This window comes from Haliotis asinina, chromosome 14 (assembly GCF_037392515.1).
Source record: "Haliotis asinina isolate JCU_RB_2024 chromosome 14, JCU_Hal_asi_v2, whole genome shotgun sequence".
In the NCBI taxonomy this organism is placed as follows: domain Eukaryota; kingdom Metazoa; phylum Mollusca; class Gastropoda; order Lepetellida; family Haliotidae; genus Haliotis; species Haliotis asinina.
In genome coordinates, this window is record NC_090293.1 from 22,633,181 (window position 1) to 22,705,269 (window position 72,089).

The following is a 72,089-nucleotide window of genomic DNA, read 5'->3' on the forward strand; positions in this document are numbered from 1 at the left end:
ACATTTATGTGAAAAACGTGCCGGATTCTCTACGACATATTTGATTGGCCAGAACACCTTACAACAACACATTAAGGAAATTACCACACAATCGATGAAATAATCCACTATGAGTTCTTCATACGCGCAGTGCACATACGTCAAAGAACAGAGAGGAATGAGCCGTTAAATCGCTATCCTTTCTGCATTAAGGCAATTAAAAAATCTATTTTCAAAATTGAAACAAACACAAATCATTTGCACGACAAATGCTATGGGGTGAATTTGTAATTTTCCACGAAGTGTCACGTGGTCTGGTTTCGAGAACCTCGTTTGCGGCGAGTTTGTAAAATTCCTGCCATAGTTTGTGCGACCTCACTGTTACATTGGTGCCTCTTTAATCACAGAGATTTGCCAGCCATTGAGAATGTCGTTGTTTGCTCACGCTTAGTTCTTAAATAGAACTAATTCATGGACTCCGGTGGCTGTGGAGATGTGTGTGAACAGCTGAACATGGAAACATAATCACTCCACCCGTTACTACTCACGGTAGATAGGGTACTTCCCGAACACCTGGTTTCATCTTTACAAAGCGTTACTTGCGAAAGTGGTTTGGGTTGTTGTTTACAACCGTATTCAGCAACATTCCGACTACATGGCTGCGGTCTGTAAATAATCGAGCCTGGACCAGAAAATCCAATGACCAACACCATGAGCATCGATCTAAACAACTGGGATACGATGACATGTATCTACCAATTCAGCGAGCCTTAACACCCGATTTCTCCAGTCGCCTCTTGCGACAAGCATGAGTTACCGAAGATCAATTCTGACCCGGGTCTCCACGGTATGACACAAGTAAAGTGATAAATCTTTTACAACACTAAATATGGGCACCAGGAACCTTGTTGACGTAGATAGTAAAATTACTAATATGCCAGATATTCACCTCTAGCGCCATCGTCTTTTGTGAATACAAACCGACAACAGAAAAAAACCGAAACTTTGTTGACACGTTAGACGGTCTTACCTTTGTTGTCAGTAACCATGTTCCTGCTCAACACACGACCCGCATCACTTCGGGTTTCATTCCCACCTTAACCAGACACGTTGTTAAGTAACGGGAAATCTGTAACTAAGCGGCTCTAAAGCTGCTGGAGCCCCTAACTATTATCTGTCTTCGGGTTTTTTTTCTGGAAGCAAAATAATTGAGGTCGGATGATGAACCAAGAGAATGAAGTATCCGCCACACAAATAAGAGACATTTTCTACAACCTATGCAGATGATATATATACGCTTTTAGGCAATGGTCTTTCAGATGAAATGTCGTATATTCAATGAGATGAGAGTATCTTTGAAGTGGTACGTTCACTTCCTATTGGCATTTATGCTTAGGAAATAAAGACATCATATTATCCTTGCTTATTTGCATCGTAAATAACTGAAATATAATGAATGGCTTATTCCCGCAGAAGAGCCCAATCACAAAACCAAATGATGCTTATGTGTCTGAAACCTATGTTGTTGTGTTCAAGATGGACATTGTTTCCAGAAGGTAATGTGGTTCTAGGCTTGATGTTTTAAGCCGAACTCACAAATGTTCCAACAAAATGGCGGTCGTCTGCAAATAATCGAGTCTGGACCTGACAATCAAGAGATCAACATTATGAGCATCGATCTAAGCAATTGGGATACGAAGACATGTGTCGAATAAGTCAGTGAGCCTGATCCACCGATCCCGTTAGTCGCCTCTTACGACAAGCATGGGTTGCTGAAGACCAATTTGAACCCGGATCTTCGCAGGTATCAGGTAGCGTGCATTATGACAATAGTACAGTGTATGGGTAGAAAAATGGAAATTACCAGTTTCAAATACGCTAAGTTTATATTCGAACCTGTGCCTAACAACAGGTTTGTAAAATGACACCAAATTCATCACTTAGTGGTATATAAGAGAAACATATGCCTCATGTTCTGTAGCTCACCTCTTCGTAGTATAAACCGTGAAAAGTTAGTCCAGGTTAGAATAAGTCTCCGGCAACCAATGCTTGTCATAAGAGACAACATATAGGATCGAGTGGTCGGGCACGCTGACGTGGTTGACACACGTCATCGTATCCCAGTTGCGTAGATAGATGCTCATACTGTTGACCATTGAATTGTCATCGTACCAGGTGAATGCCCATAATGTCAACCACTTGATTGTCTTGCTCGAACTCGATTACTTACAGACCATATAGCTGGAATATTGCGGACTGAGGAGTAAAACAACACATCAACCTACCAACATCGTCGTGCACTTGCCTCCAAAGCACTGTCGACGGCGAGAGATTACACGGATGATGAAGAACACAATAGTATAGGTGGAAAACAATACCATGGTCGATGTGTGCTGCAGTCGTTGTTTTCAAGTCCCGACATCTTACAGAAAGGACGTCTGTCTGTAGCAAAATGTTGCCTAGGTAAAATGAGAAAGCCTAATTCCCGACAGAAATCATATCGCTGTTTCCGAAAGGTGATTTTATTGGATATGTGTGTACAACCGTATGCCATTAAGTATCGCGGCCAGTTGTTGTCAACCTTCTTTGAAATATCAGAGTCTGTGTGGGTAGCGTCTGTAATGGGATAATAAGTAAATTCTGTACTTTGACGAAAACGGCCATAACAAAGGATACGTGATACAGATTTAGGGAATGACGTCATTAGACGACAAACGTCTGATTTCTTTTTCATCTTAGATGTTTGAACTTTGACTCCAGTTCCAAACTTTCCAAACAGAAAATAAAACCTAGATATTTCTAAGTTGTCATACAGGCGAGACATCGAGCTGACAAGTATTGAATTAAGCATAGCAGACTCGTGTTCTAAAGCTCTGTTCGACTGACTATATCTAAAGCTATTGATTTCAACGAGACACTATAAGATGGACGCTGACGACGCTTCGATCGGAACCTTTCATGACCAAAACTTTGCCAGGTATATGCGAGGGGAAGTATTCAAGAAGAAACAAGGTTAGTCCCATACATCTTAAGACACTTACACGTCTGGTAACCCTACAATCAAGCCAATAGCAATTACTGCTTTCACCGTGTCATAACCGCCTGAGATCAATTGGACACCAGAAAGATCCCCATTTCTAAGTGTCCCCATTTCCCGCGTTGCATCCGGAGCGTCCGTTAATGCTTGCTCTTTCAGACCCCTGTACAATCAATACCCGGACTTCAACTCACCGCCTTCCTGTGGGGCGCTGTCGGGTGGTGCTTATCGATAGACGCCTATCGATTGATTACCAATGTATCTCTCCGACCAACAGGTCCATATTGTTGTCAAGACGCTGAGTGATTGCCGCCCCTCACCGCAGTTCTTCCTCTAGCGGTGGATGAGCGCGCGCGAATCAGAGTCCGTTAGTGGCACCGACGGTCCCGCCTACCGCCCCCTGCCTCGTGGGTAATTAACGTACCACCTCCTTCCCCACCGGTAGCATACTATACCCGCGGGTTTATCTCTGCTCTGTCTTTCACAGAGGGAGCCAGAGCGGACACGGAGATACCGCTGAAACGAAGAGGACGACGAGGAAAAGAACGCTCCTTTACTAACACTTAAGGTGAGTCACTAAGCTATTACCATGTGAGAGTCTTGCTGATGAGGAAGTGTGAAGCTTTAACACATCTTTCCGATGACGTGCAGCTGGTGAATAGATTTCATTTAGGACTTTTATAGACACACAATCACCTTTACCGAGCTATTTCAGACTGTTCCATTCAAAGCGTTCTTCTTACCAACACTTGTTGGTTCCTTTAACCAACTTATAGTTCAAACTTATTTTCTAAATTCATATGCATTTTCCAATCAAAACAACGTAACGAGTAGCAGAATAGCTCTCAGTGATACTTTACAATCATTATATTCGTATTGTACTACATTGCATGTAAGGAATTATGTTCATATAGGGTTCAACAACTTGTATCTCTGTGTTACATATACATCGTTGTAACTCTCGTCATACGAACTGCCATACACTCTATGCAGTGTTAGCTAATGCAATTACTAACCTTAGTACACGTATAAGTCATCTTACGAATACAGTGACGTGTTTTCCCATGAGGCTACAAATCCTTCCGATTAATTTTGTCCTGATTAATTAATCCGTATTTGTAATTCGAATTACAACCGTGGCTTGTGTGACTTTACAACAAAAAAAGTTAAATCCATAAGAATAATATTTGGTTAATGAAAAATTGTGATTTGTCAGTACAGAGACTTGCCTTTGTTACATCGCCCTTTGCGTTGACTGGTCTAATTCAATAGCTAAATTGATTCCATCGGGAGTCCAATAATGTATATTTGTTCTTTCATTCGTCTGAATCAGCGAACAGAACTAATGACAAAATGCCTTTTCATTAAGAAACGTTAAGAACGTTTAATTTCACTTGTAGTCAGTAACACGACCAGTGATTGGTTGTGTTTATGCATCGCATTTCAGTGATCCAAAGCAGCGTCCGCTGGAAATGTCAGGCTTTAAGAAAGTGGAGACTTGAAACAGAATTATCTACAATGATGATTATATAGAACGTGTCTGACTTGACAGTCGTAAAGAAATAGAATTTGAAAGGAAACGTTAAAAATGCAATCTTAGCTGTTTAGCACAGCTTCGTAAAATTCTCAGATGGGGGTGGCAAGCCTGGTGATTGTATGGAATAAGTGTGAGTTCATTGCCGTGAGCAAATGGAAGATGATAGGAATGTTAAAAATGTAATACAAGCTGTTTAGCACATTTTCTTTCAATCACAGATGGAAGTGGTAACGTCGATTATATGGACTAAGACTTGAGTGCTGTAAGGAAATGGAATATGATAGATTTTATATTGCAATCTAACCTGCTCAAAATCGCTGCATAAAACGTACTGCTGGGTCTTCGCAGCAAGACTGGTGTATATATAGAGATATATTTGAGTTGATTGCCGTAAAGAGTGGAATATGATCGGAAATGCTAACATGTAATCTAAGCTGTTTAACACAGCTTCTTTAAATGGACCCATGACAGAGGCGTGTGTGTTCCAGATAGTAGAATGGTAGCAGTTACCAGGAATATATTGAACAGGTTTGACGTGATTGTTGTAAAGGAAACAGAATAGGATGTTAAAAACAAAATCCAAGCTGCTTAGCAAAACTTTTTAAATGTACAGATGGTACTGCAGATTTCGGTCGTATGAATGTGATTATATGGAATAGGTTTGACTTGAATGTCGTAACGAATTGGAATATGATAGGAAATGAGTGTCGCTTGACAGGCTTCTTTAAATGCATACATGGCACTGCAGGGAATTGTCCGTATGTGACAACTCCGATGATTATATAGAACAGTTTTAACTTTATTGTCGTGAAAAAACGGAATATGATAGGAAATCCTTTATTGTAATCTGAGTTGTTTAAGGCAGCTTCTTTAAATGGGCAGATGACATTGTGTGTTCTAGATAGTAATAAGGTAGCAACTCCCATGAGTATATGGAATAGGTTTGACTTGATTGTTGTAAGGAAACGGCACGGCACATGATAGGAAATGATAACGTGTTTAACACAGCTTCTTTAAATGCACAGCAAGTCACTGCAGGTTCTAGATCGTATGAAAGTGGCAAAAGGAAACAAATATGCCATTCATGACACGGTGGAGAGAAAGCTGACGATACAAGGAATGAAGGGATTTATTCACCGAGTGGTCTTGCTTAGACATTAAGGGTCAGATAGGGAGCTTACGAACGCGACAATCACGCTTTTCAGATGTCCTTCTTAACAACACAATCACCGCAATCGCGCTGACAGCTACGGTTAGAGGTTGCGCTGAACGGCATAATGTTCGAAGAACTAACTGTCTTCCTTCTTTGAGATTATTTTACGGATGGGATTTAAAACGTTCTTTGACTCTTATTTGAGTAGATCTTTGAACCTTCGCATCAGTAAGACGATGGTTGACACATCTGAGAAGATGCATGTGGCGAGCGATGGAGGTGTTCTACATACAGCACAAGGTTATATCCAGGAAGGACTTTATAACTGGGTAACATGAAGGGGAAGTTATATACTGATCATTTTACCCACTGTGTCACACGGAAGTCGGCTTGGCGAGTTCCAGTTTGTTTAGTCGACTTGTTAGGAACTAGCATTGCTCAGGCAGAACATCTCAGCTGTTTGATGGTATTCTGGCAACTTTATTGTTTGTTTGACGATTAAGTTCCTTACAGCAACATATTTTTTCTGGAGTGCAGGAGAGCTAGTTTAGATGTACTTTGGCAAGGAATGAATCAGTCTCCCTGTATTCAGGTGATAGACAATTGTCGCAGAACAGCACGTGAGCTATGTCTTAGCGGTGTTTCTCTTCTGTTCCTATCTGCCCAAGTCAGGATTTTGGAAGCGCCAAAATTCCTTCCGTATGAACAGATTTATCCAGGGACTATCCCTGTTTACTTTCTGATCCTTCATGGCGATAGGCATATCTCTTATTGCTTGGCATGTGTGCTGAAGATGAACATTATGTATAAATTTCACTTCAAAGTTGACGTTTCAGTGGAAATGGTGAAAACCTCTGATGTGGCCAAGTGAAAATAAGAATAACGTTAAGTTGAAAACCATTTCACTCATTCGGCGACGGACGTGCGTGCATGTGCTTGAGTACGTGTGTGTATGTGCGTGTACATGTGCGTATGCGTGAGCGTGCGCACATTTGTGTCGCTACTAGTGCTACTCCGGACTACAGCTGAATGCATAGTGTCAGCCCACAGTGTTTTACACGACCTCAGGCGCAGTATTCACAGTTTTATCTCGTTATTGCCCAGCTCAAGGTCGGGAATCGAACCCCCGCCTTCTACTCTTGTGGCAGCTACTCTACCTACTAGACTACGATGAGAACCGCCATGAGACCATTAAGAATACCGGTTTAGGATCTTGACCATTGAGAAATGGCACCTGTTTTGAAAGAAGCAATTTCCTTTGGTATATCGCTTAAACCACTGCAGTGCATTCAGCACTAAATGAAAGAGAACTAATTCCTCTATAATCAAAGCACAATTTTCGATGATTATGTGTCAGGCTTCAATGTTTTGCTGTAACACCTTGTGTTTCCAATGTAAAAAATGGAATATAAAATTTAAGCCGAAAAATGCGCTATACAGTTGCTTGGAAAAAAGCTCCCGTAACCCATTCCCTCAAACACTTCAGTCTGTTTGCCCACATACCACTTCGGGACCGGCGCGTAATAGGACAATAAGGGCTAAAACAAGTTCCACCTGGTGCCTGTCATGTCAAACTCCAATTTAACCAGAATGTCGTTACGACGTTAAAGATTAATTTGCTGTTCCTTTTCAAAATGTCTAAAATGTTGATACTGAAGAAGGTTTTCCATTAAGATGTTGATTGAAAATCCATCAGTTGTCTCGGAGTATGTATTTAGTCAGAATGCATGTGCTCTTTTGTTGTCAAAGACTACACAGGTATTCACAGTACCAAAGCGCCGTACATTATGCTCACACCTGCCCTCCAATTAACGCATTGTTGACTCATTATTTCACGGGAAACTGCCAATAGATTAACAATACTAGCCAAATAATGAGTTTTCCAACAAAGACTTTAAATCAGAAAATCAGGTAATTAGGCGATACGTTGCAGTAATGTAATTGATTGTATGCATAATGAAGATTAGATGTTTCCGTGTCGATGGGGCTACTCGTTCCTGATGATATCTGTGTAGAATATCCGCTCCTTCTCTGTTATTCTACCTGACAAATGTTAAATTCCCACACACTCGATCAATACGAGAAGGCACCTCAGGATGTTTCAACAATGTTTAAGTGTTCCTTTGGTCCTATTCCGTTGTCCCCATTTTCACTCTTCACCTTCTGTCACAAGGCGCCAGTCACATTCCCGACTGTAAGCCACGCATGCCCCCAGATTCGGCGCCAGAGACCATGAATAATTTATGATCAATCGGCACGTAAAATAATGGCCACAGATCGGATGAAATCAGTTCTTCTTTGATTTAGTCGAAAGGAGTAATGTTAAAGGTCACCATTTATTCAGGAAGGAACACATTACGACGTTCTCGACCTCAGTGTAAAGAACATTGAAAGCGATCATTACAACACGTCGGCACGACAGGGAAATTCTCACATTTTTAAATAATATAAATTTAATTCCAATCATCTACGGTTTTGTGATTCATTTTCCTTGGCATCCATCACGGGCTTCCTGTGGTTCAAATGTCGTGTACCAGCGCCAGAAGGTTCTGAAGTTTAGAAAAAATACATGCAAAGTCGTGCAAGTTAAACGTTTGTGCATGTTCATTGCACAGACACAAATGTGGCATGCTTTGACTGGCAAGAAAGGTGCACCTTCCTGTACCCTTAGTGCCAACGACCGTGAATATATGCCCATCACGATTTAGACGTTGTTTCATTCAAACATTTTGTAAATGTCAGGTAAAAATTTAGATGCTAAGGGTCTCCGTGTCCTTTCATGACACTATTCAGAGGATTCCGGAAAAAATGACAACTACTTGACATTATCCGTAGGCCTCCCTCTCCTGCAATTTTTTACGTTTGTGTGTGTGTTTATAAGTGACTGAGGTCGATTTAACGACGTTTTAACAGTATTTAACTCTAGTGAGCTTAATGATGTGACAACTCCAATTGATGCAAATAACTTGAAACTTGTGAATTTGTGAAATTTACAAATCCTAGTACGGTGGTGACAATTTAATCAACAGCGTGTTTTAACAGAAAGAATAGTACCCCCACAGCCTGTCGATCCCGGGATATGCACGTTGAAGTGATCCAGAATTTGTCAGATAAACAGGCGTATTGGACGAGGTGTGCGGGAAACAGTTTTGCCTTGTCAAATGAGGTTCTAATTTGGTTATACATTTATGAATGGACTCTCACCAGGAAAGACAGCACACGTAGTCCAGTACATAGAGCGTCCGACCGGCGAGCCTACTAGTGGTTCAGTCTTCTGGTGGTGTCATGCTCAAAAGCGTTACGAGTGATTTGGACACTAGAAATGACTTCCCTTTTTGTACTCTTGAAGGTACTCTAATCAGAATTTGGGTCGTGATAATGAACTATTGGTCAGTGTCAACACCTCTTCGCGAACGCCTGGTATTATCAATTGTTTTATAGTGTTTCATGCACAAATTTAATAGTGGCAATTACACTAACGATTAAAGTTTACTGCTGAGAATTGTTTATATAAAAGCCAAGAGCTCAAATCGTACATGTCACGGACCCCGTTCTTCAAAAAAAAAAAAGACAAAACAAAAAAAACAAAACAAAAACAACACAAAAAAACCCCAAACCCCAACTGTCCGTGTCTTATTGTATAAAGAATACTGCCACCAAACTAACACTTTGGCATTACGCTATATTTGGCAGCCATTGACTCGAACGTTGCAAAGATATTCAGAAGCACCGACAGGCATTGCTACATTTAGATGTACAGATGCCGTGGTTGTAGTGCAAAGGCAACCCTCGGCTGTCGTTCTAGTGGAAGGGGGTGGGGCACAATTGCCTGGGGTGGAAAGAAGACGGATGTTCCCAGTCCGACGTCGGATCTGGAACTCAAATGACATACTGGAATGAATAAAGCCGTCTTTAGCTACGTGATGAAGTCGACTGGAGGTTCCCTCTGGGTAAATGATTTTAACAAAGCAAGTGTAAGCAAGATCTGCCTGGAATTATGTTTCGGGAACAGATTGACTTGTTTTTGAAAAAGACAATTGGGGATGCTGAATGTTGCCAAATTTCCTTGAAATGATAGTTGATGACAGAAGTGTTTTTGAGGACACCTGTATAGACCCCCGAGATAGGCCAGGAATATCATGATATCACACATCAACGCCCCACATCATTATTCACAATATCTGTCTCCCTTTGTTTCCTTTTGCGAATACACGGGTGTTTATAGACCGACCATAATACTTTACTACCGCGCAGTATAGAAGTGAAAACTGTAAAGAATTTTGAGAGCATAAAATATTCCTCATAATGTGCAAGTACTTTCGGAGCAAGAGATACAACACTTTATTTTAGGCCTGTGGGTGAGTTTATGTGTAATACACCAATATCTAGAATGTTTCCCTCGCTGTCATCTATTTCACCTCATTACTGAACAGCGTCAAAAGACAACATCCGCTGATGCATTGCAAAAGTAAGTGACTGAATGTGTGAGTGAGTTTAGTTTTATGCTGCATTCAGCAATATTCCAGGTATATGGCGACGGTCTGTAAATAATCGAGTCTGGACTAGACAATCCAGTGATGGACAGCATGAGCATCGGTATACGCAACGGGCATACAATGACACTTCAACCAAGTCAGCAAGCCTGACCACCCGATCTCATTCGTCGTATCGTATTGAAGATCATCTCTAACCTGGATCTTCTTTGGTCTGCATTGCTAAAGTCAAACGTGGGTCTGAAGCGTGGTGAGCTGCAACGTCTACAATTCTGAACAACAATCGCTAGCTCACGTTAATACCTTCGTGCAATTTGGTAGTTTGTCCATGATCACTATAAATCTAGTTTATATGACGTCATGCAGAGTGTCTCGTCTCGAAAACAATTCATATTTTGTTAGGTACCGAGACAGGCAATTCTCATTTGTAAACACCATGATTAATACGCGACGTATTGCTTCATGAAAGTCGTGTGGAACAAACACGACAAAGTGTCTTTGTTTATGGCTGTTGTAATTGGTGAAACGCAATCTGAATCGTGCGGCGGTTTTATGTATTCAGCTTTTTTGTCGTTTTTCAAGATTTCACCAGAATGTGTTTTCGTCACGAAATGTTGTACCAGCGTGTCTAAGTTGGACGACGTGCAGACCGGGAACCTGGCACAGGGAATGTTTTCTTAGTCCCTGTCCAGCTGAGATATGACGATGCGGTGATGTTGAGATAACTGTCCAGCTTAGGCATGACGTTGTTGTAATCGTGAGATAACCGATTAGCTCACACACAACGTTGTTGTAATCTTGAGATAATTGTCCAGAGTGGGCATCAAATTGTTGTAACCTTAGCTAACTGATCAGCTCAGACAAGACGTTGTGGTAATCTTGAGATAATTGTCCAGAGTGGGCATCAAATTGTTGTAGCCTTAGTTAACTGATCAGCTCAGACAAGACGTTGTGGTAATCTTGAGATAACTCCTCAGCTCAGACATGACGTTATTGTAATCTTGAGATAACTGATCAGCTCTGACATGACGATGTGGTAGCCTTGAGAAAACTGCTCAGCTTAGACATGGCGTTTTTGTAATGTTGATATAATTCATCAGCTCTGAAAGGACGTTCTTGTAATCTTGGGATAACTGATCAGTTCTGACGTTGAGGCACCGAATGGATATGACTATAGATAAATGTATATGTAACAGAATATTCCATAAGATATTATTGGGATGTCTACTGAAATATATAATGCGATATTCATTTGGAACATGGTATATGTGTACTTATTGCTAAATGTGAAGGGAGATAAACGTATCAGGCTACGTATTGAGGTATATATGCTCGTATGGGACTATACGTTGGGATACGTGCTCGCATAGCTATCAATAAACATATATGTGAATGACGTCTAACTTCTACTGCCATATCTATAGACATGTAATTACATGGTATATGTACTGATGGCAGTGATTGAAATAATTTTTCAACTCAACCTGACAGGCGGGCTGGTGGCCCATAAATGTTGCCTGCCCACCTTTAAGTAACCCTCTCTTTGAGTGGTTCTTATTGATCCATGTGACTACTGATATCCAATCATAGCGTAGCTTACTATGTCAGCCAGTTTTACTGTCCTGTTGCTATCTTCACTGTCTGAAGAGTTGTCCATGTATAATTATGGAATATGCTCGTAGCTTTCATTCATCTTTCTTAAATCAAAATATGACATGGCAGTTAAAAGAAATGATTGTCCTGAGAGCGAACAGAAAGTAGGTCAACCTTAAAAATTTCAGCCAGACAATCGGGCTGGTGGAGAGAATTTCCAGGCAGCCCGACTCAAAATTTACCGGCCACGGGCAGTCAGACAGCCCGTTATTTCGATCACTGTACTGACATATTTTTAGCAATATAAGGATACTTGTAGTTATTTGGTAATTGAATATATTCGGGCGGTGGGGTAGCCGTGTAGGTAGAGCATTCTCTCATTACGCCGAAGACCTGGGTTCGATACCCCAATTGGGTGCAACTTGTAAAGCGCCGTTCTCGTGTCTCCCGCCATGATATTGCTTAATCATAAGCTTCGTAAAACCGAACTCACTTACTAGGCTGACATTGTGAAGCCAACAATGTCAATGAATTCTTATTACAACCTCCATGGTTTGTACAAGAGTCAAGTGACACGAGCCGTACACCAACTTACGGCAGCCATACCACGTTGGGGACATTGCAAATGCGATTAACACATAATTACCAAATTGTGAATAGAGCCCAGGTTTTCGGCATAACACCTAACGCCCCTAATTGAGTCCTAACCACTTTACATGCACGAGACGGTGTAGACTGCCTGACTGAACACAGCTTCCATAAAGTCTTCTTGCTAATCTGGTCCACACTCGGAATTTACTGCGCCGTGAAACAAATTCCATGTACTACGTCATCTTAGGCCTTTTTTCACCCAAATAAGGACAATGTTATAAGTTGGTTCTGTAAAATCAGTAAAATATTACACTCTAGACATCTCAACGTAAATGTCACAACAATTAGTAAACGTTTACTTACACTTTGAAATATTGATGTGCCTTCATAGACTATTCTGTTTTTTATTAGTACCAACAGTCAAAAAAGTTGAGAGGTTCTGTTTTTCACTGAAGTAATTGTGTTACATCACGGTGCCAGTTCATGAATATATTTTTAATGTTTGTAACAAAATTATCAAGACTTTAGACTGTGTCACTTTAATCGGAAACATGCTTGGTTCCATGTTGTAAGTTGTTTCTTTAGCTTCAATAAACTAGACATCTCAAGGTAAACGTCATAACAATTAGTAAACTTTAACTCGGACCTTGAAATATGGATGTGCCTCCACAGACACTTCAGTTGTTTTTGTATCAGTACCAACAGTCCAACAGTTGAATGTTTTTCACTGAATCAAGTGTGTTATATACCGATGTCAGTTTCTGAATATTCTTGTTATGTTTCTAACAAAATTGTCATGTCTTCAACCCGTGCTACTTTATTGGAAACCATCCTTGGTTCGTGCTCATGTTATGCTTTTTCTGCTACATATATACTATCCCCAAAAGAAACGCATAGTTGATTTGTATTTTAAAAAATCTATTCATCACCTATTGTGTTCAAACCATCGTCAAAATATTTAACAAAGTGCTTGATAACGTGACTTTATACAATTGCACAGGTAAAAACATCGATTTTACCTGAAAATGTTGATCTTGATGAGATTTCTGACAAGGATTGAAAAGGCATCGCCAAAATGCAACAGAAATCACATTCCAGTTGAAATTGTGCTGGAAAAAGCATTCACTATCTGGCAGTGAAAATCCAGATTACCCTCGGAAATTGACAGTCGTATGGACTAGGTTCATGGTCAAATCACTACGTCACGTCTTGACTCTGCAACACGGAACATCGCCATTGTAAGATGCACGGTGGAGCTTACCAATCTTCTGTTGCCATGCGTCTGAATGTTAGTCTGAGCAAGATATAATGGGTAGCAGCTCGTTGCACCCAGACAGGCATAACAAATGACAGTTCCCGTTCGGACAGACCTCCAGTTACCACTGCAACCCGGTCGGTACATCCGGGTACTACATTTGCGTGATCATACTAACACGTGTGAGAGCACAGCAGCCAGGGTGCCTTCACTTCGAAGGATGCCCGCTAAAAATGCACGGGAAAGGTTGAAAGAGATACGTCTGAGAGGCAGGAACAGATTCATACACTAAAGTCTATTTGTGGACGAGTTATACATGTTTGAAAATACATTTTCGCAACAGTTTTGTGGCATATGCGTTTCTTCTTTGGTAAAGTAGATGTTCTGATTTATACTTATATAAACGAAAAATAAGCAAATAGGAATAGAGAAATAATTACATTAAAAAATCCCCACCACTATCAACAACCAACCAACCAACAAACAAAATCAACAACATACAACACCATTGACGTCCGCGAATCAAAATCTTTCTGTATATTTCCTTCGATTCGCTTGAGAAAACTCAAAGTATTTGTTAGACAGACGAGTGTTTCTTTATTACTTAAAATTATAGTACCTGTATTCTGAAGCTACATTTGCGAAAACTCGTAGGAGACATCGCCATTGTCTATACCTTATAAATGCGACCTAACGTCTGGCGAAGCGCTTCTTACACTGGAAAGTAAGGATCGATGCTGCACATATCCATGTACTTAAATCAGTTTGAGTGAGTGTGGTTTTATGCCGGTTTTAGCAATGTTCCAGAAATGGGCTTCACACTTTGTACCCATGTGGGGAATCGAACCCGAGTCGTCGGCATGACGAACAAACTCTTAAATCAGTAGACTACCCCAGTCCAATTCATATTAGGGGCACGCTAAAGCACTGGCATCTAAGGCGTTAAGATTCAGGGTCACGTCCACTTGTTGTAACAGGATGCCCTGGTGGTTCATTTAAATCAACGATATGCTTTGATAATACTGACGTATCATCACCATGCTCATAGCCTTGGGTATTGGGTTCATTATTTAGAACGTTTGATACAAATCATAGACGTTTTGTTGACACGAAATGTCGATATGTAAACCTGGCAAGCTATGTTCGAAACGACTGTAACCCTATGAACTTCTTAAGCCATTTCTTTTCACATTGGCTACGATCCAGTTTGAGAATTCTTAGGGCTCTTAACGTTTCGAGAATAAGGGCCCTGTTCTTATCCAAGATGTGTTTCATTCTTTCGTAATGCATATTCAGATCTTTGATAGGTTTGGACGTACCCGGGGTAGAATAGGCCTTAAGCAACCCGTGCTTCCCATAAAAGGCGACTATGCTTGTCGTAAGAGGCGACTAACGGGATCTGGTGGTCAGGCTCGCTGACTTGATTGACACATGTCATCAGTTCCCAATTCCGCAGATCGATGCCTATGTTGTTGATCACTGGATTGTCTGGTCCAGACTCGATTAGTTACAAACCGCCACCATATTGCTGGAATATTGCTCAATCACTCACTGATAGGTTTGGAATTGTGTTTGATGTCACGGATACCTGGTGAACAGTTGACAGTCGAACGCTGTTTGTTTCTCCAGATGGTCGCAAATACTGAATCAGATAACACAACACAAAGAAACGCCAAAAGCGTTATTGTCGTATTGCCAGGAATTGCCTGGAACAGTTACTCTGAGATAACTAGATTTGATGCTGCATTTCCAAATGAGAAATGTCGCTCTGAGTACACAGTGGGCGCTCCGTCAGAATATTGACTATTAACAGATTGTATGGGTCTGGTTTTTAGAAATGTCTGTTACGAATGGAAGTACCGCGATGACCAGCGAATAACGTTTCAGTTTGTAGATCTCCTGTTCTAAAGTATGAATCTGACACAATATCCAATAAGTACGACGGGGAAAAAATCAGGTTTTCAGAAGTCCTAAATTCATTGTGATAATAATGTGTCCATGTTTATAGTGCCAAACTTCACACGAGATATGCTAATAGCGCTAATATTGAATAGCACAGCACATTATTACCCCGAAGACCCAGGCTGCCTGTTGTGCGCTAGAAGGCTAAAGTCACATGACTTATCCCATCGGGTACCCATTTTCTGCTGAACGAACGGAGACGATTTTAACAAACTCACTTTGCCTGAGGTGAGACCGCGTGTATCATATGTGCCTCTTTCGTGGGGCAGGACTGGAGTCCTCAAGGATCAAATTGCACCTATCCAAGGACTCTACTGACCAAACACTGCTTAAGTTCACATGATTTGCGACCCGTGAAGGTCAGGGTCTAGAATAGGCCTTCAGCAACCCCTGCTTGCCATAAAAGACGACTGTGCTTGTCGTAAGAGGCGACTAGCGGGATAGGGTGATCAGACTCGCTGACATGTTTGACACATGTCATCGGCTGCCAGTTGCACAGATCGATGCTTATGCTGTTGATCACTGGATTGTCTCGTCCAAACTCGATTATTTACAGATCGCCGTTATATAGCTGGACTATTGCTAAGTGCGGCATAAAACTAAACTCACTCATTTACGTGACTTGCGACCTGAGCTCTATGAATAAGACCACACACCATCACAGTACAACCTATAGGGACGTGAGTGAGTAGATAAAATGAAAAGACAAATTGCTTCAGATGATGGTTTAAAACTGTATGTACTGTGCTTTTATGTCTCTGGTATAATGTGATTAATGGTCCCACGACTTTCCTGTAGTAACTCTACCTGTCTGGTCCTGTCTGTCGTAGTCAGCGGTTTCCTCCGTGGCGGCTGCGCAACGTTAATGACGTTGATCGGTTTACAGTTCAATCTCCGACAACCGCGACACCGTTACTTCTTCTCCCCGTCACCTCCTCCGTCACTGTCTCACGGTGTTGACTTCACGTCTTTTACCCTTACCGATGAATATGCAAGTGTTTATAGCACATGATTGGCGAGTTTCGACTTGCATTGTAAAGTATAGCGGTTAAAATTTGATTAGTGCGTTTTTGAAAATATATCTGTCTCTCATATGCTCTAACAATGACATTATAGAATCATGATTATCAGCGTGAAAGCACAAGAATTGTTTCAGATTTCTTTCAATCTCAAAGTGTAAATTGATTTGATCGTGGTCAGATTCTGTTATGTGGCTGAATGCGTGGCTCAGTGTCCAGTGGGCTAATGATTTGCTTGTTTGATCCAGTTTGATCCACTGGTTTGTTTGATCCAGATTCGACCACTAACAAGTCAACGAGGTATACCTGCTCTATTCACAGTGCTCTGAAACAGCACCCTCTCATCCATTAACACATTGGCATATGTGTGAAGAATGGTGATCCTCTGATTATTTGTCATATTTCTGAAAATTGCGCAATGGTATTTGGATATTCCTGATACAGGAGTAAGGAAGGACACACTCTCCATTTCAAACGTCTGTGTGTGCGTCAGCGAGCGTGGGTCAATATCACCCCTCTGGCTTCTGATTTGGGGCCAGCGACTTCTGTGATTGACATCAACAGTATACAGCTACGGCATCTGGGCAGGAAGGCATGCATTAACTAATCCTGACAACTCGCTGAAAAGCAGTTCCAAGGAGTCAGTTCAAGGCATGTAGTAGTACATCCAACGTGTGATCTTGTATCCAATCACAGACATGTCCACCTAAAATATACCTACTCAACAACAATTTCTCTGCATCTGCAGTCACACTAGTCGACAGTGTACGTGAGTTTAGTTTTACGCCGTTTTTACATAATTCCAGCAATATTACGGGCACCAGTAATGGGCTTCACACATTTTACCCATTGTACCCTCGAACCCGAGTCTTCGGGGTGACGAGCGAACGCCTGAACCACTCGGCTACCCCACCGCCCCGACGGTGTACGTACCATCACGCTAGTTGACGCACTGTTTGACACATCACTACAATTGTCTGCAGCTGGATCATTAATGAGAAAACTATCTGCTTTGCATCCTCCTCCGCGATAATTACTTCACTTAATGCCAGAGAAACAGAGTATTATTAAACCAATAAAGATTCACCGGTCTCTGGATGAACCATTCAATCTCATCACAAGTTACTAAAGTGAAGGTACGTCATCCTCAATATCCCTTTTTTCACCCGCATGCGGATTCGTGTCACCATTCAGAGTTTGAAATAGAAAAATATGACGTTAACGGCATTACGCTTCCAATTACATCCCTAAATACACGCAGGGGGTGTGTATGTCTGCAATGTCAGTCTTTGATCTATGGGTTGTATCTACATCACAGTTTAAACAGATGTGCGGAAAGCTTTCCACACTTTTTACTCGCAGCAATACGATACAGGTTCCAAGACATACATTAAATGAACTTCTGAAATCTGTTCATGTTACCGTTGTAGAAATTAAGAATGACAATACATAATTTTGCAGCCTCACACATTGTCCCCTCTGTGAGGAATGGAACACGAAGGTCTGCGTCTCGAACGAATACGCAGACATACAGGTCCTAGAGTTTCGAAGCTCTCTTAACTCTAAGATAGTCGTAAGCTGATGTATGGAACTTCTGAAATCTGTCAATGTTACCGTTGTAGAAATTAAGAATGACAATATATAATTTTGCAGCCTCACACATTGTCCCCTCTTTGAGGAATGGAACACGAAGGTCTGCGTCTCGAACGAATACGCAGACATACAGGTCCTAGAGTTTCGAAGCTCTCTTAACTCTAAGATAGTCGTAAGCTGATGTATGGCAGTTACAACTCTCTTAGCGTTAAGGGAGTTTCGAAAATCGAGGCCCAGTCGTGCCAGATCCTATATTGGATAGTAAAACATGTGACTGCATCAATAGTGCAATTATTTTATGTAAGAGGCATGGACCACGCGTCCCTGGTGCCATGGTACGTGAATTCATTTTAAATGATCGTCTTGCTTGATATATCCCAGTAATGACTTCACATTGCCATAATACTTGCACTCCCATAACGACGGGTCGATCTTCTCTATCGCACAACCCCTGAAGGGTAAAATATACGGATGATTGAGACGTTTTGGTGTACAGCACTGTTATTAAGCAAGTGATTGACAACATGAGGATAGAAACTGCGTAAGGTTTATCCACAAATTTGGGGCGATGCATGTGCAGTACAGTGGGAACTGGGACTGCAATACATTGGCAAGCCAGTTAACAATAACAACACAGTCTGGGGTAGATAGAAGAGTTATCACGTACGCCTTTCTATCTTCATTCTCCTCGTCACTTGTTTGATAATGATGTTAGAACCTAAACAAAGACTCGCTCTCATTGCAATACATTTGTTCATTCTTATATTGTTATCCTCCTTAGGGCCCCGATCTGTGAAGATCCGGGTTAGAACTGATCTTCAGTAACCCATGCTTGTCGTAAGAGGAGACTAACGTGATCGGGTGATCAGGCTCGTTTGCTTGGTTAACACATGTGATCGTATGGCATTTGCAAAGATTGGTGGTCATGCTGTTGATCACTGGGTTTTCAGAGCGGCGTTAAACAACCAATCAACCAACCCAAATCCTCCAACTTCTTAATGCCTCTCAAATAATTTGCACAACCCCGTTTTTAATTAATGTCCACTGTCATTGCAAGGTTTTTTTATTACAAAATCGTAGATAAAACGAGATCCTTACTTTATCCTTAAAGTCTGTATCAAAAGCCTTTGAAGTTCCGGGGTTGAGTAGGTCTTCAACAATCCATGCTTGCCACAGAAGGCGATTATGCTTGTTGTATGAGACGACTAACGGGATCGGGTGGTCAGGCTCGCTGACTTGTTTGACCCATGTCCTCGTCCCCAATTGCTTACATCTGTGCTCATGCTGTTGATCTATGGACTGTTTGTTCCAGATTTGATTTAAAGACCGCCGCCATATAGCTAGAACATTGCTGAAAGTGGCGTTAAAACCAACCAACCAGCCCCCAACTTCTTAATGCCTCTCAAACAAGTCGCACAACCCGGCTTTTAATTAAGGACAGATTGTAAGAGATACGCCTGTATCTAGATCTAGCATGGAAATAACCAGACCAAATACTGGAGGTTTGCTCTGATCTTTGAAAATGGATAGAAAGCTCCGAGGTGGTCATGGATTCTTGGAACAAAATGGATGAGTATATAGCCTTTATTCTAACTAATGGTCTTTTGTGTTGTTGATCAACATCCGGGTAACTAGACCATCCCCTAGCTGCCATCTTGATTAGTTTCAACATGGAGAACTCTTTGTCAGTTAATCAAGGAAGGATGTTTTTAGAGAGGCGTAACACCGACATTAATCACTCCGGCTTCATGCGTGAACACGTCGTTGTCAAATATTGATTGGACATTTTTCCATACAAAAGAAATCACACATGGTTGTATTCGCATGGAGGGGTTCCCCGACTCCGTTGCACTTGAGTGCTTTGTTTAAGTTAAAGATATTTTCATTTATGTGGCACATGACACTCTAGAGCTCATTAAGCATGCTTTATTTCCACCGAGTGAATTTCTTATCCTTGTTGAAAAGGTTACCGTTTTCTCGAGAGGTAGGGATGATAGCATTCATCCTTCTTCAGTCGCCATGTTTGTTGCTGACGTGATGGGAGCTTGTGTTTGAGGGGCAAAAAGTGCTCATTTTTGCAAATTAATATCACCCATTCGTTTTGTAATACGAAAACATTTAAAGACATTTCAGTTCGCGGATTTGTGTCAATTAGAGACATAAAAAAGGGTGTGAAAACGACATGTGTGGCATTCGGAGACCAAAGCCTCGGCATAAATAGCGACAACAACGTCCCCATTGAGAATCGAAACCAGCTCCATACATCACTATGTGACACCGAATGTGGTAATGTGGAGCTCGGAAATCATTAATTAGCACAACTCTCGTAAAAGAACTCGTGGTCTCGAGAACAACAGAATGATGGAAATTAGGCGTGGACGACAGTGCTTGAAGAGAGACTCAATTAAATGGTGGATATCTGATAGGGGTCGTGACATCTGAACTCGATGTGTAAATCTGGTGGATCGTAAAAACACGAAACCAGTTCCTCTATTGTCAGAAATATCTGTGGTGTATCTGTTGCAGCGTTGGTGTGTCTGTTGGAGCGTCTGTTGGAATGTCTGTAGGAGTGTTGGTGTGTCTGTTGGAGCGTCTGTTGTAGCGTCTGTTGGAGCGTCCTTTGGAGTGTCTCTTGGATCTTTGGTGTATCTGTTTGAGCGTCTGTTGGAGCGTCTGTTGGAATGTCTGTTGGAGCGTTGGTGTATCTGTTTGGGCGTCTGTTGGAGCGTCTGTTGGAATGTTTGTTGGAGCGTCTGTTGGAGCGTCTGTTGGAATGTCTGTTGGAGGGTCTGGTGGAGTGTCTGTAGGAATGTCTGTTGGAGCGTCTGTTGGAGCGTCTGTTGGAGACTAGGGTTTCTCCTCGGTATACCGCTGGATGGCGGACAGGTATTGTACGATGTCTGTGCATCAGAATAATGATGGAGTCTTAGGGTATGGGATGGGTTGTGGCAATCCGGGTATTGGATGGAAAATTGATATCAGGATATTGGATAGATTGTGGGTATCTGAGTATTGGATGGATTGTGTATATGTGGGTATTGGATGGATTGTGTATATCCGGGGCATTGGATAGAGTGTGTACATCTCGGTATTGGACGGAGAATGGATATCAGGTTCTTGCATGGATTGTGCATGTCAAGGTGTTGGATGAAGTATCGGCTTCAGGCTACTGGTCAGCATCAAAGCTATAGCTTTGGGACCGTCTTTGTTTAGGGTATTGGGTGGAGTGTGAGCAAAACTCTACTGGATGTAGAGGGGGCTTCGAGTATGGGATGCTGGGGTTGGGGTTGTCTTTGAGGTGGGGTTTGGAATGATCTGGGGAAAGTCGTTGACAAGTACGAAACGGATAGAATGCTAGTTTGAATGCATAATGACTGACCAGAGAAGTGAGTACCTCACCATTCCTGTTACCTCTTACAGAGAAATGAATTGCATATGATTGTAACATTACTTAGAAAGGAGAATGGATTCACTCACCCGTGCCTGTAATTGTAAAATTTCTTAACACAGAGGACTGATTAAGTCATTATACGCAAAATCGTTGATGCGGCTTTGAGCAATAGTTTCTGACGCTCACATAAATAAATAAATAAATAAATAAATAAATAAATAAATAAATAAATAAATAAATAAATAAATAAATAAATAAATAAATAAATAAATCACCGACACGTGATTATTTCACACAGTCGTCTTACTTTAATATTGGTATCAGAGAGAAATGACTCACCCGTAGTCTCACCCATATAACAAGAAGGTCTTCACCTACTCATCCCTTTGACTGTTACAGTACTGAACTTACTTTACTGAATCATGCAGTGTTGCATTAAGCACCACAGAGCAATGTTTCCCCACACAATACGGCTTAACAATGATTGACGCGATTGATTTCCTCGACCTTGTTACTGTTTAACACAATGTAATAATCGACTTACATAATATCATGGTTAGACTAATTTGGAGTAATGTTCTAATTACTTGTATTTTGGGGGACACTGGGGTAGCCTGGTGCTTAAAGTGTTCGGCGAAGACCCGAGTTCGATTCCCCGCATGGGTACAATGTGTGAAGCAAGTTTCTGGTGTTCCTTGATGTGATATTGCAGGGATATTGGTAGAAAACGGCGTAATGCTATACTCACTCTCTGACTTGCAACAGGGCGCAAAGTAAGGCAAATAGTCCTCATCAGTGTTACTGCATTGGGTTTATGGTTTTAAACGTATTTTATCAATATTCCACCAATAATGCCCCAGGGGACACCAGAAAAAGTGGGTTTCACACATTTTACCCATGTAGGGAATAGAATCCGGGTTTTCGGCATAACGAGAGAGCGATTGACCCACTTGGCTATCGCACAACCATTCATCTCATTCATTCATTTATGTAACATTGCACATACGCTCCGAAGCATTGGATATCGAAACACGTACATCCCGCAAGATTCCCATACACTCACTTCTCGACAGGTTGGAATTACGACAGATGTCGTATATAAAACAATACTCTTTCCAACACGACATTTTACTTAGGCCTTTCGTAATGTCGTGAACTCCAAACTATTATGAGGTGACGCCATTCCCAGTTTTCTGATTTACCCAAAGTGATATTTGCTATCCAGACAAAGAATCTGTCATGACATATTCAAGTCTACTTTCACCTGCACCGGATCTGTAAGCGACAAATAAATGGTGACAAAGTGGAGACAATGACACGACGGTCCGTCGTTAAAGATGTCGACGTCAGTAAATGACACTTGATGGTTTTAATGGCGCATTCTCCCTGAAGACAATAGACGTTATAAACCACTGCAGTTAGCTGCTATCTCATAACTATATTTTCGTCACACAATTCCTTTCCCAACTACTGCTACTACTACTACTACTACTACTACTACTACTACTACTACTACTACTACTACTACTACTACTACTACTACTACTGGTGATTGTGGTGGATAAATTGTTCGCTCGTCGCGCCGAGGACCCGGGTTCGATCCCCGGTACATGTGTGAAGCCCATTTCTGGTGCCTACCGCCCTGATATTTCCTCAATGTTACATTTCGTCTGTGGATCAATATAGTTACATAACCATATCCATTTCTCAAGAACCCTGTAAGTGTTAATCTCTTTAATTGATGTATTCCTGTACTGATTAAATATGCTCCATTGTGAATGCCTTCATTGAGGGAATTCGTTTTGTTTATTATGTGCATCCATGTCCTACTCCAAGGATTCCTCCTTTGGGTGTATTCTATTCTTAGGTGAGTTTCTTCATGAAGTGAATCCCTTTGCGGGTGCAACCCTTCATTGAGTAAAACTCTTTCCTGTGTGCATTTTATTGAGAATATAATTAATCCTTTCATTAGGCACATTTCTTAGTTGAGTGAATCCTTTTTTCTAGAATAATTCCTACGCTGAGGGAATGCCTTTACTAAGTGCATTTTCTCTATTTGATGTACGTGTTTCACATGGAATATTATGCCCTTCCCTTTTCCATGTACATTTGTCGATGTGAGTGAACACATTTCATAAGTGACGCCTTTCATGAGTATCCGTATGCTTTCGATGAATGCTTTGTTTGGAAAATATGAAGATGGTTACTTGGGTACTGACTCTTGATATATGACCTATTCATATAAGGAAAGTACGCTTTCGAACTGTCACGCAACTAAAACCTTAGGTCGTCTTTAAGAAGGTATCGAGTTCTCCCTTCACTGAATATGCTTTGAAAGGTTTCTTCACTTCCTTCATAAACATACAGTGCCCTCGTAAGGACAATAGGCAATGGAAACCAACTACAGCATTTGCAGCTTACCACAAATACCGATTAGGATTAAATTGTGGAGGGAGGCGAGACCTGTATTGGGACTGTATTATTGAGGGAGGTGAAACCTGTATTTGTGTCGTTGATTGATGCTGTGTGCGTTATAATGTTTATAAGTAAGGTTGGTTACAAAATCGTTCTTATCTTGGCATTTTCATCAAATCAACTGTCGTTCAGAAATATATGAGAGAGCGAGTGGGACGGGGACACTAGAAATGGGCTTCAAACATTGTAGCGAATCGAGCCCCAGTCTTCAGAGTGACGAGGAAGCGCTTTAACCACTGGCCTACCCTACTGGCACCAGAAACATTTGAAACGTAGGCACTGCTACTGCTAATGCCTTGTCTTAGTCATTAACTGAACCTCTGGCTGGATTTAAACCTAATTGTTGGGCTTTCCTTTGCCTTGAAAATTTGGTTATTCAAAATATTAAAATTATAATATTTTAAGTATGGTCATCACAAATATAAATTCATTTAGAAGTGCATTTACAAATGATACATGGAGATGTTGGGAAATTATATTTCTATAGCCTGCAAACACGGCTATTTGTCACAACCACAAATGGTTTGATATCATTCACTCCTTCACTGGGACATATGCAGCTGAAGAACTCTAGAAAACGGGATGAAAAAATAACAGAGCATTAGGTACATGCAACATTTCAGATAACGGAGAAACAAGATGGAATGTTGAGACTTTATGTCAAGCAGGTGATCCTTTGGCATGACTCCAAAAACAAAGCAAACAGCAATCCTAGATGGAGAACAGAACCCGGTCCTTCGGCGTCACGAATGGACACTGGACACTTTAATAACACGGCTACAGTAACATATGTCCAGAATCAGATGTAGTAGAAATACATGCGAACACATGAATCGTCTGGGCGAGATATTCAGCCACCGCATTATTTCAAATGACAAATAAAACATTTAGGTCGTTCGGTGACACGATTGCCTCCCAAAACAGCACAGGGTAAAAAGTCAGACATTAAAAGATACCGTTTATCAAATCCGTTATTACCAGCTCCGATTACAACAAATACGAGCTCCGCAAATATTGGGTAACTATTAGAGTCTATTACGTCCATGAAACGCTTATTCCATTCACAGGCAAATTCGCCGTTGATGCCGTATTCCCCGCTAATCCAGGTATCAGTTTATACTGTCCATGCATCCCACTACAGCAACAGCTCAACGAAATTGATCATTTCCTAACGTGCACCTTCGTTTTTTATTCCCATTTTTTGCTCCTTTAAGTGAAAAGATGCACGAGAGATCTCGAGGCTTCTATGGCGAACAGGATGAGACTGAGAGTAAATTATAGGCAGATTTGTTTGGCGAGCAATTACCCGCTAGTTTTGCCTTTTCATCTGAATTCCGACGTACAGCCGCAGTTTACTTTAGTTTCCGATTGCATCGTTCGCAATCATTATAGCATGTCCTGCGGCAAGACGAAACCACGACAACCGGATCGATGAGATTGCACGATCTATCGGCAAGCAAATGGTCCAACATAATTAACACTAATTACCAATGCCTGGGGTAGTCCTACGCTAAATGCTGGCTGTTACGTGGTAGAGAGATTGTCCCATCCCATGCATACTCGCGTACACAATCGCACCTCCACCGGAGAGTCTCCCGTCTTCAATTCCAGCAGTCGTTCCAAAGACATGGCTCTTTTCAAGGGTCCTTAACTTCAGCTAATTATACCTCTCAACTCGGGAAGAACGCACAAATCATCAGATTTAAGAAAAACATGATCGATGGACCTTTCTGAAAAACTAATTACACAAAAGACTTGAAAAAATCATATCCTCCATTTTAAAACGCTGAGAGGGGACAATGAGAGATCAAACTTCGAGTTGTAGTATTTTTTCGTAATTCAAAACGTCACATTTGCTTCTTTGGGAACATTAAATGTGGTGCGCGACATGGTTTTGCTCATTTGTATTGTACGAAGTCCTACTTACGTACTGTTTTGTCGCTTTGTGCCTTCAACAACAATTTCGTATACAATTTTGGATCAGCAACAAGAAAGTCCTTTTGTGAAATAACACCATCTTTCTCTGTGAAAAGTTCATTACACAGGCAGCTGCAATATTCTGGGAATCCAATTCTATCTAATTACAATATAAACAAAATGTTGATGACGACTATTTTTTTTCAAACTTATAAAACACAATTATGAGCCTTTCGCTAATTCGATCGAGCTCTGTCAGCAGAACCTGACTGTCAGCGAAAATGATGAACTGTTTCAGCAACCTTTGTTTTATTGGAATGCTTCAGAAAGCCCTCGAGTTACCAAGAGCAACATTAGATGGCGTCACAGAACTAGAATAACAGATGGTACCGGAAGTACGCCAACCACGCTCTCATCGAATTCTGACAAAACTTAGTGATCCATTTTCTTGAACTTCATAACAAGCGTGACGCGTTACAGGAAAAGTCTCAGCAAGGGGAAACCTTTTCGTTGGCCGTGACTGGAAATTAAGTGATGTAAATAAAGACGTATGCGTCCTAATCTCTCCTCTTTCTTCTACACCACAAATAAATATGGAACAGTGTTAGTAGAAACAGACTACCTTAGGTAACGGGACATTCATCGTAGTGAACACTAGGTATACGAGAATTTAAGGTGATTATATGTCTGTGTCGGCAGAACGATTTGTAAGTATCGGCTACGTTGATACTGCAGGCCGTCTGATGAACGACAACGACAACGGTGGTCCTTCGCCGCGTCGAGTTTCAAGTCACCAGTGCATACTTGCTGTTGATAGTGGCGATGGAAGAAACATTTTCTAGCGTAACTAGGTCGGAAACCGTATTTCTTCTAAAGATGTTGTCAATATGAATTCACTGATAATTAACCTGATTACTAGAGCAGAGATAATAAAGTTTTATCGTACAGATGTCACATGTTTGTAAAGATTACTAATATTTACGGATCATGTACACGTCTTGTTGGAAATGGTCACATATGACGTCTTGGGCGCAAATACGACGTGATTTCCAGCGGAATATGCATAATGGCCGAAGTTCAGATAAAAGAACGTGTTTTCGATATTAAAACATAAATAGCCATATTTTAAAATTATTCTCGTCTAGTTTTATGTTCAGTAGTAATTACTTATAACGACGAAGAATTAATACATAGCATCCATGAAACACTGGGTACGTTAAATATTAAAAGTAATCCGTGCAATGCGCTAATCCGAGGAATTCGGTACCAGTATTTTTTGTTGCCCGTAGCTTTGTTTGTTGTTTGACGCAGCACTCAGCAACAGCAGCTACATGGCGGTTGTCTAAGCAGTCGAGTCTGGACCAGACAGTCCAGTGATCAACATTATGAGCATCAATGTGCTCACTTGGTATTCGGTGACCAGGTCAAAGAGCCTGACCACAAGACTCTACTAGACGCCTCTTGCGATAAGCATGACGAATTCTAACCCGGTTCGCCACGGTACCAGCTTTTGTAGAGTGTAAGTGCAACCATCTGGTTCTGGTAAAACAACTCAGTTTATGGACATAGTGTACAGTTATATTTCAAAAGTATTATATAATTTTCCATTCTAATTTCGTCTTTCCAACTTGTCAAATCAGTTTTTGTGCCTCTAACAGGGCATGGTCATGACATGGCATACTTTGGCGTTAGCCTTGTGCATAGACAGTCAACTATGTCATTGCGAATACTCTTATAACGGACTGATGAATATAACGAACTGTTAAGTCGGTCTGTATACACTTCTTGCATATTTTAGTTTAAACGCGTAAAACGAATTACGGTTAGCACGAAGGACAATAGTCGTTTTAACCACAGTTTACTGAATTTAAGCGGTTGGGATTTTTAAACGGTATTGGTTACAATGTTCAATCTAACGGTACCAAAACATAATCCAGCTATTGGTTGGGGTGCTATGTACATAAATATGCAGCCGTCGCCGTCCTCCGTCCTCACTTATAACCACCATTGCAGTGTAGTACAGTGCAACAGTAGGAAGCGATGAATGGATATGGTAAGTCAATCAAGCACTATTGCCTTAATTGACTTCATCAAGGCCGGGAATAACGAAGAGGCAAATATCCCATGTGCACTTCATCTACAGTATAATCACCCAAGGGATTTGCAGCTGACCATATACATATTCTTGACAGAAATCCTGGCAAGTAGAAGTTCACCTATTATTACAAAATGTTCGCATTTTGAACATATCAAGTTGGCAGGGAGGCACGCCACTGTGTTCCGGTACACTTTGAGTCAAGCATAGGATAGATACCAACTGCTGAGTGTCATGTTTTTCAACATTTGAAATGTATTTTTTGATGGGCTAACTTAAAAAGTATTAAAAACTCCCTATTGTGTTAAATTTTTATTCTTCGTCAGCATGCTTAAACTCTGCATGGAGCGTTGCATAAACTCAAAAGCTGATGGTTGTAGAATTAATCTGTGCACGGGACAGAACATAAACACAGGAGTCAGAAAGGTTAAATGCAGGAGATACGCGCCTTGTTTTCTTTTATATTTAAATATCTGTATAGTTTGAGTATAAAAGTTAAAAATACATATCATACTTCTTCGAAGATAAATACTAAACAGTATGGGTTACTTGGACAAATATTTTGCCCTATTCTGTGTTAAAATCTTTCTCGTTAATGGGCGGTGATACTGTATCTGTCAAAGGTATGATTGTTTGTGTAGCAGTTCAATAGCAATAAGTGCAAATGTATTATGTCTGACAAAACAATGTGACGTCATATAGTATGTATGTATGTGTGTATGTGTGTGTGTGTGTATATATATATGTGTGTGTATGTGTGTGTGTGTGTGTGTGTGTGTGTGTGTTTGTGTGTGTGTGTGTTGGGTTTATTGAGGGGTTAAGTTTGCATACATGTATGTATATGTTTGGATGACAGAACTAGTGTTATTAATGATTTCTATTTACTTATCCTCCCTGACTCGAGTAAACCACAATAGTGAAAACAACCCTGTGAACTAGACCATGCAAACGTAATCTTTGGGTAAATCAGTTCACTTAACCTCAAGTGAAGTATTTGTACCAGAATTCAGAACCAGAATAGCAGTAATTTAGTTTTGGATTTCAATTCAAACTTGATCTTGTCAAAATTGGTTTAAGCTGGAAAGTAGTTTCATGTCGATGGTGTCCGTCGAACCGGAAGAAACCTCTTCCAATTTGAAATATTTCGAAAGGAAGAAAACTGACAATAATTTATTTTATCCTAACAAAGCAATTATACTATCGATCATAACGCTGGTCTGTCAGTACAATACATCGAAGCCATAAAATGTTCTAGATGATGGAAATAACTTCACCGTCATTAGAAAGTCTGGTACAGACGCTAAGACGCAAAACTATGGGTGCAATAATTGTTATTTTAGATGATTTAAGTAACAGATTGTGTTATGTTTGATACAGAAACGACGCCATAGACATATTTCTGGTAAATACAGAGCTTACTGTCACGGCATCGGACTTCAGTCCTGAAAATAACGATCTTAAATGATTCAGCGGTCTTGCAGATGAGATTCTACCGCTCTTGTTCAATTGCTGCTGGACAATACTGCAGTAATTGCATGTCTTGACTCACACAAAGCCTACCTGCACAAGTCAGTTGTATGTATGGGACATAAAACAAGGTTAAAACCTTATTCATCTGTTATAGTATGACATAAAAGGACAAGGGGACTACAGGTCGCACATGAAAGACACCTTTATTATGTTGTATAGGCAATTACAAAGTAAAACTCACCACCCCCTTGTGATTCAATTGAACAGTGAAAACATACACGCATATAGAGTTGATTGTCAGAAGCTCTCTCAGCGTGAAGCTCCAACTAAGCCACTCAACCTCCGCTGAGGTATCTGTCCCAGCCAATGGGATTCACACTCCTCTTGGCAACGTGGGGAGAACTTGTCGCGAAAGTATTGAGCAGGTTCGATTTGGACTGGAGGGGCATCGATTCGATCGATCCAGGTCGCTCTAAGAGGAAGGGCCTTGTCTCTAAACCCATGCTGCAATTGCTATTCTCCATAGAGGGACGATTTATGGTAGAGAATTACAATTTCAACAAATTGATTTGCTCTCAAAGCTCGCTTTATTCGTAATGAGGATGTTTGAGCTGAGACGAAGCGGAAGAGGTAAACCTACTTCACGTCTGCGGCGCCATTGATCACTGGTCTTACGCTTTTCCCGCTACCTGAAATCTTCAGACTACATTAGTGAAATCTCTCTGATAACCCTTAGATTTTCCCAGTTTTGCACAAGCTGGATGCTCCCCTACATACCTCCTCTAATCCCTCTACTACGGAAGTGGTTGTCTCTGTAAGCCGTCCGCGATTTTTCCGTATGATTATCGAACGATAATGACAGCGGACATTTTGATAGGATCACCTCGGCCCGACATTGGTCGTGTTCTCTGTCACGTTGGGTGATTATCAGACAAATGGACTATACGGGGCTTGAACACTCTGTTACTTCGGATTAGTACCTGGCCGTTTGTTAAGGTTAGCCAGACTTTGATGTATAACATGAAGGACTACTAAAGTAAATAACAGGGGCAAGCACATGTTCGGATTCTCCACGCTCGAACCCTCTATAAGAGACACCGTTCTTTGTCTGTGGACCTTCCTTGGGGTATTGTTAGAACCTGCTCGTACTACAGGGCCAAGTCTGCGTAGCTGACGTTATCCAATGTTGACGTTATCCAATGTTGACGTTATGTAATGTTAATACAGACTCAAAATATGGATCCATGTTTGCATTGTTAACAGATCCAAGGTTGCATAGTAAACACATATTCAAGGTTGAAGAGTTAACACAGATCTAAGTTTGCACAGCACAGTTAACAATGATCCATGTTTGCCTAGTTAACACATATCCAAAGTTTGAAGACTTAACACAGATCCATGGTCGCACCGCACAGTTAACACAGATCAACGTTAACTGAGCTATCACACGTCCACCTTTCCACTGCTTTACAAATACACTGTCAGGAATTTGCAAATTTACCATGTAAGAAACCTATGCTAAGTTACTACACGACCATCTTTGCGAAGAAAACACATAATGAACTAATCTTTTGAAGTTACTCCATGTCTTACTATGTAACGTTACCACAAAATTAACTTCAAGGTCAACAAATGAGTAACTTTATGAAGTAACCATGTGAATTACTTTGTAAAGTTACTACCTGACTGATTTGTCGGCGTTACCTTAAAACCAACTTTGAGAATCAAAGTTTGCAAAGTGTTCAAAAACAAATCAAAGTTTGCAAAGTTATCAGGGATATTTCACCAATGTTCAAGCAGGAATCTATAGTTTGTATAACCATGGGAGACATACATTACGCAAAAACAAATGATATGTTTATGAAGACATTACATGGCCACGGCATGTTTGCTATAGTCTGAGTATTTAACAAATGGTTTTCGTTTTCCGTGGAGTAATTCGTATTCTTGGCTAAAGGAATACATTCACCGTGCTGAACACTACCCGCGATCACCGAGATAGAGGATGGTGCTTATCAATCATATCAAAGGCATTATCAAATATTGATCTACAAAATATTTTATCCACTATATCCTCTATACTTAAGCCCAAACAGATAATGATTGATATACGCTCAATGGATCAGAAATAATACCCTTGATCAATACGTTTACCATATCAAGCCCTCTGTTGGAAAGTGAGACGTTCAAAGGACTCTATTACATTCTCCGAGAACGTCTATCTCTGTCGGCACAACACAAATGTCCCTGAAATGGAATCATGTCCTGAATCGGATTATAGTTGTATCAATAAGCACATTTAGCCGCTCGTTACATACAAAACCATTCACTGGCGAGAAGTAAAATCGACTAATAGATCGGTTAATGCCTCTTTCTTCGTTCAAAGGATCTTATGTATGCACTACATTCTCTATTGCTGCCTTGTATGTATCGAGGAGTTTCCTAGGTATGCATTAAATGTCCTTTTCATACATTCTTCCTAAAAACCTAGTCTCATTTGAAAACAGTTTCATGAAAGGTTGTGTTAAACATTGATTTGGACGCGAAATAGTTTGTCTACAGTCCCTGAAACAAAGATATCCAAGAAAGTCCATATAAGTCTAAGATGTGTGGAAAAGTCTAAATTTCCACACTTTCTGAAAATGAAGAAATTTCCATTAAATCTTATATTTTTGTATTATGAATTTATTTCTGTAAAATATGTCAATATGTTCATTTTATCCTAACGAGTTGTTAATCGGCACACTAAACAAAATGTTAGTAACACTGACGTTATATATTATGTCGGTTCTACCAACTTTTACCAGGGTAATGTTCTCACTATTTCCACATGACCGCATTCCTTCTTTGAATGTTACATCTTAATATCTGTTCTGTTATACAGCGGAAGCATAAACTTACACTAAACGCTAGTCTGCACGCCGTTTCCCCGAACACATGGAGCTAACATTGATTTTAGTGATACATTCTTATATGTACGATCATTGCGATCTAGGGATCAGAGTCGTTGTTAATTCTTGTACAAAAGCACATGGCGATCGACCCTTTCGGACACCCTGGCCACGTTTGTGGAATACTTTATCTCCAGAACCCAAAACGAAAAATTAACTGTTACATTATTGCTAATCATCAGCACCAATGACTCGTAAAGCCATTGGTTACCGATTATTGTTCGAAGGCAGTGTATATACGGGTATATTTTGATTGATTTTGATTAAATGATAATTTCCATCGCCACACCTGATTGAATCTGGTTCTTCTGAGAATTGCGAATGAATCTTTATGACGTTGACGTTTTATATCCTTAAATGTCTTTTAACGTCGTTAAGTGAAAGTCCTCAGGACGTTTCAGACTACACTGATACTTCTAGTGCTATTTTTCTCCTTCACGGAACCTATTAAACGTCAGTCGAACGTAGGCCTGCTATGTAATAACTTGAATAATTTCACATTCAAATTGATTTTACATATGATTTCCCATGCACTCTAGATTCACGCTTAAAACAGTTATTCTAAATTACTCATAGGGTGGTAGTAAAGAGGCCGATGAACCTCATGTGTTGCCTTATCATCAAGGATCGAGTTACGGGAGAGGTAGTTACGGGGTAGCAAGAGGTAGTTACGGGGTAGCAAGAGGTAGTTACGGGGTAGTAAGAGGTAGTTACGGGGTAGTAAGAGGTAGTTACGGGGTAGTAAGAGGTAGTTACGGGGATCGGGTGGTCAGACTCGTTGACTTGGTTGACACATATCATCATATCCCAGTTGCGTATCATGCCCTTGATCACTGGATTGTCTGGTTCCGATTCAATTATTTATAGACCGCCGCCATATAGCTGGAATATTTATTGAGTGCCGCGTTAAGCAACAAACAAGACAATCAAATCTTACCATCAAGTGTTATTGAGCATGCCCAGTAAGTTAACAAAGAGACACCCTACATTGGTGAATCCGTCCGTTTCCTAGTGTGATATCTGAACGGAGATTATCAATAAACTGTACAACATTAGTTCTATGCATTAGCAAGCTGATATAATTACTGCTTCACAGAATACTCCATCAAATTAGAGACCAAACAGTATATGAATGCTTCTACCTCGGGTCAATATTTTGTGTGGTGTTTTCAACAGGTGCTGTTGTGTAAGCTGTCACTCGTGGGGCGTGTGTGGAACTATTCATGGCATTTGATTTCTAAAAAATCACATGTGTGCAAAAATATCTTGAAAAGCTAAAACATTGTTCTCTGAACAAAATGACATTTGAATTGTATTTGCAATGTCCAAAGAAGATTGTGAGCCTAAGTGTATTTCTTAATATATATTTTATAAATTGTGTTAACGTCAAATTTGGTTTATCATATTTTTGATTTTTTTTTTGAAAACACGTTGGAATTCTCCACTTAACGTCTAACGCCAGTGCTGAAGAATAACAAGTCTTTTGCTCGAAACAGATTACATTGCGAGTTAAGTTAAACAGCGGTAAAGCAGATAATGAAACACTGGAAATCACTGATGACGCCAGAATATAACTTAATGTCACTTAAAAATATAACACTTAAACACTTTCATGCAATCATAGCACCTTCATGACCGGGAGCGGTGGGTTAGCCAAGCGGTTAATGCTTTCACCCGTCATACCGAATACCTGGGTTCGATTCCCCACATGGGTACTATGTGTGGAGTCCATTTTCGGTGTCCCACTCTGTGATATTGCTGGAAAATTGCTAAAATCGGCGTAAACGTAAACGTGACTCACTCACTTTCATGGCTGACGCTGAACGTCGTGATGATTTTTTTTTCTGAAACACTTTAACCTCCAACTCGTATAAGGCAGAGAGGAAATTATTTCATTGTCTGCATCCCTAGATATACTGGCGGGTATAGGATTTGTAAGATTATTAAATGGAAAATCGCATTGAGAGACTGATCATTGTGTTGCACGGGCGTTCGCTACGGGGAAATGATTGCAATTGGACATCATTTCGTCAATCTGCCCAATCATTGGCTCATACCTCTCACAGCAATATAGCCAGGCCAGTGGTCACCAGATGGAAGGTCATGATCCAGGCTTCTGCGTCACTTAGTCGTGACCCGAGGCACTGGACAGTGGTCAGACAGACAAAGTCCCGATCGGACTTAAAGCATGATTTGATTAATATCAGAATTGCCATGTAAGTTGGTTGGTTGTCGGGATCTGGTGTGACAGCTCACGAGTTAGTTTGAGATGTATCACCAACGACATCATATATCTGTCAGTGTAAATGCTCAGTATGTCGTTATTTTATTTCATATAAGTAATTCTTTACTTTTCTGTTGAATCTTGTCGAAAATAAATTGATGAGTATCCACAACCCTCCCATAGTGCATGGTGTTAGTGGTCACGGTGTCTTTGGATCGAAACCCAGATTATTTAATGATCGGCAAACTCGCACCATCTGGATGTAAGTCCTCTCTGTAAAAGAAAGTACATTATACTACTATTTATTATGTGTATATTGTATGTCTTACGTTCAGATTACCAGCCCTATTTATCATGTGTATGTTATATGTCTTACATTCAGACTACCAGCCCTGTCTCCAAAATGTATATAATCATTCTGAACCTCATATGCCGTTGTCTCACAGACTGAGCAGCAATGAAGTTCTGTTCTGTTCTGATCATAGAGTTGACGGAAGAGTACCTTTTGTGATGAGTGACAGTCAGGATGTACTAACATTAAAACCAACTCTGCCATCAAGCGAAGCTATTGTTTAAAGCGGTTACAGATGAAACTCGCTCGCTATCTGAATCACGATTGGCATGCGTACATAACGAATCTAAGTACCTTCAATGGGCATTATCTTTGTTTGCAATATGATGTATTTTAGTCAATAAAGTTTTGCCTGTTTCTATTCCCTTTATATACTAGTATGTTCATTTATGAACATAATTCCGTATTAATTTATGGAATTTATATATGCACAAGAATATGTCATGTAATCTCATTTGTAACGAAATCAAAAATAACCATTGGAATATTTATTTTGATATTACATCATATATCGTTTGTGATCTCTTCTTCACAATTTATCTTCCCAGTGACCCGAGACCATCCGGGTTACAAATAGCCGTCACCAACCCTTGCTTGACGTAAAAGGCGACTAAGGGGATCAGGTGGTCATGCTCACTGACTTGGTTGACACATGTTATGGTATCCCAATTAGGCTGATCGATGTTCATGATGTTGATCACTGTATTGTCTGGTCCAAGCTTGATTATTTACAGACCATATATCTGGAATATAGCTGAATGTGGCGTTAAACAAACAAACAAACAAAACATCTTTCCAGTAGATCAACATTCAACATTCCAAAAGTAATCAGTGAGTGAGTGAGTTTAGTTTTACGCTGCACTCAGCAATATTCCAGCTATATGCCGGCGGTCTGTAAATAATCAAGTCTGGACCAGACAATCCAGAGATCAACAACATGGCATCGATCTGCGCAGTTGAGAAACGATGACATGTGTCAACCAAGTCATCGAGTCTGACCACCCGATCCCGTTAGTCGCCTCTTACGAAAAGCACAGTCCCCTTTTATGGCAAGCATGGGTTGCTGAAGGCCTATTCTGCCCCAGGACCTTCACGGGTCCCAAAAGTAATCATCTCTAACAGAACTGATATCTGTTCCAGAACCAGGTTGCCCCATGGATCTGAAAAGTTTCTTCTGCCTTATCCTCCCCACGCTCGCCACCCTCCAGTTGTCCTTGGCAGAGGACCCCAGTCTGGTGCAAGGGGTGAAGCCAGTCAGTGAGGCAGGGCAGAGATCCTTACAAGACAGTGACAGTGCCGCTGACAAAAGGCAGTGGTCTAATTTCCATAGTTGGGGCAAACGGTGGGGCAATTTTGGAACATGGGGCAAGAAATGGGCATCCTCTGACTTTCCTTCCTGGGGAAAACGATGGTCCGGATCATCGTTCACGTCTTGGGGCAAGAGGAACGCATCTCCAGAGGAGCAAAAAAGGAACTGGAACCAATTTATCACTTGGGGAAAAAGGAACTGGCACGCTCTCACTTCATGGGGCAAACGTTCACAGGACAAGACTGAAAAGAAATGGAACACTCTTCCTACCTGGGGAAAACGGGCAGGCTGGGACAATGGCTTCGCTTCTTGGGGCAAACGCGACGACGTCGATGTCAGGGACCAGTTGATTAAATTGTTCGATGAAAGCGGTAAGTATCTCTTTACTTTACTATTCACCTACATGGGCGGAGGGGTTGATTTGATATTGAAACTTTGACCACTGACGTCGAGAAACAGGGCTGACTCACTGGATGGGTAAGTGTTTTGTAAAAGCGGTCTTCATTTACACCCACCAAAATTAAATTCAAAACTCAAATTAATTTCGACATCAACATTACTCGTGAAATTACACGAGTTGTACACATCAGTGATAACATGATTTAATGTCTTTACATTAACAATCAATGCATAACGTTCTAAATTGTCTGATCGGACGGGCTTTAGTTACAGCATGCATCCTCGCAATTCTGCTGAGGAAACTCATTCACTCAGCCAATAAACGTAATTTCTAAAAGCCAAAGATATGCATGCTTTTGAGGAAATGTCCCCATCGTGTTAACAGATTTAGCAATTCTTCGATCTCAGTTTCCACTTACCCAACACTGGGTGAACTGAATAGAAGAATGAATTAAGAACAGGAAATGCAAAATGTTCATCTCATATCGAGGATGAGAAAAAAAATCAGATGTGTCTTTCATCGTTTGGCCATGCATTGGATGAGAACTATATTGCACGCGGTGACGGTTTGCATATTTCCCATTATGAAACATCTGTGTGTAATACAAAATCAAAGATTCCTTTATGGGTAAGGACAAAATATCTGCTGACTAAATATTTCTCTTTAACTAAAGCGTGTTGATACAACGTCCTGAATCTCCGTCCTAAACGTATTGTAAAACCTCCGGGCTATAACAGTTCAATAACACACATGATTGGACTAACAGGCAGGCATTTCTATTAGCCAAATTGAATATATTTCAATAAATATCAGTGTACATCATGGGTTTCATTGTATCAAGCTGAATAATTACAAAGTTTTATTTGAACGAAATCTTGGTGTTTTGTAACAAAAGCGTGTCCGTTTTAAGAATTCAAATAAAACACACGCATAAAACATTAATGCAAACACTTAAAGCACTTAAAGCATCCTAGTGTCATCACTGGTTTTTAGTGATCCGTCTGAATAATTGCCATTGCTGTTTCGTCTTTTGCGCCGAATGGATTCTGTTTTCTGCAGATAATGGAGAGTGGATGTTTCTGGCGTTGACATTGTATATTTAAAAAAAAGGAGCAAGAGGTAGCCGAGGTGGTCGTTTAAACTAAGAACAGGCTGAAGTGCACAGTGCAGTTTCGGAAGACATTGCGGCAGTATTTCAGTGTTCAACTGCTTAAAATCCATGTAACACACTCACTATTCCTGAAAGAAGTCAGGAATAGCAGGAAATGTGCTGAGTGCGGGGTATAACTATACTCACTCACTCACTCTGACATACCGCCAACATAACTCTACTTTATCAGACAACAGTTCCAAAGACTTTATTAGTTAAACCCTACATAACTTTAAGATGTCGATGTCGAAGTCTTTCAACTTCAAGTGAACTGCATATTGATTGCCACTCAATGAAGGCGTTTCATCTCGCCCTGTCCCTGTCCCGCTCTGAAGACAGTCCTTCATTTTTCATTGAAGATTATACACAAGCTGACTGTCACGCCATCTTGATGTTGGTTCTCAGGTAGCCCTCAAACACGTGAAACTAGATCACCGCCAATAAGAACATTATTGAGAAAAGGTTACTGATCTCAATGCTCAATGCCACAGTGCTACTTTCTCTGCGCAAAGGTCTTCTTACCTTCGAGTGAGTAGAAAGCGGGAGTAAATATTATTCAAGCGAAGTGGGTGACATCGTCGTGGAAGGAGTTGCTTGTCAGGTCTGTCAGATTTCTACGATCATGGGTTCGAACATCAAATTCTTTTTAATTACGTTCCTGTCTAATTCAGCGCTATACCCGTCGTTATTGTATATATACATACAAACGTGTACTTCATAACTTTCGTATCTCTTATGTCAACGTAATGAGCCTGAACTAATGAGTGTGTGAGTATGGTTCTACACTGCTTTTAGCAATGTTCCAGCAAAATCATGGCGGGGGACACCAGAAACAGACGTCATAAATTGTACAAGGGGAATCGAACCCAGATCTTCAGCTTGATGAGCGAACGCTTTAACCACTAGACCACCCCTTTCCCCCAAAGTAATACTGAAGGCCGTGTCAAAACAAACGTAACTGAATTGAGTGCATTCTTTCACACGACAAACTGGATAAACTTACTTTCAAAGAAAAACAAGATGAACTAGAACACTGTAGGAACAGGAACTATCATTGCTACAACATTGCTGTCTTAGCAAACACGATAATCACGGCAACAATTGTCCTCAGGGGTTTTATTATGCTGATGAGCCATGTTTAACAGATGCCAAATCAGAACTGGATTTTATTTTTTTTGCTGAGTTACTAATACAGATTGTGAGCTACATGCAGCTGTCCGAGCCTTTAGTCTCTCAACGACATTATCTTTATCCATTACCGTGTAGTGGTATTAACGCCTCTAGTTCTGCTCTGACAGTAACATATGTATTTTTGGGTAGGGAAATCTAGCGTTTCATTAAACAGTACTAACAAAACGCGGACAATCCATATAATATCACTAACCGTTAATTATATGTTCCAGTACGTTATCCTCTGTGAAACCTTCACTAGTAGTGTACCCAGTACGAGAAAGTTTATTGGGTCTAACCTCCTCCTTGATGTAGCGGTTACAGCGTCCGCCCGGAGCCAGGAAGTTCACGGTTCGATTCCCGACTGCGCCATACCAAGAGACTTTAAATATGGTACTTGTTGGTCCCTCTCTGGCGTACATGGTATCTCAGTGAGTAATCACTATAAAACCTGCTCAAGTCTGGGATAGTAAAAGCGGCCACACATACACACACATGTACGTCGTCATAGGAGCGACATACTCTTAAGTGCGACGTTAAACCCCATTCATCTCAGTTATTTTGTCTATTGTATTTCGACATTACCAAAGTAGTCTATCGAGAAGAAATGTGTTTTGCAGAGCAGTCGTGGGCTAAAGCTGAAAGCGTGTGGTGGAAACTCCCATAATTTATCATAGGCGTACGACATACATATAAACGCGAAGGTATCCACCCAACCTGTACAGAGACTTACGACAGTCGTATGTCTGATGCATTGCGTAAAATCTGATCTTGTTAGGGTGAACTCCATACCTATAAACAGCCATACGACTGTCATAGGGTTGAAGTATACGTACGAAGAGATCGTAGCGCTAGCGTAATCATTAGTCCCATACTTTAACGCAGATTTACGACAGTCGTAGGAGCGACGTATTGCAAGCATCGCGTTATTTTATGGTAATTTCCGTATCTTAATACAGACGCACGAGTTTAGTTGCGCCATGGTAGTTATCTAAATACGACACCCAACTTTGGGCACGGGTGAAACAATTAGTTACGAGTGCCATGGCATTTTAGAAAATATGTTATGGATGACGGCAAAGTGTTCTTCTTGTGCGAACGGATCTCCTTTTCTTCAGCACTGAAATAACTTGAGATCAATCTGTCAACTGTTTCGTTTTTGTTGCTGGTTTGTCATAGTAAAGATTAATGTTACGATTGTTTAGATACACCTGTTACGGTTTTGTAATCAATTAGAAACATAGTTCCAAGTATCGCGCTACATGACAGTTGTAATTCAACTTGAAGACAAAACAGAGAGGATACATTAAGATAAAACGTGACTGTTTACAGACGCAGAGCTCATAAATGAGGTGATAGATTACAGAATTCATGTATGAAGATAATTAGGCTTTGATTTTACATCAAATTTGAATAATGATTCATTATGAATTATGTGAATATTCTTTCGTGTTCATTAAAAGATTCGATTATCGAAGAGATATTTGATCACCATGTAACCATCGTGACAAGACAATGAAAATTTATGGCACTCACACGCCAACGAAATGCATCGAAATGCCAACTGAGTATACGCGCGCTGTTTTAGGCAGCTATTTCTTTTATGCCAGTTGTCTGATATCAAGATGCAGCCGGAACAGTGCGACATTCCTTCTCGTTTCAAGTACACCTAGTACCACTAGTTTCCGCTGAAATAATCGAAAAACGGTTATTCGGGCTGAAATTATATAAACTGAGAAGAGTATGTTGGAATACATGTATCTTTAGAGAGTACACATGCACTCTTTCTACATTGGTATTGATAAACGGTCGTGACATCGGTTTTAAATATTGACAGTCAAGTTCTACTTATTGTCATGCATCAGCTCACAATCCATAGTGACGACTTAATTACTTTCACCAGACAACCAGAGGAGCAGTAGAACAATTGTAAAAAATTATGAAATACGCAAATGGAAATAATTTCACATTTTACTATATGCTCTGCATGAAAGTTACCATTATGTGACATATGTTCATTTAACTGTGTGGATTTGTTAGAAATTATGAAAATTAAAACATATTTAATATCTTCAGAGGAAGTTATTAATAGAAATCTATAAACTGTGCGTGGTATATAGGCCAAGGCTTTGATACTTTAATACTGTGCACATGTACAAAGGATTTGCATCAAATGTAAAAGCGTGAAGGATTACACATGGTTAGACATTGAATCTTGGCATCAAAATTACATAGCCATGGCAGGTTACCATTTTGTTGATTCGAGAACAAACTATGTTTGTTCTGGACAAAGATAATACTTATATCGCTAGCAAGCTATTCGTTGTCCTAATAATGTCGTGTGACATTCTCATATCGAACTTCGCTGTTCAACCTGACGTTTTGTCTTTCTATTCGTGTTTCGTTGTTGAGAGGAACGATCAGTTTGACACGTTTTTAAGGAGCTCTTACAAAAGGAGAGTTATCAGGTGGACAAATGCGCACTCTGCTTTCTGTGTTACGGATATGTGTACTAGTCATATTCGAAAATGCTTGGACTACTGTCCAGTAAGTACGTTATTGACTTGCTTTCTGTATTCCAATATGTCCATATTCATCTCTTGGGTGATATGAAGAGGCACAAACATGATTATAGGTAATATATATATATATATTTGTATATATTCTGATAAATTTGTCTTAATGGATATTGGAATCTATCGCAAGTTCGATTAATCGTTACTCACACCTACTAACCACTCCTAACAGTGTAGTCGTCCACCGTCATTCTATTATAATCGCTAGAACTATGTGACAAGCTACACCTACAATTACTTTATTCAAGGGGCTACTTCAATTCGATGTCGCCCACGGCTTGTTTGAGAAGGAAGGTGTGGCATGAATCTTGAATTGACACTTGTATCCATGTGGTGTGTGTCAAGCGACACTAGGAAGAATCTCGTTGGGTGCATCCAGATATAAATGGAGCCTAAGTTTAATCTTGGGTGTCTTAATCATAATTAACATCTCTGTATGGGGGAATAATTGTACGATTTCAATAATTTCATTAGCATGCGATTATGAATCATGAAATTAATCCGTCATGAATTTAATGCGAGTGTAGTGTGGTCTAAAATGCGTCAGGAAATTTGTGCGAGCTCAGGATCTTGTATTCATGAAAAAAAATGAGTAAATTGCCCAAACAGTGCCTCATGTGACAAACACATGCAAAGGCATATCGATGTTTGCTAAAAGAGTGGAAAATAAGGAAATGAACCCAAGTCAATAGTCATTACTCTGAACACAAAATCGCAGTCCTTTCGTCGCTTAGTTCTTCTGAAATTCCATAACAGGTAACAAATACAGTGACGTAGACATTAAGCGATTTTATTGACTCCTAGATCTCCTAGGACTAAAACAAGAACGTAAATGTTAATATTTGTCGCGAGGGTCCTGTGGTAAGAGTGACGCCTCAGATCTAAGACGCCGTTGTCTTGTAGATGACCGCACTGATCTGACGCAGTCTGTTGTCTACACTGAAGACCCCGCTTTATTCACCCACTTACTGGAGGAAACCTGATTTGATGGCCATTCTTTTGATGAATTAAATTTACTGCCACCTTGCGAGCGATGAAAGGGCATGATGGGGTTTGGGGCGTCTGTCTGTTAGTTATTGGTGGTCAGTGCTTCCAATATGATGATCCTCCAGTGCACAACGCGAAATAACATCGGCAAAATATACACTCTTTCCAAGTTTTCGATTTTCCCCAGAAGCAATAAAAGGTCTGCAATAAAAAAAAAATGAAAAACAAACTCATGTTAACTGGTCTTGAACTTGAAAAGTGGTGCCAGATGTTCGTGAATTCCTGACAAACATTGTATCGTGTGTGTGGTGGCAGTGTCAAAATGGATGACTGTTTGAGTTTGCACCAACTGAACTCAATCTCGATTACGCCCAAAACAGATTCCACTTTGCAAGAAGTCAAAGTAGAGATGAAGGTATAAAAGGGCAACGTGCACAAGATGATATGAGAATTAATACGATGCTGAATGGTAGTAGGTTATAAACAAGCATATTATTCTCTAGCTAACCGAATGTATAAACCGTAAAATGTATGTCCGCTGTGATGACATGAACGTCTAAAATACGAACGTTCAGCATGGTGATTCGAGAAAATGTACTTGCTTCTTGAAATGAGAAAAAATGAATTCCTCTATACAATATGAAGTAAAACAAGTTTTGTATAACTGTTTTAAGATGGAAATACGTTGGTAATATAACTTTCAGTGATCAAAACGACCCTTTCACAAATCACGTTTTTAGTTTACAGTGCCATCCTTGACGTGAGGCTAATACCAACGCAGTTGATATTGGAATTAACGTTTTTCATTTCGAGCCGTGTCGTGTGATCAAATAGTCTGATATTAAGGGTGTTTTTGTGTGTTATTAGCCTTGCTCCGTTCACTCATTATATTTACTGAGTTCGGGCACCTGTCACCTTTTGACAGCAGAAGCACGGGCAAGGCGTGCATAAGCTCAATAGGCGGCTCAAGTATTTGAACAGCCGACATTGAGAACCCGGATGGTGAAGTAGAGAGGTTTTCAACTCGACCAATGCCATGGTTCCAGCGACCTAACCATTGCGCAATATCTGTCTGTGGCACGCTTCTCCGTTTGTGGAGATGGGAACGTCATTTCATTTGTTAAAATCAATTTCTGGAGCCATTTTGTGGGCCCATGAGCACATGCAAAGAGTGTGATCCATTAATAAAGATTGGATCCATATTGGACCTCTTATGGGCATTTCTGCAACGGTGAAGAGGATCCAGTAATACGGGGCACTTAATGACAAGATCTAAAGTTATGTTGTGTTGTTCAGATTTATCATGCTATAAAACACATATCCATCATTTCATAATCATCATGAGAGAAATTGTACACACGCTTAATTTGTATTCAATGAATTATTCATTGATGTTTCTAAAAAAACTTTCAATAAAGCGTTGATGAAAAGCATGTTTTGGTAATTTAAAATTGAATATAAACAGTTCTTTTCTTGAAAATGGTTTAAACCAAGTATGTTCTCAAAATATCTGTGTGACAGATTCCTAGTATGCTTAGCCTACATGTTAAGGGAGCGAAAAATGAGAGGAAATACTTTATTTTCATTTCCAACCCTTGTATAGATGTGTGACAGTCATACATTTTGGCCTCAATTGTCTTAATGGAGTGAGAAAGAGGAAAATATTTGCCAATTAAACTTTTTCCATTCAAACGTTATTGATTATGTTATTTGCGACACTGAACACAATCATTCAATTTAATAAGACGATACATTGCACATAAATGTTCAAATGCTAAGTATTTATTTATCAGAACATTTGAGATAAGAGACAAATAGATGTAACTGAAGCTGCTGAATTAAGTTTGCTTTGACTGACAAACGTCCCAAGCCAGGTTCTGCTTTATCTCTGCACCAGCTGGTAATGTCTTAAACTCACAAATGGTATTGCACACTAGAAGACGTCATCTTCGTTGATGGCAGGACTCAATTGCAGGCCTTGATGGTTCTGAAGGTGAAGTGCAGGAGGCTGTTCAACGAACTGTCAAAAAGAGACGTAATGACAGCAATTCCCGAATGCTGAGCACAATCAGTGCAAAATAACAGCATCGTATGAGCTTGATTTCAAACATTTAATTCTGAAGTATAAGAAGAATTTTATCTTTTAAACGCAAACTAAATATTGATCAAACAGGAACCTTATCTGAGGTATAATAAAAGGCAGTAGTTAAAATGGCATTTGGTTGAAGAAAAATGGACTCGTTGGAAGGAAATCTCAGTTCAAACGTAATTCTGAGAAAGTCTCCCGTTCTGTTTGGTTTCTCTCTATGCCCCAAGTAACAAATATCCGCCAGATCTAGAGATGAAGAAATGTTTGATTAAGTAATTCGTGGAGATGGGTCTCTGTCCCAGAGATTAGCCATTTCCGTGATCTCAGTAAGTGAATCCGAGAGCTGGCCACCAGGGGTCTATCGCACGTCCCATCCAAGTGTATCGTGATGCTAGACCATGTGTGGGAATTCCCACAACGCGGCGGTGCTGGTTAGATGACAATACTCAGAGTCAAGTCTGACACACAAAATATGCTCATTTCCTTCAAGTAATGGAGTTTCCTTTGCTCATGTTGTTAGTGGTCTAATTCAATTGCTGCGCTTAACGGTAACGCGGTTACAATGGCGTTTGCAAGACTGACAGTAACATAAAGTCAATGGGCAGGCTTGTCTTCTCTCCCTCTGTGTTGAGAGGGTCGTTGTGGGGGTTATGAGAGATCAACTCCACTTGCTCGTGTTATCTGCTACTTGTTTGTCTCCATTTCCTCGCGCAAGTAATTGAATGAACAAAATAGGAATTTGTGGACCACGTTCATATTAATTCGACATTGGAGACGTCAGGTCGAACAGCCTTTCAAGCTGTAATTATGTATCCTGTATATCTAGATGCATACCACTAGTGATTCCTTTATCTTGGTAATCCATTGTCGGGAAATTGTAATTGAAAGGAGGAGAGGATTCACTTCCAGCGCACTTTCTTCATCATACAGATTAATGGCAATATTTTTTTGTTCTTATTCCATTATAACTTCTTTGCTCTTTCCGCTTTCAAGTGCAAGTTTGATGGTCCTGTTTCAAACCGGAAAGCGGCATGTAGAGAAATAACAATGACGTTCGTTGTGTTATTGTTGTTTTAAGATTTTACTAACGTCGTAGTTGATATGTTTCTAGTTTATAGTCTCTGTGTTGTTGTTCATTCACCCTGTTCTGCACGAATATAATCAGAATTGGCCGACGTCGTTACTGACAACGCCGTCGATGCTGGTTCACCTGTCAAAGACATGACGTTATCGATGGGAATTTATATGCACACATGCAATGGAAATACTGCAGAGGACACATTTTGTTTCAGTACTTAGACGTTCTTACGTGTCAAGGAACGTTAAAGACGAAAGCATCCGCACAACGTCAGGTTAATTTTTAAGACGTTTTTAAGACTCGTTATTTGATTTCGTTCGTCTTTCTGTTATCAAACATCAAAGTCTCAGTGAGTATTAAAGGTCATAAGACTCCGAGATCAAGTTGTTGGACAATCCTTGAAATACCGTCGCTGACAATAGATATGCCAAACTAGGGAAGTGCACTGAACATTTAGTTACTTAAACGACTTGACATGGCTACAATGAATCCTTTGTTTGTATGTATGTCTACCTGAAAAAAGCGAAATAAAAAAGCAAAATAAAGAAATAAAACAAAAAAGATTTACCGTACTCCAAACTTAATGAAAAAAATTAAAAAAAAGATAAAATGAAACATTTGTTTACATTTAATAAGCTTTATTATAACCACAATCAAACAATTTTATAACAAGAGTTAAATAACTCTCTCTGATGTCTTCGACGGAAGATCATGTTCCTTTGTACCTTCAAACTTGTGAAATACAGACATGCAACATTAGATTAAAGTAAACCGTGAACCTTTCAAAAGTTTTCTAAGTGACATGGATTGTATTGCAAGGAACTTGAATCTTAAATGGGCAACTGGAAATTCGGACAGGCAATGGAATTGTCAAATACAATATTCCCAGAAAATACATACAACCAACTGAATATGCATCTTAATTCCATTCATAGTGCGTGTGCCCTCTTCAGGCATTACTTTAGGCGCGTACTTCATAACCATGAAAAGAATGATCCTTGATCAAGATTCATGCTACAGCGTCAAACATGTGTGAATGAACTATCTGGCGATATTTATAACTGCCGGGGTAATTTTATCATGAGCTTTTTCGTATTTTTTATTCCCAGGAATTCAATTGATCGACGCAATTGTGTAATCATCGATGCAATTACTTTTCCCGGGTACGCGGAAATTATGTACTCCATTCCAAGAACACCTACTAACTTGTATATTATGTTAGGATAATGCTTTTCCTTAAATATTCAGCTAAATCGATAAGATATTTTTTTACCCTTAACAGCACCTTTTCATAGCTGGGTTCACATGTGTCTTGAAGCGGTCTATTTAAATTAATAATGCCCAGTTGAGTCTTTCACCCGCCTCCCAAGCAAGAACTGTTCCTCTGGGCGGAGGAAAAAACAGTATCTTGGTCCGTTCAACAATAGAAAATCCGTGTCCACGATGGGTGCCTAGGTGAGAAATAAATACAAGGCCTGTATTCACAGATATCTTTGGAATATTGACATAAATGCATACTTGAATGTTAAATATTGTCATCTGTATGGGTTTACGCAAAATAGTTCTATGGCCACTGTGGTGTGAAACACAACGAAAGGAAACCAATGAGGCATAGGAGGCAATGATGATAAGTGTTAATTAAGGGATAAATATTAATGATGTTGATTGCTGCTAAGGTAATTGTAGGAAGCTGACATGAATCACAAAACTCATGATGTCTTTAAGCCCTCATTCAAATACATGATATACTTAAAAATGTATAATTGTGTACAATGTAAACGTTTTTCTATATTCTGTCAATGCTAGTTTGCAATTGTTCCATTCCAGTAAATATAATTTAATACTAACGTGTTCTATCACATAGAAGAAGGCAAGGTGCTTCATGGAAGAAGCAGGTATACTGTTGTAATATATAATTCGAGATGTGTAATTATGGCAAAACAAAAAAGAAAGTATTGAAGTATTAAAGTTCTAACTGCTCCAGAAAGAAAACCTGTTGTCACCATAATATTCGCTGATATTTTTTGTCTAAGAGATGCTTTCTTGGCGTTCCTCTCTCACATCTCTGAGGGAATACTTTCTTCGGTGGTGGGGCATGACATCAATCTATGGTTCTGCATTATTCTATCACAATTATGTGGTTTGACGTCCGTCTAGGACGTATAAAGACGTATGCTGAACATACGTCTAGGATGGATAATCTCATGTTGGAAAGATATGGTTGGGTGTCCTAATCTAGTTTTGAACATCCTTCTAACAGGGATAATCTATGGTTGAACATCCTTTGAACCCGGACAATCTATGGTTGAACGTCCTTTAACAGTGACAGTCTCTGGTTGAACATACGTTTAGGAAGAATAATCTGTAGTTGCACATAGTCTAACAGAGGAAAGATAAAGCTGGAGATAATCCATGGTTGAACAACCTTGCAACACGCAAAATCTATGTTGAACAGGCGTCTAACACAAGAAAGGTGTGGTTGGACGTCCTTCAAGCACAGATGCTCTCCATTTGAAGATGTTACGGTAAAATTACCATGATTATTTCTATAAAGACCGAAGGTGTAAAACAACCCTGAGTCGTTGAAACCCCATGTGTTACTTGCAAGCCATATACCAGTCCCTGCTAACACTGCTAACCTGTGGTATTTCCATTGGACACCACTTCCACTGATCAACTCAAATAACCTGACAACGCCAGCTGACGTGGAGACCTTGACAGGTCAAACTATACCCGTTGAAAGAAGCATCATGCCGTTTCTGGCATCCACGTGGACAGTATAAGACATGGATCGTTATTAAACCTCAGTAACGCGTTCGAAGAAAAATCAGCAAGGTGTAAAGCGTTGTAGCTCAAACAGAAGCCAGATGTGAAAAGGGAAATGAGATGACAGGCTGTTTTCTTGACTAGCTGTCTCATAATACAGCACAGGGAATGTTATGTTGTTTGTAGTCATCTCTCTTCCTTGTGTATTTTAAAGCTTTCAGGTTTTTGTGTTTGTTAGAGTTAAACCGTACTATTTCAATATCGACCTCAAAAAGCCGCAAACATCTCAAGAAAACGAAGCACAGATACCAGAGGGTCGCTGAAAATCAATGAAACAAGAAATATGTTTTCGATGATCATGCCCCTCAAAGAAGTTCAATGTCTCTCTTTAAGAAGGTGATGAATTTGACACGGGTGTCCCAGTTGTGTTTTGGACCTTCAGTGTGAAGTGTTTCGGCCAGTTATCCCAAGCTTTGTAACGTTACTATGCAATTTCTATTGTTTTCGGTCAATGTTTACGACGTGGAGTGTCTTACACAGAGAAGCCCCGTTGGTCCGGATCCCGATAATCCGGATGTCTCGCCTCCCGCAAGATTTCAGCTTGTTACCAATCTATGCGTATTTAATTTGCCTCGATAATCCGAAGTTTCGGTTTCCCGAACCTGATGCTAAGTATGTATACTGTGCACGTCTTTTGCTGACCGTCCTCAGTGTACAGTTTCTCCTTTCAAATGATACAGTTTCTTCTCGGAAAGTAGTTACATCATAAATGTGGCAGTGAGTTTAATGAATGTTTATATGTTGAAACAATGTTGAAGCATTGCCATAGTAACTATATACGAGTGATTTGCTTGAAAAAAGAACGCATTACCCTGCCGTAGGTACTTCCTCCTCATCACCGCGATGAGGATGATCATTGACTTCCTGTAAGTGATGCGTGTTCCTTTTAGCAGAAGATTGTGGTGATACAATAACCTGTCTGAGCGGCTTACATAACCCGCCTCCTGTACTCTCTGAGATCCAATCGGTTTTACCTTGGCATGTGAAATGTACTTCAGCAGAAGCATTGTGTTACAATTCCTAAAATACAATCCAGATGTGGGTGACCATATGAGTGGCAGTGTGAGTGGAATAGAACTGATGTGTTATAGTGTATCCGAGACATCCTATACAGTATACTGGTGCCGTTCGGTAGTCCGGTGGTTAAAGCGCTCGCCTGTCACGCCAAATGACCGGAGTTCAATTCCCCACACGGGTACGAAATGTGAAACCCATTTCTGCTGTATTGCTGGAATATTGCTTAAAGCCACGTAAAAGCATAGTTTACTCACTCACTCACTCACTTTTCTGCCCATTTCTGCTGTATTGCTGGAATATTGCTTAAAGCCACGTAAAAGCATAGTATTACTCACTCATTCATTTTTCACAAGCAATATCTCCAGCAATGGAACACAACACAACATCCTGATAATTGCAGACTGAGTATTGAGTTGCCAGCTCCTTGTAGAGTATACGCCAGGCGTTGTGGTTGTTTCCAAGTTGCCGCATATCCCAGGGTTACTTTTGTCACATGTAGTTAGGCAGCAATGGACGGTATGATTCCGCGACAGTCAGTACACTCGAGTGTTAAAACAATGGAATTGTTCATTAAGCGTAAAACCAATAGCATCATTCTTCCACGAGATCAAGTTTGCGAATGATGTTTCTTGATTCGTAGATACAGCTGCCTCACCTAAAACTCTCGGATATGATATAATACTAACAGAGCGCCGAGGCAGCAGTTATTCCCGGTTTTCCTTCCGTCTCACTGTCCTGCTAAATAGCCTACGGTTTCCTCATTCAGTCTAATGCCTGCATATCGGAATATCGACATAACGCTTCAGTGTTAAACGGAATCTCCTGGAAGAAATATTTTCAAAATTTAAAGAGCAAAAAACTAAATGTTCTGAAAAAGGAAGCAAAGTCCACTGAAAACCAAACACCAAACATGTTTGTGTTCAGTTTGGCGTATGAAGCACAGCCAGCGTTTACAATGATAACGTCATACAAACTACAACATGAACTGTGTATAAGCCGATAAATGACACAGATGAAACCGTTATCTCTGCGTCCGCAGATTATCTGAAACCTGGCCTGTTCAGATAAATGAATTTACTTTGAAATCAATAGAAACTTAACCTTTTCCTTGTTGATCTGAATGTACGTCTAGATATTAAACAAAACTTTGAAAATATTGACCATTCACCACCAAATACTTGAAAGGCATTTAGAAGTGGACGAGCAAGGATGCATGTCACGTTTTGTGGATAACAACTTCTTTTCATTCCTTTGATAATGTATAAAAAGTTATTATCCAGAAAACGTGCCATATGTTCATTCTACACCAAATGTGTCCCATATGTAAAATAGCCAAGCCTTGTTGTATAAGCCTTTGTAGATAACTTTAATTGGAACATCATCCAGGTTCATTCATGCAGTTTGAGTTGCTTTGACAACGTAGATCTCAATTTCCCGCTCTGTCAGCTCCATGTTCCCGAGCCGTGCTCCACCTTGTTATACATTATTTTTTTCTGTTCCAGGCGATGGCTTTCTTGACACCAAAGAACTCGGGAACTTTCTGGCCTGGATGAGTTCACTCAGCAACATGGCAGCACATCCATGAACCAGTCTCGCGAGACTTAGTGAAACTTGCGAGAGTCTCGTCAGCCAGCCAATGCTGAAAAACAGTCCCTAACGATCTCGTTGCGTCAGTCCTCTATAGAAGTGAACTCTGTCTCAGTCCACGGACTCTAGCGAGTCTAATCATTGCTGCAAAGACTCTAATGTTTATATGGTCCAATCTAACACAGTCTGATCAGCCGCTCGTGACGTCATCTGACTTAATCATTGCCACTGTGATTCACCTGTGATACTGCCTAGACCGCGGGTCTCTCCTAAAGAGTTCACTATATCAGTCTGTTCTTTGTAAATGTGCTGTTATTTCTGATTTCCAAAACAACTGCGAGCAATAAAGCGTAAGCCTATTGTAGAGAAATGGTCATTATGTCGTGACGTGTCGGAAGCACGGATACATAATTATCAGATTACGATGAAGTTAATTTGCTGTAATGCAACATGCATGTCGCATCTTGGCCTTTGAATAGGAATCGGACTATTATGATAATAAATGAATAGAAAATGTTTTATTTTTCTGAAAGGAATAAAAGTCACAAACACTTAGGCGTTCTTCTTCAGTCACTCAACGACACACTTCATAACGTTTGATGTTTTATATTGCGGACTCTTCATTGATTTGTACGGTAAGCTTTAAGTCACAAAAGCAGCTGTTATTCATTGTTAACACGCTCACACCATACTATTGAAAACGGGGCTACACGTATATACTAATGTCATTATATCGATCTGAACCCTCACAAAGGAGGGGTTTTCTCTCTGCATCTAGAGCACTCGGGCAGTTTTACATGTACTCTCTAAGCTTTGTGGAATTTATTTTATTTAATTGGTACATTTTCAAAACAAACCTCAAATCACGTGGAGCGGTAGGGGTAGACCAGTGGTTAAGATGCTCGCATGTCAGGGTTCGAGTGAATCCCATTTATGTGTCCCCCATAGTGATATTGCAGAAATAGCGCGAAAAGCGTTGTAAAACTACACCCACTAACTGAAATCACATAATTTCGATCGTCTTTCTGATCATGTTATCTGAAGTGAAGTACGTTGATCAGCACGCTTAAAAAATATATCTGTATATACAAATACATACATTTTTTCAACATTGATTACCGCAGATAACATCAAATCATGACATCTTATAAACCTATGTGCTTTTAATTTTTACGATTATGTAATGTATTGTTAATAAAAACATATATACACAGTCAAAGGACAAAATAATCATTTGGATATTAAATGGTTAAGCAAAAAACTATCCACTCAATAATAGTCTTGCATTCATACAAGGCTGTTTTTCAAATGACAGGCAGAAGAATTTTGGGTCCGTCTGTTCTTAAAAATCTAGCATTGGTTAATTGATATTGTCTATTCATACCACCATTTTGTCGGGAAGCAGGTTCGGTGCATCGGTGCTAATCCACGAAACATCATATTCCACAAAGGCCATGGCTTCGAAATATACTTGATTGTCTTTGGCAAAGTTATTACATGTATTCTGAAACATTAATTTTACGAAACTATCCAAGATTTCCAGGAAAATCATATGGCTGAACCCCTCAGTTACTCCGTCAACATCGTCCACCGTTGTGGAGATTGAACATCACTATGTCCAGTGTCAGCACATGTGTCATGGAATCGTGAAAAGTAACTTATAAATAAATGCTTTTGAAGGATAAAGGCAAACTAGAAATATATCACGAACGAAGGATTCTGTTATGTTACAAAGCGGTAAAGAGTGTTCAGTTACACTGGCCGCTCCCAAAGGACGCAACCTTCCCAAAGGTCTCACAATGATGGATCGCGTACGTCAGTGACTTAAAAAGTCCCGTTAGGCAGGGTAATTATGGAAATGCCGTCACAAAACCATAAACAATAATGCATTCCATAAATTCATGATTTTATGTCATTTGCAAAAATGGAACAGAATAGTAATTCATGCAGTTATTCATTTACGTGTTATTTACATTATTTCTCCTCTATAATCAAACACTGACCATGATAATTATAACAATGAATAATGGTATTGTCTATGTAAACTATCCAGTTATTGATTGTTGAGCATAACATGACCTCGGGGTCAGTAGTATGTGTGTTTGGAACCCAATACTAATTACCATCCGTTGCCCTAACCTGCTACAACCCGACGGCAATATCAGATGGGCTTGTCTAAGGATGACTCGGAAGTAGTCTTTGACACAAGAAATGGCAGTGCCTGTTTCACCACTTCCGTAGGAACTGAATTACCCGAGACCTCCATGTCATGTTAATGCAGCTTTAAACGCTCTCGACTGAGGCGACATTAAATCGTTGATGCCTCTTTGGTTTGCGTGTCGTCATTTCTCAGATGGACATCGAGGGTACTTGAGTTTTTTTGAAAAACAAAAACACGTTCATATGAGTCTTATCTCCAAAGAGCTCAGTATAAAGGACTTTGAAAAAAATGAAAGAAAAAAATGCTATTCTGCCAAAGTCGAATCAATCCTTTGCAATCGTGGGCTTTCTAATATGAATAAAGAGCACATAATTGGATCCGGAGGACCTTTAATTAATGTCGCTGTCTTGTAAAGATTTCAATCCTCGTTACATTGCCATTAATAGTGTATATCGTGTCCGCCATTTAAAGAATGATCAGAGCATTTGTCAAGAGGTGTCGGATTTGAGTAATAGGTAACCAATAGGGTTTAAACCACATCCCATCCATTCAGTTTCTATAATAGTGACCTTTTCCTCTTTAAGGTGACACTACCGACCTATCCTAACACCAATTCCTAAGGTAGTATGTAACAATATTCGACCTTTAAACTGATGAAAACAGATTGCACATCTGCAAATGACCATGATGTAAAATTGCATAATTATTCATTTTGTTCTCTCAGCACATAATATTTTTAATATGTCATTACATTTAATGCGTTTTTGTGAAGATGTACAGGAACGGTTATAGCCTAGACATACATTAGGCTTTCATCTACAGTGTGTGATGATGTGTTCATATGGGTTTTTCTTCGTTACCAATGCGTTCATATGTAACTTTCATCTCTTATCAACTCGTTTGATAAGATAAATAATGTGTTCATAATGCAAAATTGAAAGTATTTCGTTGTTGTTAAGGACTAGTAGCTTTCCATATACGTTTAACTATAATCATATATATATTCCTTGCCTTTAGGATACACATACACAAAAGTGTATACCACATAAAGTGGTGTAAAGGGACTGAAACGGCGTAAAACTACATTCACTCATATTGTGAAAGTCTCGGCTATATGGGGAATTGGGACAAAATAAAACCTTCCTCTTTATTGTGGAAATAGGTTCTGTAGTATGTAGCCTCGGAGCAAATGTTGGATATAGCGACAGAATGTTGTGTGACCGAGTCTGGGCCAGACAAACCAGTGATCAACAGCATGTGCATCGATATACGCAGTTTGGACACGTTGACAAGCGTCAACCAAGACAGACAGCTGGACCTCACGACCCAGCTAGTGGTCCTTAATTTTTAAAAAAGAAATAACACAATACATAATATGCCACATGATTCCATTTCATCTTCTGAGGGACAGTACACACAGTAATATATGTTACTGTAAGATATATATTTTTATTATTTCAGAGGTAATTTTTCAACATAAGTAAGTATATCAAGAGCAAGGACTACTGATGCGCTAGTGCTAGTGCTAGTGTCTGTCTGTCTGTGCGTATGTATATAACGCACACAGATACACCAGAATGGACAACGTGAGGAGCATTAAGTATTCAGATTGGAAAAGAAAATATCTACTGTCTTTGATGCGTCTAGTCTTTGATATGAATGTCCTTGCTTGTCCACGGGGCGCCCAAGGCAAAAATTAACAACGCGGATACGTGGTACCTGAGCCCAAAAGTCCGGAAAACTGGCTGTCATCTTGAAACACTAGCTTTGCTTCATTTATCTCCGGGACTCTCAAGGAAACTTTCAAATAAGTCATTGTATATAAGTTGCTTCGTTACAATTCAGTTGCATACGATTTAGACAGAATGCAATGTCAACTGTCTAGTCTTTGTACATAACAATGAGATTTATTTTAGCAAGTTAGTCTTGTGAGCTTTAGAAATCAATGTCTTGTTGGAAAAACTGAACAATTTTAAATGTCAGAAATGACCAATCGATAGCCGCCTTTGATCAACTAAAAGGAACTACAGCTGGTTTCCTTGGTTTATAGAATTTGGTCAATTTTCATTTGCAGTTGCCATATATAGATGTAACTGCTGTGTCACAATGAGCCAATGCACACCGAAGCGTTAGTTTATTGGCATGAAAGTATATCGCTTAGTTCAGAAAGAAATGGTAATGGCGTCATCCCCAAGTCTATGTCTTCAAATACTGCTGCTACCACGTCAAGAATGCCTAGAATGAAAATAATGTAGTTACCACGAAGTCAATGCTTTCATCAAGTGAACCTTATAAATGTGTCATAAGGCAGCCGGCTGCATACTTATTGTGTTAATAAATAAATCTCTTCTTAAATAATGTGCAAGAGAAGACGTAATAAACAAATGTCCAAAAGAAGGACTCCCAAATATTTTTCTGGTCTAAAACAAAACGTAAGCAAAATATGGTAAGATTAAATGTTAAAAACAGTATTTAATGGATAACAAGAAGAAAAACGACGTAACTCGTAATCTATAATCACATGAATGACACTGGGGTGCATTATCCAGTATTCGATCACCGACGGAGAATCAATTGGGAGATTTTAGAACTCTGTGGGTAGAACTTATTGTTCAATACTAGGTGTGGCCACCCCTAGCATTGATGGAGGCCCGAACCCGACGTCGAAGTGAGTGAGTCTTCTCGTCAATGGCTGATTTTGGCGTTTCCGAAGACGCCGTCCCAGGCACTCTCAAATGTGCTCAATTTGGGACAGACCTTGAAGAGCTGGCACTTGCTTTCGTCACCAGAATTCACTCTTCGCCACTTTCACTGCTGCCAGTGTGGCACGGTCCCGGTTCACTTCAGTCTGCCACATCGGTGTTGGCATGTCAACGTCATGCCCTCGAAAGGTCGATTGGCACGGAGGCCCTAGATGCGGAGTCGTCAGACCACAGTCTGTCTGCTGACCGGATGTCCAATGCTGTGGACGCTTGATGGCGTCACAGTCACTTATCGGTTCCTCAAGTGAGACACCCGTAAATACCGGTCTTCATGTTAGGTACTGTCCTTCGGTCTACTACTCTTTGACTTGTCTGAGAGTCTGTCGTAGATGATGGTGGATTTGCAGCGTCCCATGGTCCTAGCCATATGCTCTTGTGTCTGTTCCATCTGTAACATACCGATTGCTCTCTCCCTCTGCTCTGGTGTTAAACGAGGCAAGCTCCTGGTTGTCAGTCGATTAACATGATGTCAAAGAATAAACCTGGTTAGCTTTTAAACCCTAATTTTGATAAGGTAACCTTGTGCAGTCTCCGTTTTATTCCTGTAATTCGTGGTTTTCCCACACAATACGAAATGCAAATGCAAATGTGAAATGGGAATAGACATGTTGCGTTCGAGATGTGTGTTTTTAGCTATTTGCAAACAGATTGACAATTACTTTGGCAATTTACAGTCGTTTTTATTTTCGTGGCGATTCCTTCGGGCGCTTATTTAACATTATGAATAGTAAATGACTGTAAAAACAATACCTATAATACCTCGTGGTACTGTGTCAATGTATTGGTATTTTGGGTCCATATGATGCCGATTACCTTAAATAGAAGCAACCTGTGTGTATTATGCTTGCCAAAAGAGGCGACTAACGGGATCGGGTGATCAGTCTTGCATGTCTTCGGATCAAAATTGAGTTGATCGATGCTCATGCTCTTGATCACCGGAGTCTCTGGGCCAGACTCGATTATTCGCAGACCGCCGCCACATGTCTTGAATAGTGCTGAGCGCGGCGTAAAACTAAGCTCACCAAAAGCTCATTCAAATACGAAAATCTTGGCTTTGGTAAACTTCTTCTTCGGTGACAATAGATCGGTGGAAACAAGAGGTTCCTTATACAGCGTTTTCATCTGAAATGAAAAGGTACCGAGCAAATACAGACACAGGTTCAACGCTTAAGTCTCGACACACATGATGGATGCAGATGTCGATATCCTCAGCTCATATTATACCTCTCTGTAGAGACATGGAAAAGTTTTAAAAGTTTATATATACATGCATTGTCTTCTCAAAATACCTTTTCAAGATAAGATCTACTATCGTATTTTTTATGTTGTTTTGATGTTTTTATGACATCGATCAACGCAATGGGGGAAAGGATGACATGTGTCAACCAAGTCAGGGAACCTGACTACCCGATCCCTTTTAGTCTTCTCTTACGTGTGTGGGTTAATGAGGATCAGTTCTATCCCGAATCTTCACTGGTCGATCTTCAGCTCCGATCACACGAAGCGACCAACAGGATCGTGGAGTCAGACTCACGGACATGCATCGCCCTGGTCAACGAACCTGAACACAATCGCATTTTACAACCAACAAGGTCTGTTTAAGACCGACAAGAACTTTCACTAGTATCGTTGCAATAGATACATGTAATGGTACGCTCACATATATGTCTCCAGATGAATGGGGAGGAGTTGACTGTAATTAGCCTTTGGATCACCTGTCAATATCTTGTCAGCCTTGACACGCAAGGTTAATTATCTCCAATACCCCGGGCACAGGGAACGTCATCATCCTAAGTTCAAAATTGGCATGACCATTGATAATACCTCGTTAGGTGATATTATCCACCCACGTATCAAGAACTCTAGCCCCACTCGTATGGAACTGCTTTTGTTTGCTTGTTTGATGTTTGCTGTATAATGTTGCGAGTTCCCAGCGTCCCCTTTCACGAAGCAAAATTAACTACTTTTTACCTTAACTCTCACTCTTTAACATTGCGCTAAGGTTACCTTAGTGACTTACGGCCACCTTAGTGCTTAGTGAAAGGAGGCCAAGGTCTGTAAATAATCGAGTTTGGATCAGACATTTCAATGCCTGACATCAGCAGCATCGATCTGCGCAAATGAGAAGATAAGATGTGTCAACCAAATCAGAAGGACTGACCACACGGGAACGGTGTGGTATTCTTCTTGTTAAAGTGTTCGTTCATTACGCCGAATTCCCCACATGGCGGCTACAATGTGTGGGACCTATTTCCGGTGCCGCCAACCATGGAATACTGCTAAAAGTGGCGTAACACGAACGTGCGCGCTCAGTCACTCACGCACTCACTCACTCACTCACTCACTCACTTCACATGTCAGTCAAGAAACAGTGAACACGAGGTGTCTGCCAACAAAATGATGTCAAGTGTCCAGTGTGACAAGTGAGTACTAGAACGTCTACCTTTCTACATCATGTAAATTGGCCGAAGTCAGTATCCTCTGGTAATAATCTCTGACACCTGGTGAACCTTTAAGGCGGAATATATGAGTCAATGAATTTACTATTACGCCGTTTTGATCAAAAGTTCAGCGATATCACAGCGGAGACCACCAGTAACGGGCTTCATACATTGTACCCATGTGGGGAATCGAACCCTGCCCTTCGGCATAAAGAGCGACCGGCAGACTGAAAGAACTGAACTTAAGGATAAAAGGCAAGCTGTAAGATGATATGTTTATGACAAGCAAGAGTGCTTTACAAAATACAAGATGTTGCTGGATTCAAAACTTCTTATCTCTGTTTTGAATGTATTTCCTGTTTTTCATAATGAAAAGCATTCCTGTCTTTTTGTATAGATTGTAAAACGTTTAGGGTCATTTACATATATACACTACTAGAGTCCCCGTTCAACGCGTTCTGTTCTGTCCTGGAATAGCTGGACTATATTGGTGAGTGCGGCATAAAACTAAACTCTGTTGAGATCAGCTATTGCAATTTTATTGCAATAGTTTTTTCTCTCCATGAATTGTCTTACTTGACAAGTGGCAAACTGGTAAGAAGCTTGAAACCCAGATCGAGTGAACAGTTAAAACATAATCTTGTGTTATTCGCAGTTTCAGACTCAGTATCACACTGCCGCCATTTTGTTTAAGGGGTAACAGGGGCAGATAACTCTAAATCAAAGTTAACGAAGCTGGTACTTTCTGCATTTGCGCTGCGTATTTGTGAACTGAAGTCCGTTACTAAACTATCAATACTTACCAATACTTTCGATGTATGTTTCCACCATCGATTAAGTGCTACCGTAGATTCATCAGATGCAATTCATCGATAGCTCGATGCATCTTTGCAGCACTACGACCCACAGAACGTTCGTAGTAAGGTACGACAGGTCGTAATGTTACAAACGCGTTGATGCGAATATAATGCGAAAACGAGTCCTTATCAAACGCCCATATAAACTGACGGGCAAAAGAAACTTCCCCTGGTACAGTTTGATAGCTTTAAGAACAATGTGAATTTTGCATGTTTGTTAAGCCATGACATAGACACATGTTCAGCATAAAAAAATCAACTTTAACAGAGACTTTGACTTATTAAACACATTTTGGTCGACATGAGGTCAAAATAGAGATTTCACGGTCAGACGATCAAAACGTGTAACACAGCAACCTCGGATTTGAAGTGAGTAATAGCGAATATGTCAACCTCTGGCTTGAATATACGCAAACACACGTCTTCACATTGAAGTTTTAAGACATCTGATGACGTCAGCTGGTATACGCCTCCATTCTTCGACAAGTGCTTGAGCCATTTGTTGAACTGTAGCTGGTGGATTCTGTCTCTGTCGAATCTGTCGATCGAGGTGATCCCACAAGTGCTCAGTGGACATCATGTCAGGAGAGCGTGCTAGGACGTTAATGCTGTTGGCATGAAAGACAGTCTGCTCAACTGTGTGGTCGAGCATTGTCCTGTTGGAACAATATCCCCTGTCGTTGTTGTTGAGGGAATGGTAGAACTGCCATCGAGGAACCTGGTCAATGTTGATGACCACCAATTCTGTCTTTTGGTCACTGCAAATGTCGCCCCATACCATAACGCTGTCCTAACCATACGGCTCTGCTTCCTGGACGCAGCAGCGAGCTGTCCTTTCGACTCTTCTCCTGTATACTCGAGCCCTTCCATCGCCTGTAGATCTGCTTTCGTCAGTCACGGAGCTGATAATGTCTACCTCTTGTTGCTCACTACATCCGCAGATGACGATGTCTGTCAGTCAGCAGCATTCCTCTGATTACATGGGCCAATAATCTTCATGTTACCGTCCATCGACTGACTGGGTGACCGAGAGCCGTTGCCGCTGATGACGTCACCATCATGAAGCGGTTTTTTCCGATGCAGTAGCCTCAGGTGGCTATCTTCCAGCGCAGTTGTCACCTTTGGCCTGTCTGTCTTGGGTCTGCCTGAGGTCTGGCCAGTCTTTAATAACGCCGACGAAAGTTCCTGGCCGTAACAACAGAACAGTGGAACGTTCTTGCAACGTCACCCATAGTGATGCCCATCTTCAGCATTCCGCTCTTCTGGAGTTAACCTCGGCATCGCTAAGTGCTTTTGTGTTGAAGTGCAATCTCCTCGCCACTGTGGAGTGGTTTATACTGTATATGCATGTGCCTTGTATCCTTACATGCACAATACGTGCATTTTGTTGTTTTTCGTCCAAAGTGGTCAAGGGGTGCATTTGGGCGCTGTTGTTTGTGGTAATCAAACTCATGTTTAAGGCAATAACAATCTGGCAGGAACAATTTGCATTGATAATGATTTTATGTGTTGAAATTACATTTTGCAACAGAAAGTTTCTTTTTCCCGTCTGCTTATATATATTTTTCGAAACAGAAGATGTCTCACACGAATCACTTTCATTAGCAAAAAGTTCTCTGACTTAGACGGGCACTGATTTTGTTTGCTGTTTAACGCTTGATATTGTTTTCCACTCGAATCTTATTAAAACCGAAGTAGGAATCTTTGAACGGCGTTTAGAAGTGGTATATAACGCGAGAATGTATGGATGTCAGCTTCTTTATTTTGAGGAGCACAACGTTTCCGATTGTTCCTCGAAGTAATAAGATTATTAACTGTTGAAGGAATAAGAATATACTTAGAAACGTTGTGTTCCTAATAAGAAATGCGTTCATATCAATACATTATCTCCTTTCTTGAAATAAGAATATGGTCGAAGTCAGTATCCTCTGGTAATAACTTTTAGCTTTTTGTGTGTGAGTCTCTCTCTCTCTCTGATAGCCAGAACCATGACAACGATAAACTGCAAGACATCAGGAAGTTTGTTTCTTGTTGAAGTCACTCAAACCAATAGTATAACGACAGCATGTAAGCGCACGGATTTGAGCCAGTGAATCTGGTGATTGATATCACGAGCATCGTTCTACACAAACGGGATATAATTCCACCCATGGACCAAGGGTTTCTGAATGAGTGGGTTAACATTTGAAGTCACATCGTTAGTCTGTCAGTCATATCGTGACAATATCAAATTACATATTGATAATCATTTTAGGTAAGCTATAAAAAAACTGTAAACGAAGGACAGTAAAACAACATGTTTGTCACAGGTGAAACCTTAAACACTAGTAATTAAATTTAAAACATCTTAACTGTACAAGACGATACAATATAAAAACACTAGTATATCACAGATATCCATTTACAACAAGTAACTAAATCTGAAACATTTTAACCAGAAAAAAGGCAATATGAAAACAGGCTATAGATAGCCAGTAACTGAAGGTAGATCGCCATTCTAGGGGCCATGGGAACTTTTCTTCTTGCATGGACCCTAGCTAGATTTACACCATCCTTTCAGCAATACTAGCCATAAAAAGAAACGCATAGACGAGAAATATGTTGAGGCAATGTTGTATTTTCAAACATGTATAGGTCCACCAATAGATTTCAGTGCGTGAAATTTTACACCGGTTTAGAAGAAGGCGTAAGGTATCCGTATATACAAGCATGTGGATACTTTCAGATAACGGATAAGGTTGTATATACAAGCATGTGGATACTTGTAGATAACGGATAAGGTTGTATATACAAGCATGTGGATACTTGTAGATAACGGATAAGGTTGTATATACAAGCATGTGGATACTTGTAGATAACGGATAAGGTTGTATATACAAGCATGTGGATACTTTCAGATAACGGATAAGGTTGTATATACAAGCATGTGGATACTTGTAGATAACGGATAAGGTTGTATATACAAGCATGTGGATACTTGTAGATGACGGATACCTTACGCGCCATGGTGACGACGTAGCACACCCCCGACGTTGGGTTTCCTGGCACTCAGACCAGTCTCTTTCAACCTGTTACGTACAGTTTGATCGGATATCCTCTGAAGTCCAGGCATCCTGGCCGCTGTGCTCTCACCCATGGCAGTACGATCAGGCAACTGTAGTACCCAGATGTACCGATCTTGGGGTAACCCTAGCTATGCCTGTGCGGGGACGGTCGTTTGTTATACCTGTTTGGTTGCAAGTCATGATATCTTGCTCAGACTAACATTCAGACGCCCGGCAACAGAAGATTGGTAATCTCCAACATGCATTCTTTCAACGGCGATTATCCGTATCGCAGAGTCAAGACGTGACGTAGTGATTTGACCGTAAAACTCCTTCAAAACGAATGGCTATTTCTGAAAGTAATCTGGATTTTCATTGCCAGATAGTGATGCTGCACAATGTTAACTGGAATGTGCTTCTGTTGGGTTTTCGTGATGCTTTTCTAATCCTTGTAAGAAATCTCATCCAAATCAACATTTTCAGGTAAAATCGACTTTTACTTGTCCAGTCCTTTAAAGTCATGTTATCAATACTTTTCTTACCTATGGTGTTCAAACAGTTGTCAAAATATGTAAGAAAAGTATTGATAACATGACTTTAAAGGACTGAACAAGTAAAAGTCGATTTTACCTTAAAATGTTGATTTGGATGAGATTTAAAAATACAAATGGTTTATGCGTTTGTTAATTGGGATAGTATATTAGCAAATTTTAACTAGACAAGCCATAAGTTAAAATTACATATATGCTACGATTAAGTGAGTGGATGAGTTAGAATTTAACGTGGCATCGACAATGTTGTAGCCACATCGTGACGAGAACAATGTTATATCAATATTAAAAGCAATAAATTGAAAACGTAAAAGGACAGTAAAAACACTAGGCTATCATATATATGAACATAAAACTAGCATTGAAACATAAAACATTTTAATTAAAGAGGTCAATACGATATAAATCACGGGCTATAGACAGCCAACAACCGAAGGTAAATCACCATACTAGGGTCCATGGGGACATACAGTACCTTTGCTACCCGCATGGACCCTAGCTGGATTTACACCATCCCTTCAGCCATTGGCCATTATCCGAAATTTAGCCATTATTAAAAAACAACAAATAAACTAATACGATTACAAGTTTAACCGTACTAAATTTACGGTGAATATTTTGGGATTTACGTACCCTCTCAGCAGGACAAACATTTTACAACACTTCAAACCAATTTGAACTCCAGGACTTCTGAAACGAATTTCCAAGGAGAATGTACAAGACAGGTATTAGATTATAGGACGGGAACCGGGTAAACGCAGGTAAAAATGTTTACAAAATGATGACTGTCCATGCCTAATTAGTTTAATGAATTAGCCGAATGCCTCCTTTAATGACAGTTTACTTTAAGAACACACCGAACGTGGAACCAAAGGAGTTAACGATTGTCACTTGAAACCATTTCATTACCAAGGAAATGTGTTCATATGGACTGCATAATGCTTGGTTCATAGTTACCGTGGACATGCTATCAGGTGTCTGGTGTCCTGCAACACTATACTCTACTTAATTAAAGCCTCCGCCGGTGTGCTCCAGGAATAGATCTCAGTCTGAAGGTATCATTTATTGTAGAGTCTTCCCCTTGTTACGTCAAGCACCGAAACTAACATTACAGCCTCAAAGTAGCTGTCATTGTAGACTCTGAGGTCATCGGTGAGTGCAAATCTGACATCGTAGTGTAAATACATGTATGTTACATGAAAGACAAAATAATTGTGATCACATTGGTTTACTTATACTGGAAATTCATAATTATTATGATGGGAACTACACGACCCAAACGTGGCAGCAATGGTCGGACGTCACATGTGCAAGGGTGAAATAAATCTCCTTCCGTTTGTTATTGCAGCTGTTGTTCTAAATGGTTAACTGGGAGGGGATGAGTGAGGATGGTTATAGCATACTGAATATCCCTGCAATAGCATAGCGAGGACACTAGAAATGAGCTTCACACATCGCACCCTTGTGGGCAATAGAAAACGGGTCTTCGGCGTGACGAGCGAACGCTTTGAACACCAGTAGACGGAATCACCTTCCTCCGAATGGGTTAAGACAGTAATCATGTATTTAGACCTGATTTGCGTCAAATAGACGTTGCTTTCTTCACACAGAGTTTGAAATGGCTAAGCATATTTTGGAATTTATAAAGCATTATGGGAGCACAGCCAAGAAACACAGCGTTGCATCTTAAACATACAAGGAAAGATGCATTTCTTTAGCGCGACGAGCACTAGGCTCCCAACCACCATCCGGCTCAGATCTAGAAGTACATGTAGTTGCTATTATACAGCGAATACACCTTAAATTGACAAACCAAGTTCGCCTGCGAGACCACAGTGTTTGCTTAGGACTCTGGTGCCAATTTACATGATATTATTCCAATTATTAAGAATGTCCTGTCTAACCCCTGAAAGCCAATAAAACCTAACAGGTAGTAGCTCGTTTGTTAGAACCTGAAAATATTTAAGTGTTATACATGCAATTATTTCTCGTAATATCCTTGTAAAATACAGACGTACCGAGGTTATAAATAAATGAACGAAAATTGTTAAATATTAAAGTATCTCAAAGCACGTGTCCTGTTTGTAAATTCGCTGGAGAGGATGATTTCTATTTTCCTTTAGTATGTAAATATCATCCTGAAAAAAAAATTCCGTTATTTTCCACATGTTTATGATTAAATTCCAAATATATTTATTTATGAAAACCAGTTAACTTGAGATAAATCAATATTAAATGTATGGAAATATATGTATACTGCTTATAAAACAAGACAAACTTTGTTAAACTCTTACATGTCTGATTGCATTTATATTGTATGTGTATGGGCCTGTGGTCTTCATGCATAGTCAAGATCTTACTTAGTACTTAGAGGAGCATGGTTGTTTCCAAAATTACATGGGCAATATTTGATAACGTTTGGAGCATTTGCAGTAATACAGGCACTTCATTTGTATACATACAATAAACTAAATATTCACCGACATCCACTCTCCTGTTAATGTCTGACCTCCAAAGGACGTATCTGTCAATTTAGTTGCAAGGCTTATGAAATCTGTTATCCGCATCACTTAAATGAGACAAAAGTACCAGGACATGTGTATTAATGCACACAACGCACAGACTCTTTAAATCTTTAAGGTAAGTGTATAAACTTGATTCAGATATTCTCTGCTTGTGAAAAGAGCCAGACCATCCGCTATACCAGAAATCAATAAACCATTGGGATGGTGTCCGTATGTCTAACTTGAAGTCGGCATGCAACTGTGGGCGATGAATTCTTATAAAATTTAAACACAAGGTAATACATCGTGGGTACTCATTATGTACGTTATTTTCATTTCATACATATGGTTTATGTAGGTCATTAGTAATTTAGAGACAAATGATGATATTAACTGAAAACAAACATTCAATTTCCAAAGAAACGTGACAAATTGATCGTGAATTTAGAGAGTTAGATGCATCATGATATAAAACAGAAATATTTCTACAGAAACGAAACACAAGTTGAACATTTTATTTTATGTAAGCATTAGTTTATGTCAGGCACTGTTCATACAGGATGTTTAAAATGACATATTTTGTCCTTTTGAAACATATTTAACAACGGATGTGACTTCGGGTTTCTTACAGTACTACTGTTCATCTTCTCGAATTTGAGTTAAAAAAGATATCTGACGAACAGGAATTGCATTTGACACTGTCATTGTCGGGAAGCTAGTCAACTGATTTTTTGGACAGCTCAACAGAGTCCGCTTCTCAAATCACTGTGACTGCAGCCTGAGCTGTGAGTGAATGTTGTTTTATGCCACTGTTAACAATATTCCAGCAATATCAAGTCCGGGGAAAATATAAGCACAAAGGAGGCGAAGCCGGAAGTTCGGCTTGACAGACTATCTCTTTAACCACCGCTCTAGCCTCAGCTGAGGACACTGTACATGACTTGGACCTAAGGCTCAGATCACTTCCCTATATTATTTCACATGATTGAATGCATGTACTAGCCTCCTTCCCATGTATGCCTGGAAGTTTTCATTTAGATTTTGCATTATAGGTATTCATGTGATACTGCTGAAGAGGCTGACGCCATACCCTCCTTTCAAATGCTTCCATGGATGTATGTGTTGTCAGGCAAATTAGACCAATGACGAAGTGTACTGTTTGAGCAGGTTTTGCTCACCCATTTCGTGACGTCAGTATTGAGTTTCTCCATTCGTTTTAATAGTTTTCAGGTCTTGCTCACCCATTTCGTGACGTCAGTATTGAGTTTCTCCATTCGTTTTAATAGTTTTCAGGTCTTGCTCACCCATTTCGTGACGTCAGTATTGAGTTTCTCCATTCGTTTTAATAGTTTTCAGAGCCTATTTGTTCGTCGAATGAAGAGTGAGTTAGTTCGTTTAGGTTTACGCCGCGCTCAGCTGTATGGCTAATAACGACACTGGGTATTCTCGGCACTGGATATTCTCGGACGATGACGCTACATTTTTCCGTTTTTGTGTTTTGAGGTGTGAGTGAATGAGTATATTTTTACGCCTCATTTAGCAATAGTTCAACATTATCACGCCGGGGGGACACCAGAAATGGATTTCACACATTGTATCCATGTGGAGGATCAAACCCGGGTGTGACGAGCGAGTGCTTTAAACACACGAAGACCGCGTCGCCTCGAGACACGAGGAACAACCACAGCCACTAGTTTAAATTAAAATGGCAACAGAATTGTAGATTTGGTTGTTGAAGTCAGGCGTAATCACAAGTTAATGAAACAAATTAGATTTGAAGCACGAAAGCAGCCAGAACAGACGAAACACCTAGGGAGAGGACACTGTTGGCCGAACGAAAAGAATTCCCTTACTGGGGTTTACACGGATTCTTGGTGTCTGAAGCGGTGCGACTTCAGCAATCGGGTCTGCTTTAGCATCAATGTCTCCTCGTATACTCGTATATACAACTCATGCCCGATAACGGTCATAAGCATAGCATTGCAAGGAATCAATACTCCTACTATGTTCTTCATAGTATGAATAGCACAAGCACCGTGTGCAGCATGTACCCGAGCGTGCACTACACTGTCAGTAAAAAAACACGACTTGGGATTATAGTGACAATAGCAAAGACTGATGTACATTTGTTGTTCTTATTTGTCATATCAGACGTCAAGCTGTTTCCACTGAGAATGCCAAAAAGCATTAGACACTAAAGATAAAGACGTGTGACCAAACACAATGGCAGTCATTACCTTGCTCATGTCCTTTGAGAAGCAACACTTTTGCCAACATGAGTGAGTGCGTGTGAGTTGGGTTTAAGCCGCTTGCACCAATATTCCAGAAGCATCACGGTGGAGGACACCAGAAATGGCTGCCAGCATGAAACTAGCGTACGATTATTGACAGGACGTATCACAAACACCTGGACTTGAAATCATGCAAATGTGAAACACTGAGCGAAACTCTAGCATACGTAGTGTGAGCAACAGGTACATAGAACAGAGGAGGAGAGTTTCCGTGGATGTCAACTTCTTTAATATGAGGAACACAAGGTTTCGAGGATTTATTGAGTATATCCTTACTCCTTGCTCTGGTGAATACCGCCATATAGCTGAAATATTGCTGACTGCGGCGTAAAACTAAACTCACTCACTCACTATTTTTAATAATGAGGGAGTTAGCATATACTCCGATACGTAGTGTGTCAGAATAAAGACGCTGACATACCTAAAAATTCTCTTCCATATGTGTATCACTGCTAAATGCTATTCAAAGACCTAGGTAGAAAGGTTTTACTAGACTTCAAAACTGCAGTGTCGGTTCTACGAACGAATCAACCGCGTAAATATGATAGGAGCCGGTTTAGGGGGCGATCATCAAAGCTTTTCCACTTCTTGAGCGTAAAACGCTTTATTCTCGAAGCCATAACCAGAAATTCAATGAATCCAGTCTGTTGTATTGGATCCCAAAGCTGCAAAGAATCTAAAAAAGCGACAGTTTGATATTGATATATTTTCAGCAAATGTACCCATGTCATAAAGTTCATATCATGAAGACTGACACTGAGGAAAGTGGAATTAGCATGATGACAAAACCTTTGTTTGAAATGTGAAAAATGAGAAAATTTAAATGTTCAAGACAATTTTTGAAAACTGAAAGCATATGCACACACCGAGTGCTTTGGGTGAGTATTATTGGACCATATGTGACACTATCCTGGTTTTCAAAGAAGGAATACCCGCTGACACTCAGTATCAGTTACAAGGTTACCCCCCATTGGAATTCAGGGTTTTGATCTATTAACTGTAATTCATTGCTTCTTCACTGACCTGACGTGTTAATTTCTTTTTTTCTTTTCAGGCTAATCTTAATTAAATAATTATATCGATTGTTGATCTTGTGGGTTTATTGGAACTGTTTTATTCTTCTTTTAACCATAACATTTCTATTTGTAAATGGAACAATGTATACATAATGTGAATTAACAAGCATTAATTTGTAACATGTTGTTCATTATATCAGCCACTGGGATACCTGGTCCAAATTCGATTATTCACATAGGACCGGAACATAAGCGGCTTTTGAAAGAGAAAAAGTCACCAAGCATAATGTGTCTCGCTATCGCAAGCCACGCCAGCCTTTTTTCCCAAGTTAAAAGGTTTATTCACCAACTTCTGACGTACCAAGACATGAACTGACGTCACTGTTTCCGTAATGGACGCCGTGATTGCAAGTGATTGAATGCCAAACTAACCTTGTGACAGGGGCTGTCCGGATAACTTCCAGTTGTGCCTCTAAAAGCTGCTGGCGGATGAAGTCACCCATTCATTCTGACCATCAAGACATACCTCATCAGCCATCTGACACCTGGTAACCCAGTACCGACTCCACATTGGTGTAAAATTGATACAGTCACTGCAGACAGACAGCTAACGTCCGTTATAACCATGATATATTTTTCTTTAAGCGAAGGTTTATTAGATAAAAATGAAATATAACAAGACGTCTGGGAATATAATATTCTGATAAACCTTTTGTGTGATGAATATTTCCAAATGCGGTAAGGACGTATCACGAATGTTTTTGTAAATTTATGTTTAGTTTGTGTGTAGTATCCAAGAGCAGATCATATCGACATGTTATTCAATCCCGATGTCTGAGCCATTAGCAGTCGTCAACAATTACATCTCAAGTACTAAACATGACAAGCATTATATTGAGCTTGAAATTGTTATCTTGTACCATACAGCTTATTGTTTTACGTCTGAAAGTGGGCTCTTACCAAAGAAACTTATTTCCAGCTGAACAAGCATTTTTTCTCCCTTTCATTAAGAGTGAGTTGGGTTAGTGACTTGAGATTTTCAACATCAGGGCTATCATATTCATGCACAAGTGAACTAATTGGACACACTCATTGAGTTTTGAAATCTTCTGGAGACATCTTCCAAATACCATTATTCATTGCCCATAGTGTTAGACAAAAATAACCTTTTGAAATTTCAAACTATGACGACAGTCTGAAAGGAAGGTGACAAACAACCTTTGCACAGGCTGTGTTCTTGCAATGTGTCGATATTGTGACCCTATCTTGGATAATGCACCGCATTAATTATTCACAGTGGCCTTTGGCGTGTATATCCACTTACCCCCAAGAATCACGTGTGACGAGGAACACCACCGTCGTGACTGATACCACAGTAACTGCCGCTGTCCATATCGTTGACGTGTTCAATCCATTCCTTTATGCACTCTGGCCTCCAAGCTATCATCTTTCTCATACCAAGGACACACTACTCATCTTCCCGTCACACCACACAACAAATAGAATCAATTAACACGTGCTTTTAATGTCGTGCGAACACAAACACTGCTTAAGAACAAACATTTTCTGATTCTAGAATTTCTCCGTTTGATAGCTGTGTATTGACTAGACCAATTAAATATTAATCCCTGAAATGTATATGAAGGCTCTAATGATCCGGAATAAACTCTCTTTGATATTTCCTCTGAAATAGATACGGTATGTAATTGTGCAACGTGATTAGACGTTTTTGAACTATGTTCTTTGAATTTTGATAAAAAGTCCTACTCTCCTCTGCAACATGAGAATCATATAGTTGTGAAATACTATAATTAGTGACAAGTATAGCTGGAATTGTTCAGTCAGGTGATTTTTTGGTCAGATTTGACATTATTTTCAGCCAAGCAGGCGACTGCGTAGTTAAGTACATATTAAGTTATCCATTTTTAGATGACGCTATTCATCATTTGATGACTCCGCTGCATTTCCGGTGGATTGACAATGGTTAGAGATAATTTACCGTTAAACAAACCATGGTTGAGAATTGAATCACATTGCTTTGGTTTAGAAATTTATCCCTAATGCTGTCACCCTTGTCATCACTGATCATCTTAGAGCTAATGCCTAAATATTAATTGTGTTTCTTTTAAACAGTTTAAATCAATGTTTTAATAGGTTGGTGCAGGTCCTGAAGTTTGTTTTAACATAATGTTGTGTCTTGGTTATATAATGTTCATACAACAGAATCATCGTTCAGATGTGTTCCAACAAAAAGAACTTCAGTAACCCATGCGTGCCGTAAGTAGCGACTGACGGAATAGGATGGCCACGCTCGCTGATTTGGTTGACACATGTCATCGTATCCCAGTTGCGTAGATGCTCATGCTGTTGATCACTGGGTTGTCTGGGCCATAAAACAACAAACCAAAGCAACCAAAACATCAAGGACTCCGGTTTTGTCCAAGGCCTAATTACAATCGTGTGACTGAGCTGAATTATATTTTGACATTCAGAAGTACAAGCGACGAAATTGAATGGATCTACAAGCACAAACACAACACTGGTGACCAGGGAAGCAATAAGCATTCACCGCATCTTTTACTTCGAAACAAGCGTAAGTTCAACATATCAATATTCGACTGGAATATTACGTCTTTGGCAGCGAATATTAATGGATCATCGATAATCAGAGTGAGTGAGTGAGATTACGCCGCTGTTAGCAATATTCCAGCAATATCACCGGGACACCGGAAATGGGCTTCATACATTAGTGGGTAATCAAACCTGTGCTTTCTGCTTCAACCAGTAGGCTACCCTCTGATAATTAGAGATGACAACAGGCATTCTAAAAACATGTAAGCAATCACCATTCAAATAGTTTAAAAAATTGTTTTTGTTGCCACACAAATTTGAACGTCTCCTAACTATGTGGGATGGGGGATAGCAGGTTTGATTTACACGGAAACTTCACTGTTTATTTAAATTGAATTTCACTTTCCATACCAACAGTTTTCTCAAATGTAAACAAAACATACATCATACTGAAATGTTTCTGACTCCAATAACATAATAGCATTTAATAATTTGATGCGTATTCACCTTACGATATCGAGCTGAATATAGTCAGCACCGGTTGTGGCAAAAGTCCCATCGTTCAAGACATCGAGAAGCATATGCCACAAACACCAGCCAACCACAAACTATTTC

The 72,089-nt window shown here is 40.1% G+C and overlaps 2 protein-coding genes across 2 annotated transcripts; one reads left to right on the forward strand and one right to left on the reverse strand.

Annotated features, from left to right (window-relative positions):
• The first annotated feature begins 3,112 nt into the window (after positions 1-3,112).
• LOC137261595 (prothoracicostatic peptides-like) lies at positions 3,113-51,831 on the forward strand. Its single transcript, XM_067799374.1, has 3 exons — positions 3,113-3,584; positions 36,228-36,767; positions 51,192-51,831. The coding sequence occupies exons 2-3, from the start codon at positions 36,242-36,244 to the stop codon at positions 51,272-51,274; spliced, it is 609 nt and encodes a 202-aa protein (XP_067655475.1). The 5' UTR covers positions 3,113-3,584; positions 36,228-36,241; the 3' UTR covers positions 51,275-51,831.
• Positions 20,617-21,120, reverse strand: LOC137260706 (uncharacterized). The gene has a single exon (XM_067798292.1). It carries the CDS (start codon positions 21,118-21,120, stop codon positions 20,617-20,619), a length of 504 nt encoding a protein of 167 aa, XP_067654393.1.
• Positions 51,832-72,089: the final 20,258 nt, after the last annotated feature.

Bases quoted from the DNA above. Each gene is read 5' to 3' on its own strand.
- LOC137260706 (XM_067798292.1), bottom strand. From the start codon at position 21,120: ATGCACAGACATCGTACAATACCTGTCCGCCATCCAGCGGTATACCGA.
- LOC137261595 (XM_067799374.1), top strand. From the start codon at position 36,242: ATGGATCTGAAAAGTTTCTTCTGCCTTATCCTCCCCACGCTCGCCACC. The intron at 36,768-51,191 runs GTAAGTATCTCT...TTTCTGTTCCAG, and splicing joins TAAATTGTTCGATGAAAGCG to GCGATGGCTTTCTTGACACC.